Source organism: Molossus molossus, unplaced genomic scaffold, assembly GCF_014108415.1.
Source record: "Molossus molossus isolate mMolMol1 unplaced genomic scaffold, mMolMol1.p scaffold_m16_p_1, whole genome shotgun sequence".
Taxonomy (NCBI): domain Eukaryota; kingdom Metazoa; phylum Chordata; class Mammalia; order Chiroptera; family Molossidae; genus Molossus; species Molossus molossus.
The window spans coordinates 179,308,390-179,378,701 of record NW_023425344.1 but is presented as its reverse complement, the minus strand read 5'-3'; the positions used below and the strand labels follow the sequence as shown (position 1 = coordinate 179,378,701).

General features: G+C 46.4%; 2 protein-coding genes and 1 pseudogene across 2 annotated transcripts; 1 reads left to right on the top strand and 2 right to left on the bottom strand.

The window, feature by feature from the left end:
* Nucleotides 1-28,924: 28,924 nt before the first annotated feature.
* On the bottom strand, nucleotides 28,925-43,034 carry KNSTRN (kinetochore localized astrin (SPAG5) binding protein). Its single transcript, XM_036247783.1, has 9 exons — nucleotides 42,712-43,034; nucleotides 42,436-42,530; nucleotides 35,778-35,907; nucleotides 34,978-35,025; nucleotides 34,039-34,144; nucleotides 33,725-33,818; nucleotides 32,434-32,489; nucleotides 30,609-30,683; nucleotides 28,925-29,594 (listed from the first exon to the last, which is right to left on the bottom strand). Exons 1-9 carry the CDS (start codon nucleotides 43,032-43,034, stop codon nucleotides 29,463-29,465), a joined length of 1,059 nt encoding a protein of 352 aa, XP_036103676.1. The 3' UTR covers nucleotides 28,925-29,462.
* LOC118632041 lies at nucleotides 31,171-31,595 on the top strand (annotated as a pseudogene).
* A 9,665-nt stretch (nucleotides 43,035-52,699) lies between the features above and the next one.
* On the bottom strand, nucleotides 52,700-66,169 carry DISP2 (dispatched RND transporter family member 2). The gene is made up of 8 exons (XM_036243342.1): nucleotides 66,057-66,169; nucleotides 59,604-59,933; nucleotides 59,293-59,322; nucleotides 59,022-59,145; nucleotides 58,624-58,739; nucleotides 58,303-58,427; nucleotides 57,838-57,935; nucleotides 52,700-56,241 (listed from the first exon to the last, which is right to left on the bottom strand). Exons 1-8 carry the CDS (start codon nucleotides 66,167-66,169, stop codon nucleotides 52,981-52,983), a joined length of 4,197 nt encoding a protein of 1,398 aa, XP_036099235.1. The 3' UTR covers nucleotides 52,700-52,980.
* Nucleotides 66,170-70,312: the final 4,143 nt, after the last annotated feature.

Genomic DNA, 70,312 nt, shown 5'->3' with positions numbered 1-70,312 from the left:
TAAAAAATATAGAAATAGCCCTGGCTGGTTTTGCTCAGTGGTTAGAGCATCAGTCTGCAGTCCAGAGAGACCTGGGTTCAGTTCCTGCTAAGGGCGCATACCTTGGTTGCAGTTTGTCCCTGGCTGGGGTTGTGTGGGTGGCAACCAGTTGATGTCTCTCACATCGATGTTTCTCTCTCTTCTTCCTTCTCTCCCTCCGGCTCTATCTGAAAAAAAAAAAAAAAAAAAAAGTCCTCGGGTGAGGATAAAAAAAAACAGAAATATGCCCGGCTGGTGTGGCTCAGTGGTTGAGCATTGATCCATGCACCAAAAGGTCGCTGGTTCAATTCCCAGTCAGGGCACATGCCCAGGATGTGGTCCAAATGCCCAGTGGGGGCTATGCTGGAGGTGGCCAATTGGTGTCTTCATCAATGTTTCTCTCTCTCTCTCCTTTCCTCTCTAAAAATCAATAAAGGAAAAAAAAAATTTTTTTTAACACAGAAACCTAAGGATTGATTAGATTATGGAAATTGGAATATTTAAACAGGCTTTATGTTTAAAAAGTTATGCCAACTTAATTTTTTATATGTTTTTACTGATTTGAGAGAGGGAGAGGGAGAGGGAGAGAGAGAGGGAGAGAGAGAAACATGGATGAGACAGAAACATCAACATCCACCAGCTGCCTCCTGCACTCCCTCTACTGGGGATTGATCCCCTGACCGGGAATCGAATTGGCAACTTCCTAGTGCATAGGTCAGTGCTCAACCACTGAGCCACTTCGGCTGGGCAAGTTATGCCAACTTACACTGATTGCCTCTCTTTTACCTGATTGTGTAGTGGAAATAGATATTGTGTCTCATTGAGGAACTGAGAACTAAAGGTGTGGGAGTTCAGAACAAGTCACTCCAAGATGTGCTTTTGGGTAAGGGGATGTGGTATGGGGATTGTTTTAACCTAAAGGTAGGACAAACTTCCATTTACTAAGCATCTGCTCTTCTTACCATCCTGCAATAACGCTTTGAAGCCTTCAAGGCACTGTATCTCCCCTAGCTCAGCATGTCTTATATACCCGTTGCCTTTCTACCTCTGAACCTCTCTGCACGTGGGGTCTCACTCTCTCATGTATGTGGGGCTCCCATACAGATGTATGTATTAAATTTGGTTATTTTTCTCTTGCTAATCTGTCTCAAGCCTATTTGATTATTATTAGAACAGCCAAAAGAAACTTGAGGGTAGAGGCAAGATTTTTCCTCACCACAAAGGTCAGATCTTTCTTTTGGCTATCAGTGGAAAAGACTTAAAAAGTAATCACCTTTGCCCTGGCCTGTTTTGCTCAGTGGTTAGAGCGTCAGCCCATAGACCAGAGTCACAGATTCAATTCTGGTCAAGGGCATGTATCTCGGTTGCAGTTTGGTCTCTCAGGCTGTGGTCAGGGTCATGTGGGAGGCAATCAATCGATGTGCCTGTCTCACATCAATGTTTCTCTCTCTCTCTCTCCCTCCCTCCCTCCCTCCCTCCCTCTCTCTCCCTCTCTCCCTCCTTCCCTTTCTCCCCCTCTATCTGAAGATAAATGGAAAAATATCCTCAAGTGAGGATTTAAAAAAAAAGTAATGCCTGGCTGGTGTGGCTCAGGGGTTAAGCATCGACCCATGCACCAAGAGGTCACCAGTTTGATTCCTGGTCAGGGCACATGCCCAGGTTGTGGGCCAAATCCCCAGTGGGGGGCATGCAGGAGGCAGCCAATCGATGTTCTCTCTCATCGATGTTTCTCTCTCCCTGTCCCTTCCTCTTTCTCTCTAAAATCAATAATGAAGGGGGGGGGGGAGGTAGTAACTGTAAGGTTCCTCACTGAGGAAGAAAGAGAAATGGAGCCGCAAAAGCGGGCAAGAAAGTTTTATTGGAGCACGCCCGGGTGAGGTTCGCTGGTCCTGGGGTTCAGGCCAGGAAAGTTTAATAGGGGAGGTTGAGGAATGAAGAGAGGAAGTACTTGATTGGTCAAGGGGTAAGGTGGGGTGATTCTGCATAACAAAGAGGAGAGGTATTTGATTGGAGGTTTCGATTTCTCCTCAGGCCATCTCTTTCCTCGAAGTCATGTGACTCCTCTGAGCCCACCCACCTTACATTCCGACCTTTTGTGTTAGATATGGGCGCTGGTTTCTGTCTGGCTGCTTCCTGCTGGGTAGGGGCATGGGGAGGGAAGGTTGGTGGTCAGTGGCTCAGAAGGGAGTCGCATGTAGGGGTGAAGCAGCATCTGGTTGACAACTACTCAAGAGACCTCACAGATGCAGCTTTGTAAAAACCTGAGGAATAAAGGAACAAACATCAGTAATAGGCATATAATGAAGAGAGGGCCTAGGATGGGTGCAATCCATGTAAATGCTGGTGATTGCCACCATCCTGAGAAAGGGTTGTTCATTGTCTGCTTCCTGTGGAGCTCGTCTTGCAGGCAATTCAGGACGTTGATATTTTCTTCTACTAGACCAGTCTCATTGGTATAGTAGCAGCATTATTCTTGGAGGAAGAGACAGGTCCCTCCCTCCCTTGTCCGCTGTTAGTAGGTCTAGTGCCCGTCGATTTTGAGTGTAGCCTGAGCAAGAGAGGTGATCTGGTGCTGGAGAGAGGCTAGGGATGTTGCTGAAGCCTCTACAGCTATGTGGAGTTTTTCTTCCAGCTGGAAAGCAGTTGTTATGCTGTGTCCTATTGCGCCACTTCCCATACCTGCGGCAGCGAGGGAGGAGGCTAACGAGAGCCCCACCAGGACCGGAAGAAAGACTGCTCTTTTCTCCCGGCGGGCTGGTTGGGACAGCAAGGAAAGGAATTCCGCTTGGCCATACATCATAGGTTGGGGTACTAGGGTAACCAGTAAGCAGGGAAAAGGGGATGAGGTGTTTGTTTATAGATTTAGTTAGGGTTTCATTGCACCAAAAGAATCCTCCGGGTGGTGCATTAAGTAAGGCAGTGACCACGATAGTGGAGTTGCAAGGGAGACGAGATGAGGAGGTAGAAGAGCCTCTGTAACAGATAGAGAAGTTTTGGGTGAGGAATTCCCAGAATAGGGGTACCTCTGTTTGTGGAGGAAAAGGTGGGCTGGGCGGAGTCAAGTCGTAGAAGCCCTGGATTAGGGAAACTACTGTGAGGGGTGAACGGCCAAAAAAAGCACACATGAAGCAGTCAGTAACATTACCCAGTCCGGAGTGATTCATGATTTCTGCCCCTTGACGTATCAGGGCCAGCCAGGAGAGTGGGTCTTTTCAGGGTTGCAGGTGACTGTCCAGGGCAGCCTCATTATGTAGGATGGTATTGGACATTTGTCTCAGTTGTTCTGTGGGTTCTGGGATGATGCGGGTATAGGTCTGAAAGATTTTTAAGGTACCTGAGAGGTAGCTGTCGGCGTGCCATTTGTAGACTTTTCCTTCTACACCGTTTACCTATTTCTCATCCCAGGGGTCTTTAATGATGAGTTTAAACTTGGAGGGCCCGAAGTAGCTTATGGCACAGGACCAGTAGGGGCAGCCTCCAAACGTCTGGGGCCACCGGCGGCAGTGATCCCAGGTCTGTTCTTGAAGGAAACAAACAGCGGAGCTAGCGGAATTAGGTGCGCTTTTCATTTTTGACATCTGGGCTGTGATGGTAACCGCTGCCTGGCAGCTGTGGTTAGGAAGTGGGTGTGGGTTGTGTCACCTTCAGTCCAGCTTTCTTGTACATAGAAATGCCCGCCATAGGCCTGGATCTGGTTAGTCTTACTGGGAATTCCCGGAATAAGGATCAGGAGAAGGAGGAGGGGCTAAGGGAGCAGGGCTCCCGGTAATCTGGAGGTGGGTGGGGCCCAAGGGTTTGAATTGCCAGCGGTCTTGGGCCAGGGCCAGTTTGAGTCAGGAAACATGGTACCAGGGCATCTGTCCCAGGAGTTCGGCCACCGTTGGGGTGGTTAATATTACTGTAGGGGTCCCGTCTATCAAGGTTGCGAGGAGCCGGGCTGGAGTTCTCGTAGGAGTAGGAGGACGCAGTCTCCTGGCTGAAGGAGAGTCATGAGCTGGGCGCCGTGGGGGCCCCCTATAGGCGGGAGGGTCCAATCTGCATTTTCCCTCAAGAGGTGGCAGAGCAGCAATAGGAAAGGGAGGTATGTGGCTAGAGGTGGGGAGTTTATGGGGAAATTGTGGTTAATTAGAAACGGTCTCCCATAAAGCAGTTCAAAGGGGCTGAGCCCTGTAGGGCCCCACAGAGTAGCTCTAGTCCTGGTGAGAGCGAGAGGGAGAAGGACCAGCCAGGAGAGTTTGGCCTCAATAGAAAGTTTGGTCAGGTGGTTTTTTTAGGATACCATGGGCCCTTTCGACTACCAGATGATTGGGGATGACATGGTATGTGGAGTTTCCAGGTGATGTTAAGGGAGTTCGCTACCTGCTGAACCACTTGAGCAGTAAAGGCAGGACTGTTGTCTGATTGAATGGTCGTAGGTAGTCCAAAATGTGGGATGATCTGGTCAATGAGGATAGAGGTGACGGTGTCCGCTGTTTCCTGGGCGGTGGGAAAGGCCTTGATCCATCCTGAAAAGGTATCAACAAAGGTAAAGAGGTAGCGGAGTTTTTTGTAGGGAGGCATATGGGTGAAATCAATTTGCCAGTTTTGGGCTGACTGATGTCCTCTCATTTAGTGGGTTGGGAATTGGGGGTGTAGACCCCCTTGAGGAGAGGTCTTTGAACAGATAGCGCTGGCCACGTGTACTTTTTCAATAGCTTGCTGGAGGCCTGGGAGGAAAAAGAATGGCTGCAGGGGGGAGTGCGGAGGGGGGAGTCAGTGGGGGGAAAGGAGAAACATCTGAAACAAACAAACAAACAAACAAACATAAATAAATAAATAAATAAATAAATAAAATAAGACAGAGGAAAAAAAAGAGTGGCTGCAGAAACCGGTACAGGGTTTTAGGCCCTATACGTGGGGAGCGGTGGAGGTCAGAGAGGAGGGCCGCAGCCTGCTCCTCCGGCAGGGCAATTTTGTCTTCGAGGAATATCCATCCCTGGTCAGTTCTTCTCCTTCCTTTTTGTAGAAGAGTCTCCTCTTCCTGGGAAGTATAAGAGGACTTAATGGGAGTGGAGAGAAACATGGTGGGTATAGAGGTGTCAGAGGTGAGACCCCGAGCTATTGTGTCTGCACAAGCATTCCCTAGAGAAACAGGATCCCGGGAGGCTTGATGTCCTTTGCAATGTACTACTGTTACCTCCGCAGGTAGCAGGAGGGCCTCAAGGAGCTTGGAGATGAGGGTAGCATTGATAATGGGGGAGCCCTTGGTAGTGAGGAATCCCCGTTCCCTCCAGAGTGCAGAGTAGCTATGGGTGATGAGAACGGCACATTTAGAGTCAGTGTAGATGGTTACCCATTTCCCCCAGGCTAGAATGAGTGCCCGGATAAGAGCTTTGAGTTCAGCTTTTTGGGATGTGGTACCATCTGGAAGGCGTTGGGCCTCTAGGGTAGAGGAGTCAGTGACTACTATGTAGGCTGCCTGCCACAACCCATCGGGTCCCAATGCTGAACTCCCATCTACAAAAAGGACAAGGTCTGGGTTTTCAAAAGGTGAGTCAGACAGACCGTCCTGGGGTCTGCTGAGAGAGTCTATCAGTTCTGGACAGGAATGGGTAGGTTACGGTAGCGTGGCCGGAGTCAGAAGTGAGGTGGCTGAGTTGAGTTGGGGGGAAGGTAAGAGAGTGATGGAAGGATTTTCTATGAAGAGGTGGAATTCCTGTATTCGGGAAGGACCTGAGAGGGAGAGAGACTTTCGGTGAGAGGAGATCATTGAGCCTACGTGGGGAGAAACGGATATAGGCTGGCACAGAGTCAGCATGGTTGCTACCTTTGTAAGCTCAACTGCAGCGCCCAGCCCCTGAAGGCAGGGTTGCCATCCCCGGACAGTGGTATCCAACTGTTTGGAAAGGTGCCACCAGGTGGTGGGTGAGCCCTATTGGTTGAGTTAAGACCCCTATTGCATTTCCTTGTTTTTCATCTGTAAAAAGGTGAAAGGGGCGACTGGGGTCAGGCAGAGCGAGAGCAGGAGAAGAGATTAAGGTGTCTCGGAGGGTGGTGAAAGCCCTTTTTGTGGTATTGGGTGAAGTGAGGGGTCCTGTCGGGGTCTCCTTGGCTGCCATGTAGAGGGGCTTGGCTAGGGAGGCAAAATTAGGTATCCAGTGTCTGAAAAAGCCAATCAGGCCAAGGAAGGATAAGATCCTGGGTCCGGTCTGTGGTAAGACTCCTTGTGGTAGGGGTTAGAGAAACTTCTAAGTAGGTGACAGTCTTGGTATGAAGCTGGGCCTTAGTAGAGGAGATTCGGTGTGCCCTGAAGCCCAGGAAGCTTAGAAGAGTGGCGGTATGTCGTCCTGAGGTGGAAAGAAGGGGCTGCGGAGGAGGAAGTCATCGACACACTGGAGGAGAGTACTGGGCTCAAGCGAACAGGAGCGAGGTCCCGCGCCAGGGCCTGCCCAAATAGGTGTGGGCTGTCGCGAAATCCCTGTGGTAGGACAGTCCAGGGGAGCTGCTGGGCTATGTTTGTGTCTGGGTCCGTCCAGGTAAAGGCAAATAAAAAGTAGGAATCGGGGTGGACAGGGACAGTAAAAAAGGCATCTTTGAGGTCTAGGACGGTAAAGTGAGTTGTATCTGGTGGGATGCATGAAAATAGGGTGTAAGGGTTAGGGACTACTGGATGGAGGGGAACACCAGCCTCGTTTATTAAACATAGGTCCTGGACGAGGCGATAAGCCCCTGAGGGTTTTCGAACAGGACGGATTGGGGTGTTGCAAGGAAAGTCGGTGACTTAGAAGGAAAGACCCTAACTTAGAAGGCAGGTTATTATAGGCTTGAGGCCTTGACAGGTACTGAGAGTCGGATATGAATGGGAGTATGGTGTGTGGCTATTGTTGGAGTAGAGGTGTCCTAGACCTGAAGGTCAATAATATCTGGGCAAATGGGTGGGGTGTGAGTGAGAGAGAGGTCAGTGGTGGTGGAAGAGTCTTCGGCAAGAGGGGTAAGAGGACATGAGAGGAGGCCGACCGGTGAGATGTCAGTTGGATGGTAGCTCCAAGGCTGTAGAGTATGTCTTGACCCAAAAGAGGTATGGGGCATGACTAGAAAGGAATGTGAGGATGGGTAGCCTTCCAGAATGCATGAGAGAGGCTGAGTTTGAGGGGGAAAGGAGAGTTTTCCATCAATTCCTATAACTGAGACCTGAGAAGGAACTAGAGGCCCGGAGTAAGATGGCAGAACAGAGAAGGTAGCCCCCATGTCCACTAAGAATGAGATGGACTTACCCACTACCTGTAGCGTTACCCTGGGCTCAGTGAGGGTGATGGAGTCCTTGAGTCCGGGCCACGTCAGATGTCCATGAGGCCGAGGAGTTCAAGTGATGGGCCCGCTTGGCCGGCTTGTCCCCCACGTGGAGGCGCTGAGGATGAGCCCGTCGCCCGGAAGGGGCAATCGCTACACCAGTGACCAGGTTGTTTGCACCCTGGGCACAGTTTTTCAGGTGGCCGTGGGCGTGGGCACTGATGAGCCCAGTGGCCTTCGTTGCCACATTTGAAACAGGCCTTTGGCGACCCAGTGACCTTATGTTCCTTAGGTCGGGTGTCCCCGTATCCTGCCTGTGCTGTGCTGCCGGCCTCCAGGGCTGCTACCGGGTTTGGAGGTTTACCTTCTGCTGCATTTGGGCCTGACATGTGGCCTCAGCCTTGTCTTCCCGGACATTAAAGACTTTAAATGCCATGTTTATCAGGTCTTAGATAGGGGTCTGAGGGCCCTCCTCTGCCCTTTTTAGTTTCTTTCTAATATCTGGAGCTGACTGGGAAATAAAGATGTGTAGCTAGGACTGTAGCCCCTGCCTCTGAGGTAGGGTCTAGTCAGGTGTGAAGAATCATAGCATTGGTCAGACGATTCAGAAAAAGTGCCGGATTTTCATCAGGTCCTTGAGTGATCTCCTTTAGTCTGTCATAATTAACTACTTTTTGGGCTGTGTTCTGCATGCCTGTTAAGAGGCATTGAACCATCTGATCTCATCTACGTCTACTGTCCTGTCCTGCTTGGTAAGTCCAATTGGGTTCTGCCTTGGGGACTGCCAGAGTCCCAAAGGGCATTTGGTTGTCTGTGAGGTGTACCTGGTCGGCCTAGGCCCGTGCTGCCATCCGGATACGGTCGCGTTCATCGGGGGTGAGAGTAGAAGACATAATAACATAGAGATCATGCCAGGTGAGGTTATAAGCTTGAGTGAGGTATCTGAATTCTTTGGCAAAGGCGGCAGGGTTAGTCGAGTAAGAACCTAAGCGTTTTTCAATGGCAGATATGTCAGAAAGAAAGAAAGAAACATGGACCCAAACTATCCCTTTTGTTCCCCGCCACTTCACGGAGAGGGCAGAGAAGGTTGACTTCTTCCTGTGAGGAATGATGTGATCGGGTGTGGGCGCTAACAGGGGAGGGGAGAGCAGCGTCAGAGGCTGGAGGCAAATAGGGGCTGGGAGAAGACGAACCTGGGTATAGCAGAGGAGAATTGGGAGAGGGATCAGACCGGATTGGGGGCGGAGAAAGTTCTTCTGGGGGGTCAGCAAACGAGGAAAGGTCAGGAGCGGAGGGGTTGGAGGGGTGTCCTTGGTTAGGAGGAACTGAGCCGTGGAGCAGGAGGGGACGGGAGCGCAAGTACCAAAAGGCCTGAATGTAAGGGATTTCCAACCATTTCCCATTTCTTTGGCCAAAGTTTTGTAAGTTGGTGAGTATGTTAAAATCGAAAGTCCCGCCCTGGCCTGTTTGGCTCAGCGGTTAGAGCGTCGGCCTGCGGTCCAGAGAGACCCGGGTTCAGTTCCCGCTAAGGGCATGTACTTCGGTTGCAGTTTGTCCCCGGCCCTGGTTGGTCGTGCGGGTGGCAGCCACTCGATGTGTCCCTTTCACGTCGATGTTTCTCTCTCTCTCTCTTCCTCTCTCTCCCTCCCACTCTATCTGTACAAAAAAAAAAATGGAAAAATGTCCTCGGGTGAGGATAAAAAAACAAAAAAAATCGAAAGTCCCCTCAGAAGGCCATCCATAGATTGTCTAGTGGACATTGTGTCCAGGCTACAGTGGAGAAGAAGGTAAGGTTCTTCTTTAGAGAGGGATTTATTTTTGAGAGATTTAGTATGAGACACTCTAGAGGTATCTCTGAGTCCAGTTAAGATTCCTGATTGCCTATGGTCAGCCTCTGTTCCGGAGGGATCAGAGATGAGAATTGGCGTTCCGCAACTCAATCTCTGGTCACCAGACAGATGGATAGAGTGGGGAGCATCTGGGACATCTCCACAGAGCCCCACACACCCCGAACGGATAAGATGTCTCTGATGCGGCGGTGATTACCGACAGGGAGCCCCGGAGACAGAAAGAACTGAGGGGAGGCCAAGGGCAAGAGGGATTGACCACACTGTACGCCGAACAGGGTCGGAGGTCTTCCTCAGGAGAGAGGGAGAGGAGCAGCCCAGGAGGGCTCAAGCTCCTCTTGGTTCCGGCACCAAATGTAAGGTTTCTCGTCCAGGAAGAAAGAGAAACGGAGCCACAAAAGCGGGCAAGAAAGTTGTATTGGAGCTCTCCCAGGCGAGGTTCGCTGGTCCAGGGGTTTGGGCCAGGGAAGTCGCGCTGCTACATCCACTCAGGGAAGTTTTATAGGGGAGGTTGAGGAATGAAGAGGGGAGATACTTGGTGGTCAAGGGGTGAGGTGGGGTGATTCTGCATAATGAAGAGGGGAGGTATTTGATTGGTGCTTTCAATTTCTCCTTGGGCCAGCTCTTTCCCCCAAGTCATGTGACTCCTGGGAGCCCACCAACCTTACAATAACCTTTGCACCCTCTTGTGTCCATGGAATTGTTTAATATCACTAGAAATACTTACTGTTTATCCCAGCTGAAACCTGACAAGATACTTGAAAGGATTTAATAACTTTCTGACCAGAAATTTGGCCAAATTGGAAACTAATGTCAGAGCCTGGCAAGAAATAAGCTGCCACCCGATTCTTCAGGTATTGTCTCCAAAGACCAATGAAAGCCCACCAGTTCCTTTTACCTCGCCAAAACTGCCCTATTCATCACAAAAGGATTATAAATATTGGCTTTATAAAACCAAAGTCTTTCTGGGAGGAGCTTGCATTTCTTTCCCAGTATCTTTACTGGGCTCCTCCAGGAACTCTGATCTGGATCATTTTTTAAAATGTAAATTTCAGGAAGTTAATTCTTAAAAACAAACAAACAAAACAGCCATTTGAACAGATCAATTTAAATTCTTTTCTAAATTAGTGAGTTTTGCATTATGGTGTAAAGGACAAACTCATGCTATGTGAACATACAGTAAAATTTTTCCCATTAGGCAGACCTTACCCCCTGGACTTTAAGAGAATAGCAAGAACTAGCTGCTAGAGTTAATAGATAACCACTGCATTGTATAGATAACCCTTGCTTTGTATACACCGAAACTGCTTGCTCCCTCTGGCATAACAGCTAACCTCAAATATCTGCTTCTATACGTGCTTGCTAGCAAACCCTTAGCCCAAATTCCTTAACCAAAGCTAAGACAACTATATAGCAACCCTCCCCCTGAGCTCAAGGCTGCTCTCTCCTCTGTGTAGGATGGGACAGTCGCCGCGCGGCTAATAAAGCTCTCTTATTTTGAACCCAGTTTGGAGTCTGAGTTTCGTCTTGTCTCGTTGGTCTACAACAATGGTGCCTCTCTTATGCCGACAAGATCTCTGTATGTGTCTGTATGTTCATGTGTGTTGTGTGGTATTTTCTACCTCAGAATGATATTGTTAATTTTTTTAAAGTGCTTTTAAATTGGCTTAAACAAACAGTCAGTTGTATGAGAAATCTCAAAATTATAATTGAAACAAACCCAAATGCTTTTCAGAATCATTTGATCTGGGAAAATATTTTATATTGAAGCGGGTTTGATTTTGGTTTAGATAAATAGGCATATCTTTAGAATCATCAGCATTAAATATTACTTTTATTCTACCTGGGTTTATTAATTAAATGAGTACATGTTATCTCAGTTGCAAAATTTGTCAGTGAGAAAACTTGGTAAAATAAAAATTTCCAAAGTAATCTATCTTAATTGTTAGGAGCAATAAAATAAATGTAAATGGATAAAAAGTTTCTTTTAGGTTAACTCTTTGGTAGGTTAAAAATACTTTTGGTAACCTGAAATGTTAAAGTTTTCTAGCTATATTAAATGATAAATATTAATTGAATGTTGAGAGCATTTCCAAATAAGATAAAATAATAAATTATTAATTACTGGGCCTTTGTTCAGCAACCTCGGTACTTGAGTTCTGGCTAGAAAAGAATTCAGAGCCGAGACTTAAACTACAAGAGAACATTTATTTAGCAAATCACAGAGGTGGAAGAAATGAATGGTAGTGTTACTGGAAAGGGGACCTGGCCCTTGGCCCCTTGGGAGATCTGCCTAGGGCCAGCTGATAGTGTGGGTTCTTGACTTAGGGCAGAAAAAATTTCACAAGTCCAGGTGACTATGAGGGAACATTTATTTAAGCTGGGGACAAGAAACAAGTAAAATAAGAAAGGGCTAGCATAGAAGAAGCAACTGAAGAGCCTAGGCTCTCTGGAAAGTCAGAGAAAAGGGGTCTTTCAGAAGAGGTTCAGGTAATAGATTAGTCTGGGAAGAGCTGCTTCTGCCCATTGCTCCCCTGGTTGCAAGTCTTGTGGGGTCCTTTAGAGTTTAGGAGATGCTTAGGAGATGCATGCCTGTGGGGGAAGAAGAGAGGGAAGAAGCAGGGAAAGGGAATGGCGAGGGCTGCTCCCCAGAGAGAGTGCTGGGTCCTTTGTCTTGAGGTTTTTATCTCTTTCTCACAGGTAGGAATCTTAGGGGAGGTCTCAAGGGTGGGTTTCAGCAGAATATTAGTTAGTTTTGTAGTTGTGTTCCTCCAGGCTTGTGGTCTCCACTGATTGGTCAGTGTCAGGGCAGGGTTTATCACTGGAGGTGATCCTGGTGTTACCTACCTGGTTTTGCTGTTTTTCTGGGTCTGGAGCTGCAATGCAACTGAGGCCTAGATGTTATCTCTGGGGAGGTGACCTTCTGTATTTGCTGTAAATGGCTCTGCCTGTTTGTTCAGCTGTCTGTCTCAGGTCCCCTATTCCACTTGTCCTGGCTTGCTGGCCTGCCTCAGTAGGAGACATGATCTCAGGTAACAAGTTTCAGAGTCAAAGTAAGGGCCCTTGGAGCTTGGGAGTGAGGAAGGTAATGGTAACTAGCTTGGTGGGGAAGGGGAGGGAGACTTTGCTGGGTTCTCCAGTTTTAAGGGTGGAGATTTTAGGGGTGGTTCTAGGGGACGATCTCAATAAAATATTCAGCAGCTTTCCAGTTGTGTCCTTTCAGGGTGAGGGTCTCTACTGATTGATCAGTCAGCACCAGGGCAGGGTCATTATTCAATGCAGCTGGTCCTGAAGTTAGCCGTAGTGTAGTGTCCCTTGCCTGGTTTTGCTGCTTTTCTGGGGTTGGAGCTGAAATATGACTGAGATATTATCTCTGGGAAGGAAAAGTCAGTTATATGAAATGGTTGAGGGTGGGAGTCCAAACCACATGACCAACAATATGCTAAGGGGATGAAAGGTCACCCTGGGGGCAAGGTTCTGCCCTACAATTAATTGTGCATTGCTTGGGACCCAGGGCTTTCTGCCCTGATGGCCTTCTGTTCCTGGCCCATCGTCCTTGCTCTGCTAATATCTGTCTAACTGCCTACCACAGAACTAAAAATAATTGTGTCTATTAGTAAATACGTCTTGTGCAACATTAAAATAACTTTTATGGTGCCATGAGAAAATACGTATTTCTAGAAAAGATAAAATGTGTTCATAAATATATCAATCTAAAAAATGTTGGTGTATGCCTGACCGATGTGGCTCAGTGGTTGAACGTCGACCTATGCACCAAGAGGTCCCTGGTTCGATTCCTAGTCAGGTCACATGGCCAGATTGTGGGCCAAATCCCCAGTGGGGAGCATGTAGGAGGCAGCCAATCGATGTTCTCTCTCATCGATTTTTCTCTCTTTCCTTCTCACTCCCTCTTTCTCTAAAATCAATAAAGAAAAAAAAGCCCTGGCCGGTTTGGCTCAGCAGTTAGAACGTTAGCCTGCGGTTGGGAGAGACCCAGGTTCGGTTCCCGCTAAAAGCATGTACCTCGGTTGCAGTTTGTCCCCGGCCCTAGGTGGGTTGTGTGGGTGGCAACCACTCGATGTGTCCCTTTCACATCGATGTTTCTCTCTCTCTCCCTCCCACTCTATCTGAACAAAAAATGGAAAAATGTCCTCGAGTGAGGATAAAAAAATAAAGGAAAAAAAATAAAGAAAAAAAATTTTTTAATAAAAAATGTTGGTGTAACAGTTAAAAATTGCTTACTTTTTAGTTTTCACTAGCAATTAAGATTCTAAAGGTTAAAAATTCTAATATATGTAATTAAAGCTCCAGAAATGAATGGTAATAGGAAAACAACTGTGTATACAAAAAAAAAATAGGATATGGTTTGACTTAACAAAAGGTTTGATATGGAGATTTGTTTTTGTTAAGGGAAGTGATTTTGTACTGATTATTTCTGAATGAATAAGAGAACAAGAGTGTGTACTAAAAGCAACACAAAAAGTTGTAGAAAGTTTATGAAAAATAAATCTTTAGAAAGGAAATCTCATGTGAAGTCAAGCCGAATAAGATTGAAATAAATTGGACTTCCGGTCAAGATGGCGGATCAGTAAACGCAGTATCGCGTCCTCCCACAACCACATAAAAATTACAACTAAACTACAGAACAACCATCATTCAGAACCACCTGAAATTGAGATGAATGGAAGTCCTACAACTATGAAATTATAGAAGAAGCCACATTGAGATTGGTAGGAGGGGTGGATGTGTGGGCAGGCTGGTCCCACACACACGTGTGGTGGATAAAATTCAGGAGGACACCTCGGCTGGGAAGGTCCTCCCTGAGGACTGAGGGGTCCCTGTCCCACACCAGGCACCCCGCTCAGGGTTCCAGTGCCAGGAAGAGAAGTCCCCTCATTTCTGGCTATAAAAACCAGCAAGAACTGAGGCTGAGGGAGGCTGCGGCTGCTGGAGCCCCAGGCAGCTCCTTTTTTTGAGAGAGAGGAAAGTAGAGGGAGAGAGCGAGATAGAAACATCAGTGAGAGAGAACATCGATTGGCTGCCTTCTGCATGCCTCGCACTGGGGATTTGGCCCACAAACTGGGCATGTGTCCTGACTGGAAATCAAACTGGCGACCTCTTGGTGCATGGGTCGATGCTCAACCACTGAGCCACACCAGCCAGGCACCCTTCCTCTCTCTCTAAATCTCTCTCGATAATGAAAAATAAAATAAAGCTTCTGTACAGCAAAAGAAACAAGCATCATAATGGAAAGGGAACCAACTATATGGGAGAGCATAATTGCCAATGGTACATCAGATAAGGGGTTAATTTCCAAAATACATAGAGTACTCATACAATTCAACAAAAGGAAGACAAAGAAATTGATTAAAAATGAGGAGAAGACCTAAATAGACACCTCTCCAAACAGGACATACAAATGCCAAGAGACATATAAAGAAATGCTCAACGTCACTAATCATCAGAGAGATGCAAATTAAAACGACTATGAGGTATCACCTTACACCTATCAGAATGGCCGCCATCAACAAATCATCAAACAACAAGTGTTGGCAAGGGTGTTGAGAAAAGGGGACTCTAGTACACTGCTGGTGGGAATGCAGACTGGTGCAGCCACTATGGAAAACAATATGGTGTTACCTCAAAAAATTAAAAATTGAACTGCCATTTGACCCAGTGATCTCACTTCTAGGAATATACCCTAAGAAGCCTGAAACACCAATCAGAAAGAACATATGTACCCCCATGTTCATAGCAGCACTATTTACAATAGCTCAGATCTGGAAACAGCCCAAGTGCCCATCAGTAGACGAGTGGATAAAAAAGTTGTGGTACATATACACAATGGAGTACTATGCAGCTGTAAGAAAGAAAAATCTCTTATCCTTTGAGATGACATGGAGGGAGGACCTGGAGAGTATTACGCTAAGTGAAATTAGCCAATCAGAGAAAGACAAATACCACATGATCTTATTTATTTGTGGAATATAATGAACAAAATAAGCTGATGAACAAAATAGACCCAGAGACATAGAAAGGAATAAGGTTCAGAATGACAAACCTCAGAGGAGGGTGGTGGTGAGGGGGGAGAAATGAGATAAACCAAATAACTTATATGCATATATGTGTAACCAATGGACATAGACAACAATGCTGGGGTGGGGGGGGACAGGACTGAGAGAAAGGTGTCTAGGGGGGAAAAAGGAGAAGCATCTGTAACAAAAATAAATTAATAAAAATTGCAAAAAATAAAAAATAAAATGTCCATACTGCTCAAAGCAATCTATACATGCAATGCAATCCCTGTCAAAATACCAGAGGCATTTTTCACAGAACTAGAACAAATAATCCTAAAATTTATATGGATCCACAAAAGACCAAGAATAGCCACAGGAAATTTGAGAAATAAGGACAGAGTTGAAGATATTAAGATACCTTATATAAAACTACTACAAGGTTATAGTAACCAAAACCTTTTTCTGCATGGTACTGGCATAAAAAGAGACACAGAGATCAATGGAACAAATAGAGAGCCCAGAAATAAAGCCACACTTATATGGTCAATTAATATGTGATACAGGAGGCAGGAACACACAATGAGGTAATGACAGTTTATTCAATAAATGATGTTGGGAAAATTGAACAGATAGATGCAAAAAATAAAACTAGGCCTCCTTCTTATACTATATACAAGAATAAACTTGAAACGGATTAAAGACTTAAATATAAGACTCAAAACCATGAAACTCCTAGAAGAAAACATAGGCAATAAACTCTCTGACATTTCTCTTAATATTTTATTTGCCCTGGCCGGTTTTGCTCAGTGGTTAGAGCGTCGGCCCACGGACCGAAGAGTCCTGGATTCGGTTCCCACTAAGGGCATGTACCTTGGTTGCAGTTTGTCCCCGGCCCCGGTTGGGGTTGTGTGGCTGGCAACTACTCGATGTGTCTCTCACGTTTATTTTTCTCTCTCTCTCTTCCTCCCTCTCTCCCTCCTGCTGTGTCTGAATATAAATGCAAAAATATCCTCAGGTGAGGATAAAAAAAAGAAATAATATTTTGTTTGATATATCTCCTTAGGCAAGGGAAACAAAAGAAAAAATAAACAAATGGGACTATATCAAACTCAAAAGTTTTTGCACAGCAAAGGAAACCATCAACAAAATGAAAAGATAACCTACAAAATTGAAGAAGATATTAGCCAATGATACATCAGATAAGGGATTAATATCTAAAATTTATTAATAACTCATACCACTTATCCCCCCCTAAAACAAATGATCCAGTTGGAAAATAGGCGGAAAACCTGAATAGAAACTAGACACTTTTGCAAAGAGGACATACAAATAGCCAATAGACATAAGAAAGGATGCTCAATATCACTAATCATCAGAGAAATGCAAATTAAAACCACAATGAGATACCACCTCACACCTGCCAGAATGGCTATCTTTAATAAATTAAGAAATAGCAAGTCAGGATGTGGAGAAAAGGAAACCCTTGTGCACTGTTGGGAATTTAGATGGGTGTTGCCACTATGGAAAACAGTATAGAAAATGAAATTAAAAATAGAACTACTGCCTTGGCTGGTTTGGCTCAGCAGTTAGAGTGTTGGCCTGTGGACCAAAGAGTCCTGGTTTTGATTCTGGCCAAGGGCATGACTTCAGTTGTGGTTCATCCCCGGCCCCAGTTGGGGTCATGTGGGTAGTATCCAATTAATGTGTCTCTCTCACATTGATGTTTCTGTCTCTCTCTCTCCCCCTCCCACTCTGTCTGAAGACAAATGTAAAAATATCCTCAGGTGAGGATAAAAAAAAAAAAAGAACTACTTTAATGCATAGCAATTCCAATTCCAAGTATGTATATATGAAGAAATACAAAACACTAATTCATAAAGATATATGCACCCCTATGTTCATTACAGGATTATTTACAATAACCAAGATATAGAAGCAACCCAAGTGCTCATCAATAGACGAGTGGATAAAAAAGCAGTGGTACATATACTCAATGGCATATTACTCAATCATAAAAAAGAATGAGATCTTAACATTTGCAACAATATGGATGGACCTAGAGGGTATTATGCTAAGTGAAATAAATCAGAGAAACACAAATACCACATGATTTCATTTATATGTGGAACCTAAAGAACAAAATAAATGAACAAACAAAACAGAAACAGATTCACAGATGAAGAGAACATTTTGATGGCTGCCTGAGGGGAGGGGAGTTACGGGACTGGGTGAAAAAGGTGAAGGGGTTAAGACTGACATATTGTTTGTTTAAGAATAGTCAAGGGATATAAAGTGCAGCACAGGAAATACAGTCAATAATACTGTAATAACTATGGTGCCAGGTGGGTACTAAAATGATCAGGGAAGCACTTCATAAATTATATTGTGTCTAACCACAATACTGAACACCTAAAACTAATGTAAAATAATGTTGACCGTCTACTGTAATTGAAAAATAAAATAAAGAAAAAAATAACATTGAGTCTTCTTTATGTTGTATTTGTATTTGCGTATATTGTAAGTGTTCTAGAAATTATGTGAAATTTCTGGAATGTCATGACAAGGCACACACTGCAAGGACTGAAACTGAGTATCAGATTGTGGCACATGAATGAAGTCCATTCTGTTTTCCCAAAAATGATCCCTTATTGTCAGACTTTGCCATTCTTTCTTGCAACACGGCAACAGTCTGCTCCTGAATCAGAGAAATTAAGGTGGGTAAGAAATGGCTGTAAATTGAGTGAATAGTTGGAGCTATGTCAAACCCAAGATAACTGCTTAGTTATTCCTGGGTTCCTGTTATTTTTTCTGTTTTTACATTCTTTCATCCATGATAGTACATTTAAGTGGGACTTCATTCAACTGCCACTTAGTTTGGGTTATCCATATGCTCTTGTTGTGTATGTTTTCTGGATGAGTTGGAGCTTTCCCCTGCCATAAGGCTGATGCCTGCACAGTGGCAAAGAAACTGTTAGAAAATGTGTTTCCCACTTGGGGTATACCCTCCATAATCTCTAATGATGGAGGCACCCACATGAACAAATCATGTGAGCCTTGATGGACAACCTTGCAAACCTCTTGGAATGATCACTGATCCTACCACCCTCAATTATCAGGCAAGGTCAAGAGAACTCCAGAGAAAACTGGATTCAAGCAGAACACGTTTAATTACACAGGACTGAATGAACTGATGAGAAGGGTTACAATTTTATGACTTTTTATTTGACATATTGCTGATTTTTAAAATCTTTTATTTTCCAAAAATTAGAATTTTTTTTTTCTTAAGCTAACTATGACTATTTGGGAAATTATACATTTGTAAGTAGAACTGACCATTTTTCTTTTCTTTACCTAATCCCTCCAGAATTTGGCAATTTTTTTTTTTTTTTTTTGCATAAGTTCAATCAGAATCTGTTCTCTTTATAACAGGACACAATTGGAAATTGATTTTATTACTAAGGCTTTGACTGGAATGTAATGTTTGACAAAGACATGCATAGACTCAGATGTGACCAGAAAGCTTTAAGGAATTAAGATAGACTTTGGAAGCCAATAAAAGCCCCTGGGGAAAAGAGCTTGGCATCTTGATTACATGGTTCACAGCAGTTTTTCCAGGTGAGGAACAAAGATTGCTTCCTGGGTAGATGCAAAGAACTAACATCAGGATACACTGGGGACCTTAAGAAGAGAAGAATTAACCCCAAATCTGTAGGTATTGATGGCAACTATATGGTTTGGCCTCTTATCCTTGAGGGGCTTTTTATTTTTAAAATGTTTTCATTGATTTTTTTTTTTTAGAGAGAGAAACATCAATACGAGAGAGAAACATTGATCGGCTGCCTCTTACACGCCCCCGACTGGGGATAGCGCCTGAAATCCAGGGAATGTGCCCTGACCTGGAATTGAACCAGGACCTCTCAGTCAATGTGGGATGATGCTCAATCCACTGAGCCACACCAGCCAGGCCTTGGGGGGCTTTTTAAAATTCAACCTGAAGATTCCTTATGAAATAGTCCAGCAAAGCAAATTACTATTCTTGCTGGACTTATACAAATAATCAGGCCAATTTTATTGAAACTAGACTTATTTTACAAATAAATTTCTTAATTTGACTATCTTGGTAAAAATGAGGGTGATTTTAGAGAGAAAAATTGTTTCAGTAGAACTATAATATGCCTTTCTGAATATTAGATTCTAACGCTGTTCATTATTTTTTGAGTTTTATTGTTTTCTTCATATAAACTGGACTATAAATTTTCCTAGTTTTCATAAATATTTGGCAACCCTTTGAACTAACATGTTCATTTTCCCATCATTTGACTCTGAATCACTGAAAACTAAAACTGCCTTTCTCCAAAGCCATGCAAGCTAAAGTTGGACAACTTGATGTAAACTTTAGAAAAATCGTAACAGCTCTTCTGTGGACGATCTTTGTGCCTATTTCAGAAAGATCGCTGGACACATTCAAGCAGACCGGGAGAATCTGACTGTCTTCCTTCACTCCATAGGAAGATGATTTCAAGACAGACATCTAGAACTCTTAACTGCCTGACTTCAGAACTCAGAAACCAAGATTATAGTAATCTCTAATCATTAATCTTTGTTTTGCTTTTGTTTTCAGAGAGCTGTCACATATTAAATATCTGATTGCTTGCACCACAGGCTTAAATTTGGGAGCCCTCCAGCATCATTTAAATGAGACTTTAATTGAACTGAGCTTTTCTCAAGACTGAGACTCATTTAGTGATAGAATAGTTTATCAGCACAGCTTCTGGAATGTGAAACCTCCAGGAAAGTTTCAGAGGAGGGAACTGTGGGGGTTCAGAGCTAGTCACCCCAAGATGTCCTTTTGTGGTATGTGGATTGTTTTGAACTAAAGGCAATTTTAGTTTCAGGCTCAAGAGAATCCTCTGCCTGTCTCTTAAACTACCTAGAAGAACTGACTTAGGGGCCTTGCCCATAATAAGAGAATATCTGTGATAATCTTTTTGATCCCCCTATGTGGCACAGCATAGTTTTATCATCCTGCAATGGCTCTTTGAAGCCCCCAAGGTGCATTGCCGTATCCTTAGCTGAGAGAGTCTACATACTTCAATCCCCCTTTCTATCTCTGAACCTCTTGTGCATGTGGGGTCTCTGTATGTATTAAATTTGGTTATTTTCGCCCTGGCCGGTTTGGCTCAGCGGTTAGAGCGTCGGCCCATGGTCCAGAGAGACCCGGGTTTGGTTTCCACTAAGGGCACGTACCTCGGTTGCAGTTTGTCCCCGGCCCCAGTTGGGGTTGTGCAGGAGGCAGCCACTCGATGTGTCCCTTTCACGTCGATGTTTCTCTCTCCCTCTCTTCCTCTCTCTCCCTCCCACTCCATCTGAACAAAAATGGAAAAATGTCCTCGGGTGAGGATAAAAAAAATTTTTTTGGTTATTTTCTCTTGCTAATCTGTCTCATGTCTATTTGATTATTAGACCAGCCAGAAGAACCTTGAGAGTAGAGCAAAATGTGTTCCACTCTGGCACAGCCAAGAGCCTGAGCTTCAAGGAAGTAGTTAATAGTGTCCCTGGTGGTTTAAAGGTCAAAATGAAAAAGAATTTACCCACAGGCAAATCATTGGTGACTTTAGTGAAGATTGTTTTTGTAGAGTAATGAGACAAAGTCAGATTGTGCATAGGTGAAAGAAAAAATCCCAATAGAAATTAGAAAACATTTTAAACACAGTGGCAAGTAAGGAAAGTATGACATAGCCAAACTTGTGGGATGCAGTTATCTGGCCTTTAGAGAAAAATTTATAGTTGTGAATGCAAATACTGTGTTAACGAACAAAATTCAATAGAGTAAATTTGAAGATCTAATTGGCTTTATTAAGTGATTCATAAATTGGGCAGCATCTGATCTAGCAACTAGAAGGGAGCTCTAATGAGTTGAACAAAATGAAATGTTTTTATAGGAACAAAGTGGGTGAGACTAAGAAGTTATAGGAGTGGATTATTTTGACAAATACAGCCTCCTTCAGGGGAAGGCAAGGGATCTTATTAGGTAGATTACTCCAGTGCTGACCAGGAAATTCCAAACTAATTGGTTTAAAATTCCACTCCCAGCTCTGGCCGGTTTGGCTTAGCACTTAGAGTGTCGGCCCTCAGACCGAAGGGTCTCAGATTCAATTCTTGGTCAGAGGCATGTGCCTGGGTTGTGGGTTCAATCCTCAACCCCAGTTGGGGTCATGCAGGGAGCAACCAACCATTATATCTCTCTTACATCGATGTTTCTCCCTGTCCTTTCCCTCCCTCACTTCCACTCTATCTGGAAATCAATGGAAGGGTATCCTCGGGTGAGGATTAACAACAACAACAAAAATTTTATTCCTGAGAGAGTCTGAAACTGCAATTAGGTTAGTTATTAAGTTTTGGTTTAGTGACTTAGCTTAGCAAAAGTGACTCCATTGTGACCTGTTGTTTCTTTTTTGACAATCGGAAAAGAGAGAACTTCAAGTTATCTACTCTTCTAGTTTAAGAAAATAGAAAAAGAACACTAAATTACAACAAATATAAATAGAAATGAATAATAAAAATAGAAATTATGACATAGAGAGCAGATGTACAACAAAGAAAAGCAATATAAAATTGAAACACTAACAAGACTGATCAAGAGAAATTGCAAATGACTAATATCAAGAATGAAAAAGAGGAGAGCCTTCAAATCCTATTGATATGAAAAAGAGAGGCTATTTTGAGCAATTCATGCCAACACATTTGACAATGACAAAATGGACAAATCCATTAATATGAAGTTCAAGAAAATACCATCGATGGTGATTTTCTGTCAAACTAATGCTCTTCTCTGGAGTTGGCGGCAGCCGTGAAAACTGCACCAGAATTTTACTGGCAGTTGGACCTGGGTTCAGCAGTCTTGGTACTTGCGTTCTGGTTAGGAAAGAATTCAGAGCCAAGACTCGAACTATAAAAGAAAGTTTATTCAGAAAGTCACAGAGGCAGAAGTGAGCTGTAGAAGCCCTGGCCGGTTTGCTCAGTGGTTAGAGCGACAGTCCGTGGACCAAAGAGTCGCGGATTGGATTCTGGTCAAGGGCATGTACCTCAGTTAATATTCAGTCCTTGGCCCTGGTTGGGGTTGTGCGGGAGGCAATTAATTAATGTGTCTCTCTCACATCGATGTTTCTTTCTCTCTCTCTCTCCCCCCCTCCAATTCATCTGAAGATAAATGGAAAAGTATCCTTGGGTAAAGATTAAAAAAAAAAAAAAATTGAAATGAGCTGTAGAAGAAATGGGCTCAGAAAACAAGTTACAGAGGCAAAAGAAGGTCTCTTGGAGCTTAGGAGAAAGAGAAAGGTAAAGGTAACTCACGAAGGGTGGAGGGAAGAGGGGGACAATAGGCATGGGGTATGCTCTGGAGAGGGAGTTGCTGGGTCCTCCTGTCGTAAGGGCTCTTAAGGGTGGAGATTTTAGGGAAAGTCCCAGGGGAGGATCTCAACAGAATATTTATCAGCTTTCCAGGTTTGTCCTTTCAGAGGGGCAGGGGGCGGGAATCTCCACTGATTGATAGGTACCAGGGCAGGGGGTCATTAGTCAGTGTGTACTGGCCTGCTCCTATCACCTTGTCCTGATTAAATAAACAAAAGGCCAACTATGAAGCTTTCAGAGGCAAACTGAGGAAGTACCAGCTGGCCTGGTAGTCCTCTAAATGAATTTGTCCTCTAAGCGAATTTGTTAGTTTTTAAAACTTAGAAAATAAAATGAATAGCAGGATAGATATGTGCTGACCCAGTTCACCCAGTTCCCTTTCACCTCCACTCCCTCCCACCTCCGTTCCCACCCGCTGTCGCTAACTGCCTGCGCTTCTGTACTTGCTTGCTCTTCCCCAAGGCCAACAAGAAATGCCAGCTGCAGAAGTTTGTAACAAACCCCCTATAAAATAAAAAATCAGCTGAAAGTCGGGGCTGATTTCCGAGAACTGGGGATCTTTGTTCTCTATTTGGCTTTAATTTGGCTCTGGCGGTCTCTCGGTTCTCTCGCGCCACAACAAATGCAGCTGGTCCTGAGGTTTTGCTGCTTTTCTGGGCCTGGAGGTGAAACACAGCTGAGGCCGAGGTGTATTTGAGGCAAGTCAGAACCTTCGTTTTGGGGGCTTAATGCTTAAAGGCTATTCATGGGCCCCCTTGTTCGTTCCCCCTCTAAGGGGGTCTAACCTACACAACTAGCAACATGCCAATGAGGAAAGGTCAGGGGAGGGTCTAAACCCCATGACCAATGATATGAAAGATCAGGGGTCTAAACTGAATGACCAGTGACATGGTAGGGGAAGAATGGTTACCCTGGGGGTGAGGTCCTTGTTTTCCCAGTTTTGCCTGTTGCTAGGCACGTGGGCTTTCCACCCTGGCGACCTTCCATTCCCGGCCCATCGGCCCATCGGCCCATCGTCCTTGCTCCGCTCGTGTCTGCCTAACTGCCTACCACAGAGGGAGGCAGTAATTTATTAACCTGTATACTTAAGGTCAGTAACTTTGGTAAGCCTCAATACATTTTATTAAAAATGGTAGTAAAGAATACATAACATTTGCCCTTTTAACTATAATTAAGTGACATTAAGCACATTCACAGCACTTGCGGCCATCTTCACTATCCATTTCCAGAACTTTTCCTCTTGTCAAACAGAAACTGTGCATGTTAAACTTCCTGTTCCCTCCTCCACTCAGCCCCTGGTAACCTCTGTTCGACTTTCTGTCTCTATTAATTTGCCTACTCCAGGTACCTCACATAATCAGGTGGAAGGGAAAGGGCAGTGGACGAAAACACCTCTTGACCGTGACTAGAAGATAGAAAGTAGCTGGAGGGGATGAGAATGGTGCCTTTTTTTCAAGATGGTTGTGTGTGGGCCAAAGAGTAAAAGTTGGGAGATCCCAGTGACAGGGAAGTTGAATCTCTGAGGTTTGCAAAGTCATAGTAAAATTAGGGCATTAAAGAGACAGAGACAGAAGAGAGCAAGAGACAGAAGAGAGCAAGAGACAGTGCCAGCTTGGTAGTAGAAGTTAAAGGCAAGATTATGAAGGGAATCATTTACCAAGATAGAAATTGAATTTTCATACTAATCACCATCAGGATTTGAGTACCTTTGCTCGGTGCTGGACACAATTCTCTCTTACAGCAACCCAGATATTATTTCTATTTTACTGCTAAGAAATCAGACTGAGAGAAGTAATTTGCCAAAGACTAGTTTTCAGTGGTGAGAAATAGAGTGAGGAAATAAAATGGAGTCACTATAGTCAAGCTGCTAAATTACTGAAATCAAGCAGGCTGAGGTAGGAGGAAACGGTTCTATTCTTGTTTTAACTAGCCTGGGAACTTACTTATGAATTTTCCAGTCCTCCATCAAACATCCAGATAACTATCTGATTACTTCTTGAAAGAATAAGAAAAGAATGTTCATACCCAGCCGGAGTGGTTCAGTTAGTTCAGCGTTGTCTCGTGCACCAAATGGTTGCCGGTTCAATTCCGGTCAGGGCACATACCTGGGTTTTGGGTTCAATCCCCATTCTAGGTTTGTAGGCTTGCAATGATGTTCCTCTCCCTCTGTCTTCCTCTCTCTAAGCATGTCCTTGAGTGAGGGTTTTAAAAAATGATAATAAAAAAATAAATTTTGAAAAAGAATGTTGATGTATCCAGACGACCTGACATGCATTATCCAGACCTCAGGTCATTTAGATGATTACCATCATGGACCAATCCAGAGGCTAAGAATGCAGAACTCATATTTTTCAAGAATGTACTTTTTACTATGAGAACCCTTAGCTTTTCTTTCTTTTTCAGAACACTCTGGGTATTGCCTAGTTGTTTCTGGTTTGCAAACCCTAAGACCCTTGAATAAATCTCTATCATTTATTTCTAGCAAAGCCTCCAGACTCTTCTTGAGTTCGATGGGCAGTGTGTAGGCTGGGATTCCAGTCTAGATTTGTCTGGCTGGGAATGGACTGCAAGCTGAAGTTTTAACATCCTAACTGTATAACTAATTCTCATTTTGTCACCCTTGCTCAAAACAAGGGTATGTATGTATGTAGAGTCCTTCTATGTATGTAGAGTCCTTCTCCCAACACCCCATGCCATCGATTAATTCCTGTAGTTTTCTTGTGTTTCAAATCTTTCTTTACACCTTTGCTGTCATGGCCCTAACATATTTGATTCCTACGTTGTCCTGATGTCCTTGACTCTATTCTCTTAATCCTCTTAAAAGTTCAGAAATAGCCCTGGCTGGTTTGGCTCAGTGGTTGGAGCGTTGGCCTGCTGTCCAGAGAGACCCGGGTTCGGTTCCTGCTAAGGGCACGTACCTCGGTTGCAGTTTGTCCCCGGCCCTGGTTGGGTCCTGCGGGTGGCAGCCACTTGATGTGTCCCTTTCATGTCGATGTTTCTCTCTCTCTCTCTCTCTTCCTCTCTCTCCCTCCCGCTCTGTCTGAACAAAAAATGGAAAAATGTCCTCAGGTGAGGATAAAAAAAAAAGTTCAGAAATAGCCAAAGTAAAACCAATGAATCACCAAAATAATAATTAGTAAAAGTTTATTGTGCAAACCAGGAGCACGCAATCCAAAACATGGAGGCTCAGGGGTAGATTGTTATAAAGCAGCTTGTATAGTAAGAAAATGTTACCAAACCAATCAAGGGTCTGCCTGCCCTATGTGCAGCAAAGCCCACACTGAACACTGAGGTTTGCTATGGAGAAATTAAAGCTGTTTCTTTTGCAGGAAGTCAGGCAAGGAGAACAGGAACCGAACTCCCAGTGGCTTTTAATCAAGGGTTTTTAAAGGCAAAGATTGAGGGTTAGGGGTTAGGGAGAACAGGCTGGTATGAGGAAGCACTGGCGGTATAGGTGTTGGAGAGATTTGGAACTTGGCCACTTATGGTAAAATATGGTAAGGGGCTCCGGCACTGATCTTCCTGCACAACAGACCCTTTGCTTTTGAAAGGATTTTGGTATTCAGATTCTGGTCATGTCCCAGTTCTTTGGTTCTGTGTGTAGCTGGAGGTCAAAGTTCTCTCCCTCTGCACATGCTTTGGCTTCATGACGTGCGGGTTTTGGTCTGTTGACTCTGAAAGGCAACTCAGTAACTTGACAGAAACAGGATAGGACCATTTTGAGCTGGTTCTGAAGTGACAAACACAGTGACTGTTTATTCTTCATGGCAATTAGTTAAATTTTTCAGTGGTTACTTTGTCAACCTTGCAAAAGGAGTCAAGTTTTTGCTTATGATTTCCTGAAATAAAAGCAAGAAATGAACCAGGGCAAGTTAATGTTGCAAAATAAGCTAAATTAAGCTTTGTTTGTATGACTAAACTGGTTTTGTCTACTTGGAATTGTCAAAGCTGGTCTCCATTTTTTTTTTTTTTTTAAAACCACTGCCATCCATTTTTAACACCAATGTCAGATTCATTTTTCTAAAACATTCATTATAGTGAATGTCTGCTCAAAATGTTTCAGTGATTCCTTATTGCCTAGATTTGTGGTTCCCAGATTGTGAGCTAAGGCGCCCTTGGGAAGCAAAATCACAGGGATGCCAGGAGATATTTTAAACTTTGGGTGGGGCCCTGGACGGTTTGGTTCAGCAGTTAGAGCGTCGGCCTGTGGACCTGAGGGACCTGGGTTCGGTTCCCGCTAAGGGCACATGCCTTGGTTGCAGTTTGTCTCTGGCCTCGGTTGGAGTTGTGTGGGTGGCAGCCAGTTGATGTGTCTCTCTCACATCAATGTTTCTCTCTCTCCTCCCTCTCTATCTGAAGATCAATGCAAAAATGTCCTCGGGTGAGGATTAAAAAATAAACAAACTTTGGGTGGGGGGATCAGTGATACTTGACATGTTAGACATCTGAATGGTCAGTTTCAACATTAGATCATGTTACATTCCTTTCCCGTGTCAAATGGAATGAAGGCAGTAGTGTCCAATTTGATACAAGGTGTGAAAAATTAAGCAGTGCCCAACATCCCATTAGTAAATAATTGTAGTTTCTGAGCAATGAAATGATAAAAACCCGCACTTCTTACGGCATTCAAGGTTCTTTGAAACTTCTGGTAACACCACGTGTCTTCCACCTATTATACAGGCTCAGGTTTTTCTCGTATCACATTTGGCACATTACAAGTGTTCAATTAAGTGTCAGACATAATCCCTTCTCATGTCAAACCTTCTGACAAGCCCAGTGTTCTTACTCAGTTCCCCAAGACTTATCTGGATGTTGCGCCCCCCCCCCCCTTTTTCCTCCAATTTTTCATGATTTTCTCCCTGGAGTTTCCAATGATCCCTTCCTTGGGTTTGATTTAATTTGCCAGAGCAGCTCAAAGACTCAGCAAAACATTTTACTTACTAGATCACTGGTTTATCATATAAAAGGATGTAACTCAGGAACAGCTAGATGGAAGAGATGTGTGGGGTCAAGGACATGCCCTCTGGGCACACCACTCTCCCCAAAACTCCACGTGTTCACCAACCTGGAAGGTCTTCAACTTTCTAGCAAGCCTCTCCAAATGTTACTTTTCCTTCAGTTCGCAGCCTACCTCCTCCAAAAGCCTAACCCAGTTACTACTATAGAACACAGCTGCACTGCACAGCCAGTGTTAGTTTATGTATGAATCTGTTCAGGCTCCAGATCAGATCAAACACCCAGAACACTACCACATGTACAAAAGGCATGTGGAGCAGAACAGGTGAGCGGGGATAAAAGTCAAGAGTGCAAAAGTGCTGGCTGGTGGTGCAAAGCAGAGCCACGAAGTGAAAGCCCTTGGTGAGACCAGGCCATGAGAGTGGGGTCTCTCTCCTGGGGAGATGAGTAACAATAGATACTGACATCATTACATTCCCAGCAGTTAACAAGGGAGGCAGGACAAGGAGGTGAGGATCCCACAACAGTTTCCCACCCTCTCCTTCCAAGAAAGAAGTAAAACTTTTTTTGGCCTGAAATAGCAAATACAAATTTGATTGTTTATAGTAAACAATCTTTTGAACTATAAGTATCCTGAAAATGGGTAGAAGAAAAGGTTCAACCCTTCCACTGGTGAGAATTACTTAACTGAGTTTTCCCCTGGAAATATTTGGGACATAACCAATTGCATGAATGTTTGTGTATGAAGACAAAGAATTTTGACCCTGTTAAGTTAGGGTGGGGGCATTACTTAGCTTGATTGGGTGGCTCTGGGCAGCCTTAGTAATGCCGAATGGGGACTGGGTCTGGTGAAAAAATTAGGAGGTGCAGAAAAAAAAGGGAGATGACCAAAGACCACCTAGTTTGACTAAGTAATGAAATATGGCTGTGCCTTTGGTAAACCAGGGTGGGGCCACGGACTTCAGTTGATTAAGGACCATGAAGCCAGGTCCAGCATTGGCTGTGCAAAGCAAACAGCAGGTACACAACCATGCTTAGGAATACAGGGAGACACGGGCAGCCAATGACACAAAACTGGTGGATGGAGTCTGGCACCCACCGCTACGCACAGGGAGATGCCTTCAGAAGACATAATAATGTTCTGGAAGACTGGGCGGGGTAGGCATGGAGCATTTAATGAGTGGAAGAAAAATATTCTGGGTTAAACTGGAGTTGTGAACTTGTTACCTACATTAGTTCAACAGTAGTTAGTGAACATATTTAGGTTAGGAGGCTATTTTCAATTCTCAATGTTGCAATCCGAAAAGTTACAGAAATATTTATTTTAAAATTCGCACTTTATATATATACATATACAAAAAACACAGGAGTGATTTGGATTAAAAGCTCCAAGGTGTATTGTTTCAGGTAGGTGTTACTGCTATCTATTCCTCCACCCCATTTATTAAGCCATTTCAAGTACCTTGAAGTTAAAACATTTACAGTGAGGTATAGAGTCCGACCAGGATGGGACACAATGTGTTCCAAATTCAAAGGCGGCTGCGTAGCTCCTCAGATGTTTCCTGTGGAGCACCTGTGCCTCACTGTACAACTGAGGGTTTCTTCCCGCACATCTGAATGTGGCCTTTTGGATCCTCTGACTGTGGCTGGTTTAGTCTCCAGGTTCTAACAGTATGTTGCTTTGTTGCCTAGAAGTTGATCCAGCTTCCAGGCCCCACTCCTGTAGACCTCAGTTATGTACATGTGAGGTTCGAGAGCTGACTAATCTGAAGGTTGGGAAATCTTGTTTAAAGGAGGAACTGCCATTTCAGCATAAACTGTCCTTAATCCTACTGTAGAAACTGTTTTAATTCTGGGGATGATCATGGCCAAGCAGCAGATGTCGTTAGTGGCTTCTTCTGAGAGTTAATTCCCGAGAGAGAGCCATCTGGCCACTTGCTTTTTATCACATTTCTAATAGTTGTTCCATTTCCTCAAGGGCTGTTGTAAAATCATTTACTTGGCTGTTACATAAAGTCTGCTGTTCTAGGAAGCGGGCCCTCTCTTCTTCTTTCATCTTCAACTTTACTTTTAAGGCCTGCTTGGAAAGATATTCAAAAAGAAAAAAAACAAACACAAAACTTTGAAACGTTATGCTTCTATTCCATCGAGGAAAACCACAGAAATACTGACATTAGATTTGTCTGTGCTGGTTTTAGAAACTGTCCCTTCTTATTCTAGACTCCACTATCTAAACTGGAGCAATGAAATCCTCTTCGATTCAGTGTCATGTACCATAACTCTGAAGCAGTCATGACCCTAGAAGCTGGGTTTCCTTGAGATATCAAGTTTGCACAGCATGGATTTTACACAGGTTTCATCTCTCAAATCTGAGCAACCTGGCATGTTGCACATTGTCTCATGCCCTGCAGATGTGAACAATTCTAGGAATCTTTAGGACAGAAAAGAAAGTTAAAAAAAATATTGAAATTGCCCTGGCTGGTTTGGCTTAGCGGTTAGAGCGCTGGCCTGTGGTCTGGAGAGACCTGGGTTCGGTTTCCGCCAAGGGCATGTGCCTCGGTTGCAGTTTGTCCCCGGCCCTGGTTGGTTGTGCAGGTGGCAGCCACTCGATGTGTCCCTTTCGCATCGATGTTTGTCTCACTCTCTCTCTCTTCCTCTTTCTCCCTTCTACTCTATCTGAATAAAAAATGGAAAAGTGTCCTCGGGTGAGGATAAAGAAAAAAAATATTGAAATCAAAGGAAATCTTAGAATTTAATAAACAGCTTATTAAACATAAAGAAATTGTCTGGCCGGTGTGGCTCAGTGGTTGAGCATCGACCCATGTACCAAGAGGCTGCCGGTTCGATTCTCGGTCAGGGCAAATGCCCAGGTTGTGGGCCCAATCCCCAGTGGGGGACATGCAGGAGGCGACCAATCGATGTTCTCTCTCATCGATGTTTCAGTCTCTCTCCTTCTCACTTCTCCTCTCTCTCACATCAATAAAGGGAAAAAAATTAAAAATAAAATAGATAAATAAGAAAGAGCCCTCCACAGATCCACCTATTGTGGAAGGAAATGGTACTGTGCTTCAGGGTGACGTCTGTCTCTCACCTGTAACTCCTCCATCTGCTTTTTGGCTGTTTCATTAAAAAGCTTCAGTTCATCTTGCAAAGTTTCTAACAGCAACTAAGAGAAAGTACAATGTAGTAACAAATCTTTAGTTTCTGTGAAGAAAATGTACACATATCCACAATCTCTCTGTGTGAAAGGAGAGTTGAACTAGATGATTCCTAACATCAGTCAGTCACTTACTGAGTTCTCTGCTGGGCACACGGGAGGAACTCAGTCCCCAGGAGGGACGAGAGATTCCCCACTTGCATGAGCTCTGCTACACAAGCAATATGAACAAACGTAGCCACTGAAGGGGTGACTAATAACCTTGGAGAGCTGAGGATGGTTTCCATATCTAGTGTTCTTGGACTCTAAGATGACAACTGATCTTGGGGAAGAGATCATAGAAGCTCAAAAGACTTTACTCCCAAACAATTACCTTCCTACTTCAGGGAAGGAACCAAAGAGAAGCCAAATTTAATTCAGGCTGAACCTTTGCATTATATAATTCTCAGCAAAGGAATAAGGCAAGGTGGCCATCGTAGAAGTGCCAGAGGTCAAAATGAAGTTCAATCCCTTTGTAACTTCTGACAGGAGCAAGAACTGTAAAAGGCATTTCAATGCACCTTCCCACATTCGCAGGAAGATTACATCTTCTCCTCTTTCCAAAGTACAACGTTTGGTTCATGCCCTTCCGAAAGGATGATGAAGTTCAGGTTGTTCAAGGACATGACAAAGGGCAGCAAATTGGCAAAGTAGTCCAGGTTTACAGGAAGAAATATGTCATCTACAGTGACCGAGTGCAGCAGGAGAAAGCTAATGGTACAAATGTCCATGTGGGCATTCACCCCAGCAAGGTGGTTATCACTAGACTAAAGCTGGACAAAGACCACAAAAAAATCCTTGAACATAAAGCCAAATCTTGCCAAGTAGGAAAGGAAAAGGGCAAATACAAGAAAAGAAACAATTGAGATGATGCAGGAGTAAAGTATTCTTATATACAACTTTCATTAAAACTTAAAATGAAGCCCTGGCTGGTTTGGCTCAGCGGTTAGAGCTTTGTTCTGCGGTCCAGAGAGACCCGGGTTCGGTTCCTGCTAAGGGCACGTACCTCGGTTGCAGTTTGTCCCCAGCCCTGGTTGGTCATGCGGGTGGCAACCACTCAATGTGTCCCTTTCATGTCAATGTTTCTCTCTCTCTCTTCCTCTCTCTCCCTCCCGCTCTATCTGAACAAAAAATGGAAAAATGGCCCTGGCCAGTTTGGCTCAGCGGTTGGAGCGTCGGCCTGCGGTCCGGAGAGACCCGGGTTCGGTTCCCGCTAAGGGCACGTACTTCGGTTGCAGTTTGTCCCCGGCCCTGGTTGGTCGTGCGGGTGGCAGCCACTCGATGTGTCCCTTCACGTCGATGTTTCTCTCTCTCTCTCCCTTCCTCTCTCTCCCTCCCACTCTATTAAAAAAAAAGGAAAAATGTCCTCGGGTGAGGATTAAAAAAAAAAAACAAAACTTAAAATGAAGAAAAAAAGGGATAAGGAGAGAAATCTGGTATAGTGTAGAATGGAGAAACCAGAAAGCTCTCCATAGAGGTCTATCCTATTACGTGTTTTAAAGTAGTACATTTTCAACTCAGATTCACTCATATTGTAAGCACAAAGTCCACCTGCCAAGTAAAACATGCTATTTGGAGCACACATCCACCACCCTCTTCTTCCACTAGGCTGGATAACCAAAGGCTGCTCCTTGGGGTTTACTGGGCACAGGGCAGAGATCCTCCTCCAGCTGCAGAGCCCCAGTCGCTAGGCCCCGCCCACTCACACCCAGGCCCTCACCAGAGAGTCCACGTGATCCTCGCTGGGTTCTTGCTGTGATGCCAGGATTTCGCTGTCTGGACGTAATGGAGACAACAAAGTTAGCCGTGCTTAGGGCACTGTGCCTTAAACAAACAAACCCCTCTAGAACAAGCACAAGTTTTCATCCAGGACACTTCTCTAGGCGGCTGCTCCCTGACTCCCTGAGTTTTCACCTTGTCAGCGTCGCCCACATCTACCTCAAGGCATATTTTACCTCTTTCCTTTCTATGATTGGATGTGGCCAAAAATTCATTCTGCTTTTTCCTCAGAAAATTTGTCCAAACGCAATGTATAGGTTGGATTTTTTGTTTACAAAACAAAATTACTTAAAAAAAAGTTTTTCAGGCCTTAAATATTATTTAAAGCTTTTCAGGCCTTAAATATTACTATTTTTGGTAAAAGTAGTGCATACACATAATAAATTAAAGTGACACAAATATGTATATGGTGACTATAGAGAAGATGACCTAAATCGCACAGTAACCAGAAGCAATCAGTCAGCATTCCTAACACAAAGAAGCCTGGGGCCCTTCCCTGGGCATCATCAGGCTCCTCAGTTCCATCTGAGGCCCCTTCCAGTCTTTGGGCAAGTCCTTCGTGTGCCCTCCTCTCTGCTCCAGACTGTTCTCACAAGACAGGGTCAGAATAGGAATCACATTTTAATCACTGTGATTCTGCTGACTAGCCAGATACCTGAAACAGTATCATTTCGCACGCAGCTGGTGTGGCTCAGTGGACTGAAAGCTGTCCCATGGACTGAGAGTCCCGGTTTGATTCCCAGTCAGGGCACAGGCTGGGGTTGCGGGCTTGATCCCCAGTAGGGGGCGTGCGGGAGGCAGTTGATGGATGTTTCTCTCTCTCTCCCCCTTCCTCTCTCTTTAATAAAAACCAATAAAAAACATATTGAAAAAAAAATTTAAGTCCTTAAGTCCTTAAGTCATTTCTTTCTGTTTCCACCTGGTAAAGTTAACTCTGTGCTATCTCTCTTGAAAGAAATACAATATTTCTGGTCTAATTTTCAAGGCCATACCTTTGGGCACCAAATGAACAAAGTGTTCAGATAAGAAAGCAATAATCCTCTCTCCACAACCATCTGAAATTCTCTCGGTCAGGCACAGTCAACATCACCAAAGAACAAAGAGGAGCTCCAAACCCCGGCACTGCCAAGCCAGCTGCTGCCATGCTGGACTCTTAACACACAGTCCAGAACCACCCCAGGAGGGGGCATGTGCACCAAGTCCTTTGAAGGTTGTCGTGTGCTGTTTCTTACCTGGGATGAGGCCCTTGCTCTCCAAAATCGCCAGACTGTTGTTCTGAAACTTCTGCAGCAGCTCCACCTTTTGGGTCAGGTCCTTCAGTTTTCCCTATTGGGGTTCCATACAAACAGATCAGGCCTGTCCCACTCCTCGGGGGTGGTCTTTACTGTCCTTGCTCTTGGACAGCCACAGTGCAAGCCTGCCATCTTAACTTTCTGCCCTCAGCTCCTGGGCTTTACAAGCTTGCTCCCTCCCAAGGGGCTGTCCCTCGGGATCCCACATGCATCACCCAGTGCAGCCGACAGCTGAGGTCTGGTGGGTCTCCTACCTGAGTTTCAGTCAACTTCTGGTGCAACTGCTTGTTGACAGCCTCTAAGAGCTGGTTCTTATCTTTGAGCTCTTCCTCTGATTTCTGCTTACTCAGTGGTCTGTTGCTGTAATGATAGTTGTACTTAAATGAAGTGGTAGAGGGTTAAGAGTATGGACTATGTAGTCTCACCAACAGGGGTTCGAATCCTGACTTTATTACATAGTGGTATATGAGTTCAGTGAGTTGCATAACCTCTCTGAGGTTCTGTGTCCCCATTTCTAGAATTAGGATAATACCTACATCTTATAATATCGTTATTGTGAAGGATAAGAGAGAGAATACGTGTACCATTCTTAGCAAGCTACTGACACATAGTAAACATTTAATAAATAAGAGCCATTATCACCATAAATATTAGTAAACATTCTTTTCAAATTTCTCAGAACTTTATTTTATTTTCAGAACTTTTAAGACATGCCCAGATTTGGAATTAGAACGTACTTCTACAGACTGTTCAGCTTATATTATTTCTGTCCTCAGTACTGCAAAATGTTCAACCTAGCCTCAAAGACAGAAAGATAGATTGTTCTCCTGGATTTCGCCTTCACCTGCACCACCAGAAATACCATCTCAAAATCGCTAACTACATGCAGCACCTCCTATCATGAAGTCTTCACACTCCTGTTGATAGGGCATAGCTGGGTTTGATTTCTGATCAGCTGTGGTCCTGGCATGGAGCACAAAAAGCTCTTGACTGGCACTCAAGGTGACAGCTTCACGGATCTTACCCTGATAGTGTTTTTCAAATCTGGCTGTGCCTCACCCCTGAAAATTCTGTTCCGGTTTCTAGGGTGACACCCAGGCTGTGACACATTAAATAAGTCCCAAAAAGTCCTGTACAACCAGGACTGAGATCCACTAAAATGGTGCCCAAACTTCATTTACCCTGATGCTCACCTCTTTTTAATGTTCTTCTTGATGGCAGTATCTGCAGCTTTCATCTGCCTAGAGAAGCAGAGACAAAAAATTCAGGACGTTAACTTGACTTATTGTGAACATTTTACACTATATACACACATATCAAATCATGTTGTACACTTAAAACTATAATATAGTCAATAATACACTAATTAGAAACAACAAAGGAATCAGAGAACTGTAATATGCTGTTATGTGTTGTGAACAAAGCAGAACAAAGACGCTGGTTTTCTAAAGAACAAACCAGAAATTTTATACAATGCGATAGCACAAGATTGAGAAGCTCTGAGGGCCCATGCACTTTGTTTCAGCCCAGATTATTGAAAAAGGCTCATTAATAGAGAATGAACTCCCTCTTGCTCAAAATGGAGTGGCTCTGTCCACCTCACTTAGCTGGGGACTGAGCACTGGATGCAGGGACACGCATGCACACTGGGGTGGACTGTGCTCAGAACAGGAACGTAGACTAACAACTAGCCTCCACCCACCATGACTACCATTTAGGGCTGGTATATGACCACTGTAATGCCATCTGTACACTCAGAGCAGGGGTGAGAAAGGAAAAAACACCTCTTTTCATAACCCATGCTGTGCCTCTTCAGAACTGATTAACATAGGGAGTCCTGACAAACAGCTCAGCCATGCTGCCCTGCTCTGGGCCACTGACTCCAGGCCAATTGTTCAGGTGCCTTGTGCTCTCAAAAACCCTATTTTCTCATTCTTGGTACAGAGCAATTTCTAGCAAGAGGTTCTAACTGGTTATCAATGATCTGACCCACCCGTTCTCTCTTCTCGGTTTGATGATTTTCATATCATTTTCTGAAACTCCTGAATGAAGCATTCTGGAAACATCAACTTCTTTAGACTTTACAGGTAATAAGCTCTTAGAATTGGCTCGAGTTTGTGTGTCTGCAAAGAAAAACAGGAGGGTGAAACCTCAAGCATCGTGACCCAGCAGCTGCAACTCTATAACAAACAGAGCTCCATTCCCAGTCAGAAACCTGTATTTCATTCTGGCCTATCTCAATATGTGAAGAATAATTCAGAAGAATAAGGATTCTAGACTAATTGGAGATAGAAACCAAAATTCTTTAAATGTGACAGTGCAGTATGTTTAAGGGTAGCCAAAAGCTTGATGACATATCAAACGGAATGGCCAGAGGGTATAAAATGGAGCTAAATGAGAGGCAGTGTGGCTGGCAGTCAGCAGAGCAAAACACAGTCGACTCCTTCAGCGAACACAAGGGATCGAACCATCTTGTTAAGCTCCTAGGCACTCTGCACGCTTTCCCAAGGCTGCACTCAAGCTGTTCGAGTTTCTCTTTAACTGTCGCTTTAGTTGTTTTGACCAGACTATGTCCCTAACTACTCTAAAATGTGTCCTTGTGTCCCAGTGCTTAGGGGAGTACTGGCACACAGAGGTTCAATACCTGCTTGTTGAATAAACGGCACACTTTCCAGTTTCATAGATTGTTTCACAGACCATCTCTAAATAATTTCTAGTCATCTTTCCCTCTTCCGTGCCTTTACCTTTACCACCAGCCCTTTTAATTTGTTTATCCTTAAGTTCAGAGTGTCCCTATTTGGCATTCTGTTCTGATCCTCTTGCTAGGCTATTGCCAGATAACCAGAGAAATGGCCCTGTCATGACACTCTTCTTCCCCAGAGGAGAGTATTTTCCCCCGACCCTTGTGCTACCCTCCACCACACACTGACATCCTACCATTTACATCCATACCAAATCCAAGTAGTACCTTGTTCTAGAGTTAAGCACACTCCCTCCCCCCCAACACCCACATCCACCCACACATATACGCTTTTCTCTTTTACACTAACTTTTACTTTTTCATTGTAAAATGGCTCCTTTAAAGCTTAACCTTAACAAAGAGCCAGAACAATAAAATCAAGTTGAAGAAGTGAAGTACAAAGCACTGGATGACAGGGATTAGGAAATTTTGTACTTGTTTTTTTTGAACAAGATTTTATTTTTATGACTCTAACTGCACAACAGTTTGGAATAAATATGATTTCTCAGGTTAACAAATTATTTCATTTACAGATATATCCACCGGGCTCTTACACCTTATTTTCCATATGCTTACCCAACAAAACAAAAATTAAAAGGGTTCTTTCTGAGGTCTCTATCTGAAGTAAAAAGCAACCTTGGGGGAATGTATTTACCTTCTCCTCTCTCAAATGTTTATAAGTTATACACAATAACAAATCTACCCCATATAAAAAGTGTTAGTAGTAAACCGAACAAAATTAACACTCCTCGTTGACTGTAATTAGTTTCAATAATCCATATTTGCTAGAACCTAAGGATTTCATTGTAGGAAAAATTTACAGGATTTCACAAAGACTTTCTTCTTAAAATGAGAGCTACTAGGAGGGAAATTGGATGGCTGGTATTCAAGGAAGGGAAGAGGATTTGTTTTTCACTGCATATCATTTCCTAGCTTTAGATTTTTTTTTCTTTTTATCCTCACCCGAGGACATTTTTGCATTTATCTTCAGATAGAGTGGCAGGGGAGAGGGGGGAAGACAGAGAGAGAAACATCAATGTCAGACAGACACACAGACTGGTTGCCACCCACACGAACCCAACTGGGGCCGGGGACAAACTGCAACTGAGGTACATGCCCTTAGTGGGAACCAAACCCGGGCTTCTCCGGTCCATGGGCTGATACTCTAACCACTGAGCCAAACGGGCCAGGGCTAGTTTTTTTGTTTTTATTAACGTGTATCTGTTACCCAGTCAAAAAACTAAAACTTGGTGTTAAAGTAACTCCAAGATTTCCCAGGTGGCTGGGAAACCTTAAAGTATAGCAGTGACGACATGGAGAGCGGCAGAGCCATGTGATCACAAACTTGCCTCCCTCATCTCAAAAGAGCCAGAAAGAGGCACTGAAGGTGCCTCCAGAAACAGCAGGGCCAATGACCATTAGCAAAAGGAGGCAGTGCACAACACCAGCATTCTACCACCCACCACATTCCCCCACCAGAGTGGTAGTGCCCTGTAACAGAGGCCACCCAGTCAAGAGGAGACAACCAACCATCCCAGTGGATACGTGACATTTTCCTTAACTGAAATGACATCGCTCCACCCTGATCCCAGAGGTGCAAATAGCACAGGTAAGAGAAAACAAAAACTTACACCATGATACCATCAAAATAAAGTACCCTACCTATCAAACTGCTAAATTATTGAGAGCAAAATAGTACCTAAACAAGAAAAGAGTTCACTACCTCAAATGTACAGGCAGAGAAACAATTTATTAAATATCATGAACAACACCAAGATAACATGGGAGCACAGAAAGAAAATGAAAAGTCTCCAGAAACCAAAGTCAAAATCATGGAAGACTGTGACTTAAATAACAGTTCGAGACACAAGAGAACTCAGAAAGGCAATACAATGAGTTCAATAAAAACATTAAATGAACAAAAGGGGTACTTTACCAAAAAGAGTTAAGCTATAAAAAAGAACCAAACAAATTCTGGAGCTGAAGAAATCAATAAATGAGATGAGTGCACTAGAGAGTATTAGAAATAGAGCAGACACTACGAAAGAGAGAATTAGCAAGCTCAAGATAGAAACCTAGAAATGACCCAGGAGGAAGAACACAGGGCAGGGGAGGGCAGGGGAGAGGAGTAGATTTTTAAATTGAGAATGAAAAAGTAAAACTGTCACTATTTGCAGATGACATGACTCTATATATAGAAAACTCTAAAGATGCCACTAAAAATCTACTAGAAACAATACAGTAAAATCACAGGATACAAAATCAATATATAAAAATCTGTTGCAGTCCTATATACTAACAACAAAATATCAGAAAGAGAAATGAAGAAAATCCCATTTATAATCACAACAAGAATAAAATTAACAAAGGAGGTGAAGGTACAGACACTGAAAACTGTGACACTGTTGAAAGAAATTGAAGAAGACAAAGAAATGGAAAGATATTCCATATTCATGGATTGGAAAAATTAACATTGTTAAAATGGCCATATTACCTAAACCAATATACAGATTTAATGAAACCCCTATAAAAATCCCAATGGCCTTTTTTTTTTTTTTACAGAAATAGAACACAAAAATCCTCAAATTTGTATGGAATCACAAAAGATCCTGAATAGTCAAAGCAATCCTGAGAAAAAAGGACAAAGCTGGAGGTATCATTTCCTGACTTCAAACTACACTAAACTATAATAATTGAAACAACATGGTATTGGCAGAAAAACAGACACACAGACCAATGGAACAGAACTGAGAGCCCAGAGATAAACACACATATATGGACAATTTTCAACAAAAGAGCCAAAGACATACAATGGAGAAAGAAAAGTCTCTTCAATAAATGATGATGGGAAAACTGGAAAGCCACATGCAAAAGAATGAAACTAGACAGCTGTCTGATACCATACACACACATAAAAAAACATAAAAATGTAGCTAAAGACTTGAATATAAGACCGGAAACAGTAAAATACATAGAAAGAAACATAGGCACTAAACTTACGAATCTTGGTCTCAGGTGGGTTTTTGTGAATTTGACCCCAAAAGGAAGGGAAGTAAAAGCAAAAATAAATAAATGGGACTATATCAAACTAAAAAGCTTCTGCATTGTAAAAGAAACCATCAACAAAACAAAAAGGCAACCAAAAGAACAGGAGAAGATATTTGCAAACTATACCTCTGATAAGGGGTGAATATCTGAAATATGTAAAGAACTCATACAACTCAAAAGAGAGAGAACTCATGAACACAGACAACAAACAGTGTGTTGACTGTGTGTGGGGGGTGGGGTGGGAGGAAGGTTTGGCGGGAGGGAAGGTGGAAGAAAGCATAGAGGGGATAAATGGTGATGAAAAAAATAAGTTAAAAAAAAAAAAGAACTCATACAACTCAACAAAATAATCCTATTAAATGGACAGAAGACCTGAATAAACAATTTTATAAGCAAGTCACGAATGACCAACAGAAATATGAAACATCACTAGTTATAAGGGAAACGTAAATCAAAACTACAATGAGATACTACCTCACACCTGTTAGAATGGCTATAATCAATAAGATAAGAAATAACAAGTATTGGAGAGGATGTGGAGAAAAGGGAACCCTCGTATACTGCTGATGGGAATGTAAATTGGTGTAGCTACTATGACAAACAGTATGGAGGCTCCTCAAAAAATTAATAGAGCTGCCCTGGCCAATTTGGCTCAGCGGTTAGAGCGTTGGCCCACGGACCAGAGTCCCAGGTTCAGTTCCTGCTAGGGGCATGTACCTCGGTTGCGGTTTGTCCCCAGCCCTGAATGGGATCATGTGGGTGGCAACCAATAGAGGTTTCTCTCTCTCCCTCCCCCTTTCCCTCCCGCTCTGTCTGAAGATAAATGCAAAAATATCCTTGGGGGAGGATTAAAAAAAAAAATTAATAGAGCTGCCATACGAGCCAGCAATCCCTATCTACCTTAAAAATTTGAAAACACTTACTTGTAAAGACATATGTACCACTGTAGCACTATTCACAACAGTCAAGACATGGAAACAACCTACATGTCCTTTGACTAATGACTGGAAAAACAAGATGTGGTACATATATAGAATGGAATACTATTCAGCCATTAAAAACACGAACTATTGTCATTTGTGATGATATGGATAAATCTTGAAAATATTATGCTAATGAATAAGTCAAATGGAAACAGGCAACCATTTGACTTATTCATTAACCACAAGTTGTTTCACTTGGACGTGGGATATAAAACAAAAGCAACAAACATACAAAAAACACAAAACAAAAAAAATCCAAAAACAAAAACTCACTGATACAGACAACAGAATGGTGGTTACCAGAGTGGAAGAGGTAACAACAAAAGGAGGCTAGAGCTATGACTGAGTAGCTCAGTTGGTTAGAGCTACATCCTGATACACCAGGGTTGTAGGTTTGATCTCTGGTCAGGGCACATACAAGAATCAACCAATGAATGCATAAATAAGTGGAACAACAAACTGATGTCTCACTCCCCTTGGCCCCCTTCCTCCCTCTCTCTAAAAAAAATATATATATATTAAAAAAAAGAGTCTAGACTTTGGGTGCTGAGTACACAATAAAGTATACAAATGCTATATTATAAAGTTGTACAACTGAAATTTATATAACGTTATTAACCAATGTCACCCCATATTATGAAATGTAATAAAAACAAAAAACCTGAAACTTAAAAAAAACTAACCCATGCCCCAAACCAAAACAAAAAAACCTGGAAGACGGCCTAAAAATGTTAAATTATTGAGGCTACATATGATCAGAAAGCTGGGACAGAAATAGAAAGCAAAGAGAGGAAAACTTTCAACTTGGCTGGAGAGAGCCAGTCACTCCCCACTCAGAGAGGCACTGCACTCTAAGGGGAAGTTGTGTAAACAGAAGTGGCTCTGGTTCCCCTTGACACTCCTAGGTCCTGCTAATGCCAGGATTACCAGTCAGGTGTTCTGAGGCAACATAAGACAAACAGGACAACCCTTTAAGCCTTCAGAGAAAAGCCTATTTACTTCACAGATCAATTCTGCCACTGCTTGTCAACCAGCTGCAGGGAGTCACTGGGAAGGGATCCTCAACAGCTGCTTCAAAATCTCCCACAACAGGTTCTTTTTTTTATCTCTTTTTAATCCAGGATTAATTTAATTTTAAAACAAACAGAAGCTACTGATTCACTCTTCTCAACGTCACTGGAGAGTCTACCTGTCCCAGGAAAGGTTCTGATGTTTGAAGCTTATTCTGTGCTACAGTCTCTAGATTAGGCAGCTGGACACCGCAGACCCTGGGCAATGACTTTCAACCACAAGCCAAGTAACATAAAGCAAGATGGCAAAGCAACTGACACAATTTATGTCTCCTCCCAAGTTTCTCGAATGCTTTAGCTAGGCCCAACTCCTCTCTCTCACTTCACTCAACAAATTCTTATTGAGAATGTACTATATGAGAGACACTGTGCAGATACAAATGTGAACCAGGCATGGTGGGGAACCCTAGTCCTTCCCTCTAAGTATCTTGCTTCTCAAATGACTCTCCTCTGTTCTCTGACAACAAACCCTGTCCCTCCAGATAGCTTAAGTCTGGAAATAAAACCGGTAATTGTTTACCAAGGGATTCCTAGCTCAATGGGAATAATACTGTAGGACAATTAGCAGCTTAAATCTAATTGATAATGCAGCACGGTTAGGTTTGGGGAAGCAGGGGGGTCTAAAACCCTACCGCACGGCCCTCTTAACCCTAACTCCCATCTTAAACCTAGGCAGGCCGGTTCTAGGGGAGTTAGCAGGTTGTCAGCGTCGATGGAATGCTCCCCACCCCCACCCCACCCCGACTAGGCTCCCTACTCGGGCCAAGGATGACCCTCCGTACTCCCCTGGGGGGCGGTGTGGACACCCACCTGCGGACGGGCAGCTGCTCAACACCGAGGAGGGTTGCAGTGCGTACATTGTCTTAACCACGCCAGTCATCGCAACGAGGTGGCAAGGCTGGGCCCTGGAAGGTGGAAGGTGAATGTTACCCCGTGGTGGGCCAGGGAGCCTCCGAGCAGAATGGCCCAGGGAGAGCGCGACCCAGTCTGCCCCGGCTCCCGGGAGGAGTAAGGAGAAACCCGTCCATTCCCAGCCCAACCCGCCCGTTCCCATCAGCCCAACCCCCTGCTCCAGCAGAGCCGAACCCAGATGCCTGGAGCTCCTGCCCGCAATCCTCGTCTCTCGGATTCAAACGGCGTTCCGCGGCAACTGCCGCACAGCCAGCCGGGTCTGCCGCTTGGGTTTCAAATGGAAACTTCCGGTGGCTGGGTGGGAGGGGCTGAGGTGCGCCCGTAGGCGGCCATGTTGTACGGCAGACGCCGCCCTGGGCGACGCCGGCGGGGGATGCCATGCTGTACGGACGGTGCGAGCCGAGGCTTGAGCCGGGTGTTGGAGCTTCCGCGTCTGGGCGGGGGAGGGCGTGGTGCACTTTGCGGACCTGAATGGAGCTATGAGCTACTGGCGTCATGTTCCAGTTTGGGAGGCAAACGCAGTCAAGTTTAGAGTCCGTGTCACAATCCTTTTCTTTGTTCGGTCGTGATTGTCAGGGATATTGCATGATGCCTGAGTGCCAGGCGCAAAGGGTATTTCAACGGGCTTAAAACTACACGTTACAGGGTGAGGAGTGGCCGATGAGGTTTGAAGAGGGCCTGTGAGCTGAACTATCTGAGGCACCTACCCGCAATTCTAACTTTATCATTTCCCTCAACAAATACTGGGCACCTGCTATGTGCCAGGCCACTATTCTAAGTGGTCTGGTGGGGAGCGGGGTGTCAGCAAATATTAAGACCTTGGTTCTGAGCTCCTGGAATTTACAATTTAGTGAACAAATAATCATGCCCCAGCTGCAGCAGAGGAGAAGAAAGACGAGAAGGAGGAGTTCGAGGAGTCGGATGACGACATGGGATTTGGCTTGTTTGATTAGAGTCTCATTGCCTACAAATAAAACCCTTTTTACATAAAAAAAAAAAAAGAAGAACTTGTCAATTATATCTCAATTAAGCTGGACAAATGTCAAATATATATTTACCAACTGTAGTAAAAATATGAAGGAAAGTACAATGTTCTGTGAAGAGAAAAGCCAGGAAATCAAGTTTAGATTAGGGAGTCAGGGACATCATCCCAGTGATGTAAGGACTAGTGGGAGTTAATCACGTAAACAATGAGGGAGGGGCAGATATGCAAAATCCTGAGACAGCAATGGGCTTTTCTCCTAGACAGGACTGGAAGATTCTAGGAGAGTGGTACAGATAAGGCCAGAAGAATGGCAGCCTTTGTAGGCCAAAGGTAAAGAAATTTGATTTTATCTTAAGAGTAATAGGAAGTCGCCCTGGCCAGTTTGGCTCAGCAGTTAGAGCATCGGCCTGCAGTCCTGAGAGACCCAGGTTTGGTTCCTGCTAAGGGAGCATACCTCGGTTGCAGTTTGTCCCTGGCTCTAGTTGGTCGTGCGGGTGGATGTGTCCCTTTCATCTCAATGTTTCTCTCTCTCTGTTCCTCTCTCTCCCTCCCACTCTATCTGAACAAAAAATGGAAAAATGTCCTCGGGTGAGGATAAAAAATAATAATAATAATTTTTTAAAAAGAATAATAGGAAGTCATTGAAGTATTAGAGCAGGAAAGTATCCTTCAAGTTACATATATTATTTTTTTAACACAAGTTTGTTTGTTTATTTCCCCAATTTTTTTTCCTTTAATGATTTGAACGGAGAGGGAGAGAGAGACAGAAACATCAATGAGAGAGAACATTGATTGGCCACCTCCTGCATGCCCCACACTGGGGATTTGGCCCACAACCTGGGCATGTGCCCTGACCAAGGAATGAAACCAGTGACCTCTTAGTGCATGGGTTAATGCTCAACCACCGAGCTACACCGGTCGGGCTTCAAGTTATATTTTTAAAAGCCCATTCTGGCCCGGCCAGTGTTACTCAGTGGATTGAGCATCTGTCCCATGGACTGACAAGTCCCAGTTCGATTCCTGGTCAGGGCACGTGCCCGGGTTTCAGGCTTGATCCCCAGTAAGGGGTGTGCAGGAGGCAGCCAATCAATGTTTCTCTCTCATATCGATGTTTCGATCCCTTTCTCCCTTCCCCTCTTTATATATATTTATACACACACACACACACATTTATATATAAAATAAAAGCTCATTCGAGCTACCCAGAGAATGGATTGAAGGGGACAAGAGTGGAACTAGGAAGACAATTGGGAGGTACTGTAATCATTCCAAGTAAGAAAAGATGATGGCTTGGCCATGATGCTGGTGGAATTCATGGAAATGGAGAGAGAATCAGATACATTTAAGACAACTTTTGGAGATCAAATATCAGAACTCATAGCTAGATTGGAAGTGGAGCAGGGAGTGGGGGATAAGGTGGAAGGAAATTTTAAGGATAACTCCCTGATTTGAATAATGATGTGGATAGAGTCACTATTTTGTGTTGGGGGGAGTTGGAGCATTTAGGTTTGTTGTTTGTTTGTTTAATGCATTTTTGTTGATTTGAGAGAGAGAGGGAGAGGGAGAGAGAGAAACATTGATTGCCTGCCTCCTGCATGCCACCTACTAGGGATTGAGCCTAAAACCCTGGGCATGTGCCCTGATGGGAAATCGAACTTAGTGCATGGGACAGTGCTCAACCAACTGAGCCACACCAGCCAGGGTGAGCATTTAGTTTTGAACATGGTAAACTTGAAATGCCTCTGAGACATTCAAGTGTTTAAACGGTCAAGTAGGCAGTTGGGAATATAGGCTTTGAGCCCAGAGGAGAGTCTAGGTTGGTGATGCACTTTTGGGAGTTATGGGTATATGGATGCATTTAAATACATGATACTGGATGAGATCAGCAAGGGAAGAAGTGTGTAGAGAGCCTTATGGCCAAGGACAGGGACAGCAGCGTTTAGAAGTTGTAATAAGAAGGTGTCAGCCAAGAAACATGATAAAGAGGTGCCAGAGAGGTGAAAAGAAAATAAACAAACAAAAAAGGTGGTATCCTAGAAGCTAAGAAGGAAGAAGTGGTAAACTGCTGAAGGACGGAGTGGTAAACTATTGAAAATAACTGAAAGGGCCCTGGCTGGTGTGGCTCAGTTGGTTGGGCCTTATCCTGTGCACCAAAGGGTTGCTGGTTCGATTCCCAGTCAAGGCGCATGCCCAGGTTATGGGCTTTATCCCCAGTAGGGGGAATGCAGGAGGCAGCAGATCAATGTTTCACTCTCACATAGATGTTTCTCCCTTCCTCTCTCTCTAAGAATCAATAATATCAATATTCTCACCCAAGGACTTTTTGCATTCATCTTCAGATAGAGCTAGAGGGAGAGAGGGAGGAAGAGAGAGAAAGAGAAACATCAATGTGAGAGAGACACATCGACTGGCTGCCACCCACACAACCCTAACTGGAGCCAGGGACAAACTGCAACTAAGGTATGTGCACTTAGCGGGAACTGAACCCTGGTCTCTCTGAACTACGGGCCGGCGCTCTAACCACCCTGAGCAACCGGCCAGGGCAATAAAAATATTTTCGAAAAACTGAAAAGGTAATTGAGATGAGAAATAAAAAGGACTCATTTAATTTAGCAACAAAGAAGTCATTGGTGAGTATAGAAAGAGTAATTCTGGTGGGGAGGTTTGAATGGAATCATGTTGGAGCAGGTTGAAGAGTACATGAGAGAGGAGGAAGCAGAGATGGCAGGTATGGACTTAGAGAGTTTGTGAATGGAAGAGCAGTTGAGCAGTAACTGGAGGTGGGTTAAGGGGTGCAGCTTGAAGGTGCAGGTATTAGTTGATACATGTGCTGATGGGGATGAGCCAGCTGAGAGGAAGAAAAGGGTGCTTCAGAGGGGAGAGGGGATGATCAAAGGAGCAAAGTCATAGAGAGGGAGGGAGGGAAGGTGGGATCTAAAGCAGCATCTTAAAATTCTTTTGTTCATAACCTGGCTGATGTGGCTAAGTGGTTGAGCATTGATCCATGAACCAGGAGGTTGCCAGTTCGATTCCCAGTCAGGGCACATGCCCAGTCCCCGGTGGGGGGCATGCAGGAGGCGGCCAGTAGATGTTCTCGCTCATCGATGTTTCTCTCTCTCTCTCAAATCAATTCAAACATTTAAAAAAAATTCTTTTGTTCATATAACCCCACAAAATAAAACAAAAAACAATGTACCCTCTCACTCATTTTTAGTTGATGCCTAAATGTTTTCATAATTTTAAATATTTGTAAAGGACATATTCTTCCTACCTATTATATATTGCACATGATATTTATTTATTTATTTATTTACTTACTTATTTATTTATTGGTACATGCCACTAGTGGGAACCGAACCCAGGACTCTCTGGTCTGCAGGCCGACGCTCCAACCATTGAGCCAAGTTGGCCAGGGCTGCACATGATCTTTATTCATTTCTAAAATTCTTTTTTCTTTTGGTATTTCATTTTGATTAATTTCTATTGCCATGTCTTCAAGTTCATTAATCTTTTTCTGCAGTGTCTAAACTGTTTTTAATTCCATCCAGTGATTTTTCATCTCAGGCATTTTAGTTTCATCTCTACGAGTTCAATTTGCATATTTTTAAAATACCTTCCAAGTTTCTACTTAGCTATGGAGTACAATTACAATAACTGTTTTAATGTCCTCATATAAGGATCAGTTCTGGGTTGGTATCCATTGATTTTCCTCCTCACTATGGGTCATAACTTTCTGCTTCTTTGCATAACTGGTAATTTTTATTAGACCCCAGACATTGTGAATTTTATGTTTTGGGGTGCTGGTTATTTTTGTATTCCTGTAAATATTCTGAAGGTTTGTTCTGGGATGCAGTTACATCACTTAGAAACAGTTTTATCCATTCAGGTCTTGCTTTTAAAATTTGTTAGGTGGGAACAATCAGTATTTAAACTAGGGTTCATGAGTCCCCACTGCCAAGCTGCTGAGCCAAGAATATTTTTTTTTTCTTTGTAAATCCTCACCCAAGGATATTTTTTCCCATTGATTTTTAGAGAGATATTTTTCCCACTGATTTTTAGAGGGGTCAGGGATCGAACCTGCAACCCAGGTACATGCTCTTAACTGGAAATCAAACCCATGACCCTTTGGTCCATGGGCTAATGCTCTAACCACTAAGAAAACTGGCCAGGGTGAGCCAAGAATCTTTTGAAAACCCTAATCAATGCTCCATAAATAATGAGGTTTTCCAGTCGGGCTAATGGGAATAGGCAATGTTCTACCCCTGTGTGGCTACTATTCCTTCCTATCATTTTGGATGGTTTTTTCCTTGGTTTCAAGTAGCTTCCTCACATTTATATGGCGAGCAGTGCTCTGCGGAATACTCAAGGGGGCCCTTTGCAGATCTCCAGAATTCTCTCTCCTTGCACCTTTCTCCTACCCAGTATTCTGTCCTGAGCACACTCTAGCTACCTTGGTTGCCCCAAACCCTGAGCTATCTCCTCAGCTCAGGAAGTCGGCATGGCCTTTCTGGGTCTCCCTTCCTGGAATATATCCTGTAAACTCTCCATGTCATGAAAACTGTTGTTTCATATGTATTTTTTCTGTTTGGTTGTTGTTTCAGGAAGGAGAGTAAATCTGGTCCCTGCTACTCTATCTTGGCTAGAAGGGGAAGTTGTATATGTTCTTTAAATATATTTTTGTTCAAACCATGAAGCTTCAGATTTAAATGATTCCATTTTTGGAAAATGTCCACCCTATATCCCATTTGCAAAGCCAATCCTCTGTGTCAAACCCATCAGCCAAATCAGATTGACTTTCTATTAGAAAAAGCCTGATTTTAAATTAGTTTATTTAAAATTTTGTTGTTCAATTCAAATAATTCAAACTAAATGGAGAAGGCACAGAACTGAGCTACAGGGTTGCCTCCTTTGAAACTTCTCACAGCAGCTTTCTAGGCTTTGCTCTCGTAAGGACTTCCTCAAACAGAATATTCTCAAGTAGTCCTTTTGCTTTTTATATTGCAGAGCAAGTTGCCAGAGTAGGATTCAAAATGAAGGAGGGGGTCAACTGGGAAAGTGGAGATAAAGAACCGACTGACCTATCAGGCTCCTTCGTAGGCTGATCAGTATAAAAAGAGGAAACATACCAAGGAGGAAGCTCTGGAAATTGATTCCCTTAAAACTGTCTGTGTCCACCTACCTTTTAGAAAGTTTTCATGCCCCTGTGGGAATGCAAGCCCTAGTTTGAAGGCCTCTGGTGCAGTGTGTGAAGGCATTGCTGGAACCATTGCTACTTCCTTTGTTGTAATAGAAGGGATGGGGACAGAAGCAGGCAGGAGCAGGGGTAGGTAAGTTGGGGACTTGGTGCCTTAAAGGTGAATCAATTTCTAGTTTTCTTTATGAAGAATGACTTGTTTAATGACAGTGGGGTTGTGAAAGGTAGAGATGGGCATAGATATTTGAGGAAGGCAGAGCAAGTATGAAATGGTCATTACAAAGATGGGAAACTAGCTAGGCAGGGCTGAGGGTCCAGTTGAAGTTGGTGGTCATGAATTCAGATCTACATCAATCTGCCCAGCTGTGTGATTTCTGTAGCAATACTAAAGCTCTTGTTCAGTGTTTGTGAACTGGTGAAATGCTGATCTTTCCCCTATATTGAGGGTTACCATGAATAATCACACAGAGACCTGGTAATAACTGTAAGTTTATAAAGGTCCTCCCAGAGCTCTTTAGTACAGGGCTTTGGACCGCCAGCCATTTACATAGCACATAATGGCTTTCTTTTGTTTCCCATCTTCCTGGTGAATTGAGTTACAATTTTTTCTTAAGCATGAACACCTCCAGACCTTGAGTTACAGTCATAAGGGTAAGGGTAGAAAAGGTGAGGGATGTCTGTTTTTCCTCTCTCCAAGCTCATGGGATCTCGACGCGCGGCATGGGTGCCAGAGAGCTTGTCACTGCCCATGTGTGTTATCAAAGGCTGAGATAAGGCTACCGTGGAAGAAAAGATCAGAAACTCTCCAGACAACGGATGAAGGTTGTAAATCAATGTAGTCTCTTTCCTGAGACCCCTCACCTGCCTCCCTGTCCTGTTGTGCATTGGGAGAAGAATTAAATGAGTTGGAGGGGGCTAAGGAAGTTTGGCTTATAAATCTCTTGTGAGACATCTCTTTCAGAATCAGGCTCAAGTTGGGATACTGACTAAATATTCATGGTACAGGATATGCCATGTGCCAGTAAAATCCAAGATTCTGCCAGTCACATCAATCTTTGTCTACTGACATCATCAAAGCGCCACAGCCATGGAAGGATAGGCTTTCCCATGACAATAAACTACACTGTTACATTTTAAAAACACAGTACATGTACTCAAGTGTGAGTTCAAGGATCTGCGGCATAATTAGGGGAAATACTCTTTAAGTTCCAAGTAAGTGTTAACGTAGTTCTATTTTAAAGTGTTTCGTGTTAAGAAACCATTTCTTGAATTCTCCAGAGCAAATGTGAATGCTTTGACTGGTTTTCCCCTGCCTCATGGCAGGCTTCTAAGCCTCTCTTCCCATGTGTCCAGGGCCATCCACTGCTGTAACTACCCATATCAATAATAAAGTGAACAGATCTGCCAAAGTCAAAGGAAATTGAAAATGCTTTAAATTCTGCTTTCCAGAATTGGGGCTAGAGAGGTGGGCTGGATTACTCTCTGAAGCGGGTGCCCGCTGTTGGTCCGGGCCATTCTTGTTGCAAGGTGAAGTTTTTGATTGCCACTCGGTTCTTCTAGTCCTTTGGGCCTGGAGGCATGAAGAACAAATCCAGCTGGTACTTCAGCAGCTCTGGCTCATCTGCCTTCCTATAGAGTTGTGTGGCCATGGCCTCCAAGAATGAGACCCAGAAATCCCTGACAGGGTCCCCAGCTGTGCCCAAACTCCCAGTGACCCCGTCCCATGCTCTTAACATTTCAGTGGTTCTGTTCAGACAGTTTTTGAAGCTCCAGTCCCAGACACCAATGTTTTCCTCTGTAAGACACCAAGAAGGGTGTGGAGAGGCAGGTTCTTTTGGTCTGGGTCCCTGCTACCCTCCCACAACATGGGGCAAGAGAGCCTCAGTGAGTTGCTGAGAAGCAACTAAGATGCTAGACTCTCTTTTGAGTCAAGGCTAGACTTCTGCTCACGCTCAGGAGGAAGGGCTCACCTGTCCTCTCTCTAGAGGGCTGATTGTCTCAGGTGAGACCAGGGCTCTCTCAGCTTGGCTGTGTGATAACAAAGGACAGTCCATGGTACAGAGAGGTCAGGACCCCGAAGAGCAGCCCTAGGCTGGAGAGGCTGAATTCTACTTGGACATGGAGAGAGGTCCAAGCAGATCCCCAGGACGACAGGTCCAAGTTACGTCCTAGTCACTGCCTTCTCTTCCTATTGTGGGGAGTCAAATGGGTTTAATTTACTTATCTTACAAAGTGTTCTGTCATTCCTGCCCACAGTGTTCTGCGTCTTCAACTCCCATGTCTCATTTGGGTTTCTGTCCCACTTTTCATAAGTTACTAGGGGTGGGAGGTGAGTCTCAACAATATAGGAAAAAAACAAAACATTCCTTGATTTGCCCCAGGCTCTGCCAGACTGTGTGTTCCTAGAAAGCTCCCTTCCCCTTTGTGGTCCTCAGCTGTAAAATGGCCTGAATCAGGGGTTCTCACACCACATTCTATGGAGCCTTCAGGAGCTTGAGGGTTCTCCAGAGTGCTCCGAGAGGCACAGTAGAAAGGGAGGCTGAGCTGGCTCTGTACTCCCCCTCCCAGCACCCACCAGAGTAGCTGCTGTTTATCTGTTTTATATTCTGTGTTTCCAAACAACAATTCTTTGAAGAAAGGCTACCGAGGCTACAAAGTTTGAAAACTGCTGGAATGGATGATCATTAAAGTTCCTTCCAGTCCGAGCTACTTAGGAGTCTGAAGTTCCTCTTCAAGAAGCCTTCCCCGTTCCCAGTCCCGGGCACTTGAGCTCCAGCAATACTGATGCCTGCAAGGACGTGTAAACTGTTTCCCCAGTTAGAGTAAGCTCCTTGAGGGAAGATGTGGATTTTCCTTTCACACCTCTGCCCCTTGTAGTACCATATACAGAGTAGGTATTCAGCACACTTGCTGATGCTCTGAGTGTCATAGGCTCTTACATGGGATAAAATCTTCCAGAGAGACTCACTGCTTTGGGGAGGAGGAATAAGCCTTTGGTCTGCTGATGGTCACCAGAGACACCTGTCCTTAGGAAGCCGGGGGCCCTACTTGGGGAACAGCTTCAGACACACACAGTCCCCAAAAGGGCAGCCCTGAGTTCTTGCCTCAGTTGAACACTGCTCCACCTCTACTTCCCTCAGTGTCTCTCCTGGCAGGGGCGCTCCATATACTGTGGCCATGGAAGAGGCATGGCCCCAACTCTGAGCCTGGGACTCAGATTAGCCAGGATACCCCATGGCCAGTAGGCATCTCAGCTGGATTTGGAGCAATGCGCGGAGATGATGGGGAGGAACTCCAGGCTTGCTCAAAGTATATCTCTCTCTGGAGATGGAGCCCTGGGGGGGCGAGAGGGGGGGGCTTATTCAGAGACGTCTGAGAATGTAGGTCACAGAAGGGTGCTAGAGGTAAAAGATCAGGACAGCCACACACCAATGTCCTTGGAACAGGTGGCCAGGAGGAGAGTGGGAGCTGTAGCAGTAGAGTGAGTAAGGAAACCCGCCCTGCCATTTATTAGCTACGTGACTTTTAACCTCACTTTCAAAGTCTTTACCTATAAAATTGGGGGCAAAAGAACCTGGCCAACTGCAGGCTACTGCATAGTGAAGTGGGATTCCAAAGAGACGATGGGTATGGTGATGTTCTGTAAACTAAACGGAGCAGGGATGGAAAGGATTCTGATTATTAACAGGAGAGCCCACTCTTCCCTGCCAGAGAAGCTTCCTACAGAGGACCAGCCTGCAATACAATAGGGATGCTCCGAGGCTAACCAGTCCTCCTGCTCCTGCCGTCTCAGCCCGGCCTTGATGAATTTCTGGTCAGACTGGGAGGGCAGGGCAGTTCAGGACAGAGTCCCCAGACCGATTCTGGCAGAGAAGCCCCCAAAAGAGAAGGAAGTGTCCTGATAAAGAGCCCCTGAAAGGTATGAGGCCCAGGAGGTTGCTGAGGTTCCCCAGGACTCTTGTTCTGTGAGATACCCCAGGGTGGGTCTGGTTGGCACTGTGGGGGCACAGGAGCCCTCAGCAGGTCACAAAGAGAGCTTGGCATTTCCCTCCAAAGACTCTCCCCACTGAATCCTCCAGATGTTGGCTGTAAGCAGCAGCCCGAACCAAGGCGGGACTATCTGGCAGGGTTTACAATCCACAGGTGAAGGGTGAGATCTCTCCATGCCAACTTAGGAAACACCATCAGGCTCCAGCCTGATGCTGCCCCTGCCCTGGCATCCCTGACAGGCTCTGCACCCTGGTCTAGCTTCCCTGGGTCTCTCTCAACTACTGTATCCTGAAGTGTGGGTGCTGGGCCTGCGCAGCCAAACATCTGGCAGATCTGGTTGGCTGTTGGGCAGTACCACAGGGCTGCCATCCCCTGGTCCCCCACGGCCCTTCCAGGATGAGCTGCTCTGGTGGGAGGCAGGCAGTGATGGATCATACACAGTCTCCTTCAGCGCCAGCCATAGGGTGTCCCGCTTCCCATTCAGCTGGCCTCGCTGAGATACTGACTGCTCAGTTTCATCCTGGTCCTCTGGGGTGGCACCCATGGAATCTGGCACCCGGGCACTGGGCTCAGAGGTGCTTAGGCAGGTCTCGTCGGAGACGCTGAGCCCCTCCAGGGTGCTGGCTGAAGAGCAGAGGCAGTCAGGTGGTTCTGCAGCCTTGGCCTTGGGGGTGTGGGCTGGGGCTTCTGGTGAGGCCTGCAAGGGCTCAGCCTTCTGCCCTTGGGAGTCCTGCCTGGCCTGGGTTTTGGGGCTGTGGCCAGCCTGCTTATAAGGGGAAGAGGTCTGCAGGGCTGGGCACTGGCTGAAGACTGCCTGGTGGTCCAGGAACAGCTCCCTTGGGGAGGTAGGGGCTGGTGGGGGCCGGGAGCAGCAGGGGCCATCATGAAGCTGTATATCCTCAGAGAGCACTGAGGGCCGGTGAGACAGTTTACTGGTGGCTGTGCTGGTGTCAAAGCTGGGGCTCCGGCGCCGTGACAGGGGCTGTAGCTCATACTGCTCTGAGCAGGATCCGTGACGCCCTCCTACTGACCCTGGTCGTGGGCGGCCTGCCTTCACCCCTCCTGGCTCCCCAGTTCCAGCATCCCATGGCAGGTGGGCACAGGGCCAGAGGATCTGCCCACAGTTCTTCTCTGGACCAAAAAAACAGCAGAGAGATTGGAAGAAGAAGCTGGCAAAGCCACAGCTGACGCACTTGACCATCATGAGGACAATGCCTAGCTTGCGATAGAGCAGCACTGTGGCAGGCAGCATGAGCACACCAGCTGCAAACAGGGCTGCGGCCCCCACGGCCGTGGCGCAACTGGTCTGGCGCAGGGAGAAGGCCACGCGGCTCAGGCGGTCCGGGTGTGGGCAAAGGTGATAGGAGATGCAGTAGTTGACAGTGAAGTCTACCGAGAGGCCCACAGAGGCTGAGAGAAAGAGTACCTCGGCAGTGTTGAGCTGCCACTCGAGTAGAACCAGGAGCCCCACGGTGAGCAGTACTGTACCTGCTACAGCTGCCACGGAGAACAGGCTGAGTGGAACATTCCAGGTGCCCAGCAGCAGTGTGGCAAAGGCCAGAGCCAGAGCCAGGCCCAGCACCACAGCAGGCTCGGTGCTCAGGCTGTGCTGCAGACTGTATAGCTCCAGACGGCTGGTGAACCAACCCTGGCGCAGGCCCGGAGGTGCCCTGCCCAGCTCTGCGGACAGCCAGTGGCTGACCTCGGTGTAGAAATGGTGGGCCTGGCTGTAGTCTGGACTATACTGGAAGTTGGTCTGGAACTGCAGGACCAGAGCAATTAGGCTGCCCTGGGTATTGAAGCGGGGCCCCAGGTCACCGGTGCTATCTGGGCCTTGCTCCAGAGCCATCATCTTGAGGCAGTGCAGGAAAAGCTGGGGTGCCCAGGGGAATCCTGAGTGGCCACAGCAGAGGCCAGGCCCCAGGCGGCCACAGCTGGGGCTCTCCATCCAGTGCTGCAGGGCCTCCACGAAGCACAGTGTGGGCCAGCCCTCTGGCTGGGCACCAAAAAAACTCTGATTCCGAGCTCTGTGGCAGAGTGCCAGCAACCAGCGCTGGGCCTCGGGGCTGCTGGTGGAGAAGGCAGGGTCACTTACCAGTGAGCTGTTGCTGCGAGGGTCCACGGGGTCCCCAGTGTCTACAGGTAAGATGCCCCACACCAAACTCACGGGCATGTGGCCACCCTCGCCTTCAGGCAGCCGCTCGAACTGGAACTGCTGGCGGTACTCCGCATCGAAGCGCTCGAAAGGGTGGCTGGGCCGGAAGACCTGGCCGCGGGGCGGCAGCAGGGTGGGCAGCCGCAGGCGGGGGCTGACGCCGGCGATGTAGGCGCCCCCTGCCGCCAGCGCTGTGAACCAGCAGATCCAAATGTAGCGGAACTTGATGACGCCGCAGGGCAGGAGGCGCTGGAAGAGCAGGCGCGAGGTGCCGCCCGCGGCCCTCCGTAGGCCGCGGAGCCGCCGGTGCAGCGCCAACGCCAGCCGCCGGGGCGCGCTGCTGGCCCACGGACCCCGCGCCCGGGCTGCACAGCTGCTCGCCAGATAGCGCTCGTGGAGCACGGCCGAGGAGGGCAGCCAGGCCAGCGTGAGCGCCAGGTGCGCCAGCACGGCCGTGCCCATGTAGAGGGCGAAGCAGCGCACGGCCGGCAGGCGGCTCAGGTAGCTGGCGTAGAAGGCCGCGCTGGTGGTGAGGCCGGAGACCAGCAGCAGATAGCCGAAGTGGTGCATGGTGCGGCCCACTCGCTGCGCCAGCCCCCCAGAGGGAAGCTGGCTCTTGCTGAGGCGCCAGAGGTCGAAGAAGATGAGGGTGTGGTTGGTGCAGACGCTGCTGAGCAGGACAAGGGCCGCCAGATTGACGAAGGGGAAGTAGGCCATGCGGAAGGCCACTCGGTAAAGAAAGAAGGCCACCAGCAGAGAGCCTAGAACTCCTAGCAGCACCATGAGTGTGAGGAAGAAGGAGCGCAGGTAGAGGGCGATGCTGAGGAAGATGGCAGCCAGGGCCAGCAAGGGGTACACCGTATCCTGGGCCAGGTAGTTCCTCAGCAGCTCCTCCTTGAGGCCCAGATCCATGCCGGTGATGGACGTGTAATTGTCAGAGAGCCTCCAGGGAGTGGCCAGGCGGTCCAGGTAGATGTCCATCATGGAGGCACCCTTTGGGGTGGGCAGGAAGAGCAGGCTGTACTTCAGGGAGGGCACCTGGTAGTCAGCAGTCTGGGGACTCAGAAAATCCCTGTCCAGCAGAAAATGCAGAAGTTGGTAGACAGCACTGCTCTGGGAGCACTTGGTGGGAACCTGGGCACAGCGTGGGGGCTTGTCTTGCCCAGGTCCCAGACAAGAGGGCACCAGGGCACCGCGGTGGTAATAGAGGGCACAGGTCCGAAGCAGGGCCAGTGTGCGGGCTGCATCTGCTTGCGTAGTGTCCAGGCAGGAGGAGCGGTTGGAGAGCACGGCCACATAGTTGCCCAGGGACCAGCTGGGGCAGCACTCGTTGGCTGCTCTACGCTGGCACAGAGCCCCAAATTGGGTATGGGAACGAATCTGTGGGGCACAGACAGCAGGAAAGAGCTCAAGAGCAGTGCAGGGGCCCAGGTGTCCCCAGCCCTGCCCGAGGCCCTCTCACTTCCTTTCAGGCTGCAGGGCAGAGGCAGAGATATATCCTGACAGCCCAGCAGAACTGGCTTGTCTCAGAGCTGCCTTTGGCTCCTGGCCAAGGTGTCAGCAGTTACTTCATCAAAGAGGAGCCTCAGAGATGCTGCTGAAACCCCAGCCTGAGAGGTCCTGCCCCAAGGGCCCCTGCAGGTCATGCACCCCAACTCTACACTGCCTGAGCCAGGAGTAAGAGTGGAAGTGGCAGTCACAGATGGAACGGGGCCAAAGGTCCAGGGAACTGGAACTGGAAGCGAACGATGAGAAAAGCAGAGGCCAAAACATTCCAGGATCAGGGTCACTGCCAAACCCTAGCCCCTTCCCCCCTCTGTCTACTAGTCTGCTTAAATCCTCTTAGGCACAGGTCTGTTTCTTTTTCAGACCTCATGTCTCCTTTTCTCTTCCACTTGCTGTTGACCTCACAACAACTGGTATAGTTACAGAGAGCACCTGTCTGGGAACCAGAGGTACTCTGTTCTGCCACCAACTGAATGCATGGCCTTGGATCTGAGATCATGGTAACAATAGTAACATTTATTGAGAGATTACTATTGCCAGGCATTATGCTATAGTTTTCCAAATTCTATCTTACTTGTCACAACATTCCTTTTTTTTAATTAAAAACTTTTTTTCTCTTTATTGATTTTTAGAAAGCAAGGAAGGGAGAGGGAGAGCAGGATAGAAATATCGATGAGAGAGAACATCAATTGGCTGCCTCCTGCATGCCCCCCACTGGGGATCTGGCCCACAATCTGGGCGTGTGTCCTGGCCGGGAATTGAACCGGCGACCTCTTGGTGCATGGGTCGATGCTCAACCACCGAGCCACACCGGCCGGACTGTCACAACTTTCTTATCCCCACTTTATATGTACAAAGACTGAGGCACTGAAAGGTTAAGAAACATGCCTGAAGTCGCACAGCTTGAGGGAGGGCACCTGGTAGTTAGTTCTCTGAATTCAGCTAGGGAATATTAGAGCTGGTCTTGAAATCAGGCATCTGACTCCAGAGCACATGTTCTTAACCAGTGTCTTTTGGTACTTTGGATACACTTGTGTGAAGTGAGCTGCTTGGGCTACTTTGTGGTGTTCACACTGTTTTTAGCAGCAAACCTTTCTGCAGATGTTATGGTGTGTGGTTGTCTAGTTAGCATGATTGCATTGGTGCTGCTTGGATTGATGGGGCCTGGGGGTCTTGGGCCGAGGCCTCCTTATCAGTTCTTGAGGCTCCTTTTCAAGACCTTTAGGAAATTCCCAGGTTCTGCACGGTCTGTCTTCCAACACTTGTGTTTTGGCTCTTCAGAAAACAGCTGACTTCTTTCCCCACCCCAACCTAGACCCTCTCAGCAGCATTGGAATGATTTTCTAAGCAGGGAATGCTCTTTTCAGTCCACCGAGGCAGTCCTGGCTCAGAAGTGTTCCTTTGAGATCAGGTTCTTGGTGTCCTGGTTCCCTCCCCACCCAGCCCCTGGTATTTCCCCAGTGAACTCACCTGGTCCTGTTCCATGCGACACATGGAATGGATGGCGTGTATGTTCCACAGGCTGCCCGCGGAGGTGGACATGAACACCAGCTGTGCATAGCTCTTCTCTGCAACACACCCCCCAGAGCTCAGCCCTTTGGCCCCAGGTCCTGGGCCCACCAAAGGAAAGATTCTTACCCAAGGCCATACGAGGTTCAGATTCTCAGGATGCTGAAACCTGTCCCTGGTTGCTCCATTATACACCTGCATTCCAGCTCCTGTGCCCCACCCACACCCAGCTTGACCCTACCTGGCTGGAGCACCTGAGACCTGCCTCATCTTCCCAGATGTAATCCAACTTCCTTGGCTTGAATGTGGCCAGTTGGCCTCCTTCCCTTTCTGTCTGTCCAGATTTGTTCTTCTGGGCCTTTCTGTTGTAGTACGTGAGGGTGGGGACCACCATTAAAGCCAGGACATGGCCAAGCTGAAGCTTACCAGGGGGGCCACAGAAGAAGTTTTCTTGCCCTCTGTCCACCAGGGGCTCCACCATCCTCCGGGGCCGGACCATGCCCTCCTGGTCACTCCAGGGTGCAGGGCTCAGAGTGGTGTGGGGATTTGAGCTGAGGTATAGAGAAAATGAATATCAGGAACTATCAAGGGCTGGGGTTCCCAGAGGAGGCCAGACACTACTCTCTAGAGGTCTCCAGCAAGCCCCTCTGACCTGCCTTTGGAGAGGTCACCTGGTGGCCTCTCCCTAGAGACCTCATTTTTTTCTCCCATTCCCCCCAAATGTATGGAAAGATGGGAACCCATTACCTGTTCAGCTCAAGGTCTGGAGAAAGGGAGAGCTGCTTCTGGGAGCCCGTGAGGGTCTGCAGTGCTCTCCAGACCACTAGCTTGCGTCCAATGTCTGTGTCCCGAGGCTCAAAGCCCTGCGGGAAGGAGGAACGAGAAGATCAGCCAAGCAGGAGGAGGGGTTTTTTATCTGGTCCTTCTCCGCTCTGCCCCTTTGGGTCCCTGGAGCAGCGAAGGCCAGCCTGCCTGCCTGGATTGTTGAATGGGAGCATCACCTCTATACCATCTTCCCAACTCTCTCTGTAGGCTAAGAGCCCACCACTGCTACCCCACCCCCAGCTGGGACACTCCCACTTGTTGCCCAGACTTAGAAGAGGTGGCCAGGCCTGGGACCCCCCTCCCTCCCCTTGGCCCCTCACCAGCAAGGGCTTGGAGATGTCAGGCAGGTGGCCCCCCAAGAGTCCAGCCAGGGTGCAGAGGAGGATGACAGCTAGACACAGCAGCAGCACTGCCACTGGCCACTCAGCAATCAGCTGGGAATAGCTGGAAAAGAGGAAGAGAGCCCACATGAATTGGTGTTGGGTGTGGTAGCGGGGGCTGGGTGAGCTTAGGAGCCACCACGAAGGGGTGGTGGAGCTGTATGAGGTACAGCCTGGTCATCCTAGGGGTCAAGAGAAGGCCTAGGCCTACCTCTTTGGCATCCGGAAGGCCTGCTCCTGCCTGTGGAATAGAAGAAAAGACACTTGCTTGCCAGAGTCCTCATAAGGTGGGGGGAGGGGAGGTTGGGAGATAGAGGAAGATGGTATCAACCCTTTTAGGCTTTCCCACACCACAGCTACCACCCTTACTTTCTCCCCTGTCCAGGCTGCCGCCTTCATCAGCAGCAGGGGACATCCCGGGCTGCTGTATTGATGGAGTCTAGAACCCAGGGGGTTGGCCCTACTTTTTATCCCCACCCTACCTTGCAGTGGCAACTAGCAAGCTGCTGGACCCCTCCTTACCTGACGCTGATCACATGGTGCTGCACTGATGGCGGCTTCCAGGCCCCACCATGCTGTGAGGGGGCTGGGGAGGGGCTGAGGCTGGAGCCATGGGAGCACAGAGCTGCCCGGTCCCCGAGCCCTGGCAAGGAACTTCCCCCCCGGCATTCCTTCGGTGCCCGGGCATAAGTGAAGTGGGCAGGGGCCAAGGGGCTGGATGGGCCCACAGGCTGGAGGGTAGAAGTTGCTGGTGGAGGTCCCGAAGAACTAGAAGGGTCCTCAAGGGGACAGCTGTGGAGGGAGCAGCTTCTTTCTGGGCTTGCCTCAGGGGCCACGGCCTTGCTCTGGGACCTGGGGAGAGAAGAGGCAGGGAAGACTGGGTGAGGCTCACTGGTGAGATTTTTCTGTTACTAGTCCTAGAGGAGAGGCAAGGAGGGTGCATCTACATCTCAGCCTGCCTCTTGGGGGTCCATTGTCTTATTCACTCATCTGTCCATGCACTCAAAAAACAAAAACAAAACCACATTACTGTTAGCCTGCTACATGCCAGACACTGTGCTAGGCAACGAATGTGCTTTTACATGTATGATCTAATTTACTCCTTTCAAAAACCTATAGGGGAAGTACTTTCCTTGTTTATAGATTTGAAAACTGAGGGTCAGTAAGATGTGAAGAGCTGGGCCTCGAACCCAGTTCTGACTTGCAGCCCTGTGTTCTTTCCGCTACAGTCACTGGTTCATTCTCTTGTTAGATATTTATTGAGCACCTGCTGCATGCTTGTCCCCACAGATAATTGCTCCTCTCCCAGATAATTACATAGCTCACACTCTCTCTTTATTCCATTCTCAGTTCAACTATTATTTTCTTAGAGAAGCCTTCCATGACTACCCTTTCTAAATAATCACCCACCGGTTCTCCATCTCCCTACCTGCTTTATATTTTTTTAGAGCATTTGTCACAACTGGACAGTATATTATATAGTTGTCGTGTTTATTCCTGTCTCTCATATTGAATGTGAGCTCTGGAAGAGCAGGGGCCTGGTACGTTTGTTCATCTCTATCCTCAGCGCCTTGAACAGTGCCTTGGACACAGAAGGTGCCTAGGGAATGTTTATTGAATGAATACCGAGTGCCAGACAGGCTGCCAGTCGTGGTGCTAGGATAATGAAGGCCTCGTCCTTGTCCTCTAGGCACTCATAGTAGGTGGGAGATGTGCATAGTCTAACATGTTGAATTCTGTGAGAGAAGAAGTCACAGAGGGCTTATGGGGCCCAGAGGAGGGCCAACCTTCACAGGCCTGGGGATAGTTAGAGAAAGTTGGCAGAGGCAGCTGCTGCCTTTCCACCAACCTTGGGACATAGGACTGAAGGTTTGCTTTGCAAGGGTGTGCACCGTTGGGGGATGGAGTGGGGACCCCCAAAGAATTTGCCAGGGTGGGGTCAGAAATAGATTCCTCCTCCAAAATTACTAGTGAGGGCAACACTCTTGGGTAGGGACTCAGCCCCACTCCTTGGGTGTGGGGATAGATGGAGTCTCACCCCAGTGACAGGGTTACCAGACCTAGGACACAAGAAGATGGCCACAGAACAGAGTGCAGGGTTCCCCAGGGATTCTGGGCCGGGAAGCCTTGGAAGAGTCCTGTCTCTTTCCCGCCATCTCCCTGGATCACGTGGCCTGTCAGAGGTTATATACCTTCCACAGGACAGCCAGGTGTATGCTAACCAACCTTGGTTTCCAGTCCTGCCTGCTGCACTGCTGAAGGGGCTATGGACCCAAGTTCTGATGCAAGTGGACACTGCCCACAGAAGCCAGGTTCTGCCCAGAGACCAAGTAGAGGAACTGTAAAGAACAGGCAAGCTCATCTTCTTCCTCCCAGAAGGCTGGCTGGCTGGCATAGCAGCAGTCTGAGGAGAATGACCCCCATGCTGAGAATGAAATGGGGGAGCAGTGGAGGTGTACTCCTGGCTCCATCCATCCTTTAACTCTGGGACCTTGGGAAATACACACAATTCTTGGAGCATTGGCATCATGTCTGTTGCTTGAGGGTATAATGATAAGGACCCCTCCCGTGTTTGGTATTAACTGATACAATGTATGTGAGGTGCCTGGCATGGAGCCTGGCATGGGAAAGACACATTTACTTTCCTGCCCCTTCTCACACTCAGTGCTGCAGGGAGCATGTAGTATAAGAAGTATATTTATATTTACAATTTGACCTCTCTAGGCATCTCAGATAATATATCTTTTAAAAAAAAATTTTTTTTTATCCTCACCTGAGGACATTTTTTGCATTTATCTTTAGATAGAGCAAGAGGAAGAGAGGGAGGCAGAGAGAGAGAGAGAAACATTGATGTAAGAGAGACACATCGACTGGTTGCCACCCACACGACCCCAACTGGGGCCAGGGACAAACTGCAACCAAGGTACGTGCCCTTAGCAGGAACCAAACCTGGGACTCTAGTCCGCGGGCCAATTCTTTAACCACTGAGCCAAACTGGCCAGGGCTCAGATAATATATCTTTATTGAAGGCCCTGGCTGGGCAGCTCAGTTGGTTAGAGTATTGTCCCAATATGCCAAAGTTAAGGGTTCGATCCCTGTCAGGGCACATATAAGAAGTAACCAATGAATGCATAAGTAAGTGGAGCATCAAATCAGTGTCTATCTGTCTGTCTGTCTCTCTTTTTCCCTCTCTCTCTCTAAAATGAACTATATATATATGAACTTCTCATGCCTTGAGAATCTCACTACATATATAATTATAAACATTTTTCTTTATTATTATTATTATTATTATTTTTATCCTCACCCGAGGATATTTTTTCCATTTTTTGTTCAGATAGAGTGGGAGGGAAAGTGAGGGAGAGAGAGAGAGAGAAACATCAATGTGAAAGGGACACATCGAGTGGCTGCCACCCACACGACCCAGCCAGGGCCAGGGACAAACTGCAACCAAGGTATGTGCCCTTAGCGAGAACTGAACCTGGGTCTCTCTGGACCATAGGCCGACACTCCAACCGCTGAGCCAAACCGGCCAGGGGCTCTTTTATTATTTTTATATTTTATTTTATTTTATTTTTTTATCCTCACCCAATGACACTTTTTGCATTTATCTTCAGATAGAGCGAGAGGGAGAGAGGGAGGAAGAGAGAGAGAAACATCAATGTGAGAGAGACACATCAACTGGCTGCTACCCACATGACCCCAACTGGGGCCGGGGACAAACTGCAACCAAGGTACATGCCCTTAGCGGGAACCGAACCCTGGTCTCTCTGGACCGTGGGCCGACACTCTAACCACTGAGCAAAACCAGCCAGGGCAATATTTTCCTTTTTTAAAAAATACTTTCCTTTTTGTTATCTAAAACTTGCATCAGAATTTGATCTCATGATTTAAATCACTGATACTTATTAGTTTTTGTTTTATTTTTTTACTAACAACGTTTAGAAAAATAGGAATTTGACCAATGTTGTTCTAAAGCAAGACCTCAGATGATCCCATAAAGTTAACAACATAGCTACCCATGTCTTAGCTGTTAAAAGACCTTATGGGCCCATCTCCATGGGCCAAAAGGAAGCTGGATAAATGGCCTGGGTTTATATATATAAATGTGGGCATCTACCTCTTTAAGGTTTTTATTCTGCAGGTATTTTTTGAGTACCTAACATATGCTGAGCATTGTGCTTGGCTTGGATTGGATCCTGAAGGCATGAAGATGACCTGTTAGTCTTGGTTTCCCTTTTAGAGCAAGGCCTGCCTTCCGGAGGTCAGGAGGGTGGGGCAACCAGGGTGCCTATTTCAACTTCCCATGGCCTAAAAGCACTCACTGAGCACTGGACTTGTGCTAGCAGCCAGGCTCCCACTTGGAGTGTCAGTTTCTTTTCATTAAGGGAAGCCAGCACTTGAGGGGGTGCCAGAGGAAAACATGAGCACTCTCCTTTAACCAGTCTACCAAACCTCATAAGCCCAACTCCTTCCTTCAGTGGCTTCTTTTCAAGTGCGATTCCAGCCTCTACCATTGATTTGCTTCTACTGGGGTCTTCCTGGTGCCAACCCCTTTCTTTTAACCCCTTATTTCCCCCTCCAGGGACCTAGGATCTGCTATTCCCAAATCTCACCCTTTTTTATTGTGTCCATCATGGTCAGTATGGTAGAGTTTTTTTTGTTGTTTTTTTTTTAATTGATTTTTTTAGAGAGAGAAGGGAGAGAGAGAGAGAGAGAACATTGATATGAGAGTAAAACATCAAACATCAACTGATTGGCTGCCTCTTGCGTGCCCCCTACTGGGGATCAAGCTGGCAACCCAGGCATATGCCCTGAATGGAAATTGAATTGGCAACATTTCAGTGCACAGGAGGATGCCCAACCAACTAAGCCATACCGGCCAGGGAAATATGGTAGAATGTGAAACCTCCACATTCTGACTGCTGTAGAACTGGGCCTTTGTCTCAACTCTTTCAAGGAGAACAGCCAAACTCTTCACAATAAAAGGTTTCTCCTGCCAGCCCCTGCTGCCCTCTGTTCTCAGGAGACCTAGTACTAATATGACTTAAGTACTCCAGGCCATGCTTCCCCAGGGGGCTTTCAATCTCACCCTCTCAGTTCCATGGCTCTGACTGGGATAAGCTACTTCCTGGGCTGCCTGCCTGGGCTCGCTGGCTTGTAAGCCAAGTGACTGAGGCAGGCAGGCCGGAGGATGGAAAGTAGTGACACAGGCCTCCTTAAGAAGCCAAAGTCACAGCAGCCAGGGCCTAGCTGACAGGGCTCCAGACACAGAGCCCCCATTTGGGAGTTTCATAAAGGGCAATGCACATGTGCATTAACCTTGCTTCCAAACCCACAGACACATAGCCATATGGATGCCTATGTGATCCTGCAGAGTGGCCAGGATAGATGGAACAGAAGTTCACACCACTTGGAAAATAAAAAGGTAATTTTTAAAAATACAAAGAATAAACTATTTCATATTGCTCTGTAGTTGATGCGTTAGTAAAGGACTGTGTGTGTGTGCACACGTGCACGCAAGTACACACCATCATATTCACTGTGTATCTATCCCCAGAGTTCTACTTAGTTCAATAGGAGTATATTTGTGTTTCTTGAATTGAACTGAGTCCCTTTGCCTGATTAGTATCCAGGGTCTCTGGGGAAGTGCAGAGAGGGGCCAGAGGTCCCACGGAGTTGTTGGAGGAGAACAAGTGGTTCCTGTGCCCAAAAATGACCTTCATGTGCAGGGGAAGTGAGCAGACCAGATAGCGTGATCCTTGGCAAAATATACAAGGCACCAAATGACTCTCCAGCTCCTTCTAAAGAGTGTCCTGGCCCCAGCCCCATGCTCTGCCCTGCCACTGTCCCTGCCCTGTCCACCCCTGACTCTTTGGTCAGGTCATGGTCTCAGGTAGACCCTGGTCCAGGGAACACATCTTCCTGTGTCCCACCCCTTTGAAGAAATCTCTGTGCCTTTCAGACGGAGAGGTGGCTAAATCTCTCCAGGCTGATGTGTTACCAATAGAGGGAAGAAAATATCTGTCTTCATTTGTTGAGCCTCCTCTTGTTCTGAGGTACAGAATGTACATTTTAACTGAAGCACTCTGGAGACCATGTGTCCACCTCTGCTTTGTGCCTCCAAAGAATGCCTCTTATTTCAGTGCAGGCAGGATGGAAAGGCAGTGTCCTGTCAGAGGAGGGATTCTGGAGGCAGCAGATCAATTAGGGCAAGAAATTGCACCATATTGCTACCTGGCTGGACTGTTTCCTTTCATATATGGTGGAGGAAGAGAGATGAGAAGCATCAAGGTCTGGACCCTCAGCTGGACGGTGTTCCCCTGGTCCCACCAGCCTGGGACTCCTTCAGGGATGATTCTGACCAGTGGCCTGAGCCTCTAAGCCTGTCCACCTTAGTCCCTCCAGTGAGTGCCGGTAGCTGCCACATGTGAAGACTCTGGCCCACACGTGCGCAGCTGGCCATGCAGGGTAGAGTGGAGACTGACGGTAATGGACAAAGACAGTCCCTCGTGTGGCCGCTGAGTGTCTGCCCTCCCCAGGACACACACCTTGGTGAGACTTCCATCTATGACACACGCACACCTTCCAGCACACTGACATGCTGGAACCCGACTGAGGTCCGCCGCAGGCTTGGGGCTTACTGAGAAGATGTGGGGGCAGGGCCTGGAGGGAGGGGCTAGGAAGGCCTAAGGGAGGAACTCCGGGCCTAAGAGGAAAGGTAGGAAGAGTGGGTGGGGCAGGTACCGAGGCTTTGAGGGCAATGGGGGCTGACAGTAGGGGGTATCAAGAAGAGAGAAAATTGACTAGGCAGAATGAGGGCGTGGCCAGGGGGACTGGAGCTTGGAGGCCTGGGAAGGGGCTCTAAGAGGGGCTAGAGAATGAATGGGGACATGTATGGCGGCTACTGGGAATATCTGGGGCGGAGATGCTGGGAAGGTCTATGAGTTGGGTCTGTGGAGTGGTATGCCCTACCTGTCCGGGGAGCTGCCATCTGCGGCCAAAGGATCCCCCTCGTGCCGCTGATCCCCTTCTGGACCCGGGCGGGGAGCCGGACTGCTACCGGTGCTGCTGCTACCTCGGTCCATGCCCGTGGGCGGCGCCGCTGTCCGAGCGCTGGTGCTGAAGCTGTCGAGGGGCGGGCTCCTACGCATGCGTAGATCACTGGGCAGGGCCGACCAAGAGCCCAGCCAATGGGCGCGGCACCGGGGGGCGGGGACAGAGGCTGCCCGCGGCGCCGCTGCCCAGAGCCGGAGGCGCTCTGTCTTTTAAGACCGGGGGCTGTTGGCGTGGGCGGCTCTAACCAGGCCAAGTCTAAGAGCCGCTGTTAGGAGTCCGGCTCTCTGACTGTAGTCTGCACATTGGCCTTTCCTGAGAGACATCGATCTTCAGGAAGCGCGACCCAAGCACAATATAGAAAGCCTCACAACTTGAAATGCAGACTTTTCCACTCGGAAAGAAGGAGCAGCTCCACGCCTGCACTTCATGGCACAGGACACTGAAGAGTCGAGAGGTCGGGTGACTAGTCCCACATTTCTTTCGGCTCCGCTCCGTTCAGCGACCCCCTTTCCTCCCCAGTGGGGCTAGGCGCCTGCTCAAGTTGCGTCTTCCTTTACGTTCATCTGGACCTGGCCCTGAGTCTGCGCCCGTCAGGCCCATCAGACGCGGAGCCCCAATTCTGTTATTCCAGTGTGGAGTATAGGCAGCGTGCAAGGGGTGTGGATACACTCAGAGAATCCCTGGTTCCTTTTCTTATAATCATCCACTTCATCCAGTACCCACTCACTCCAGGGCACTTGCTGCCTTCCCAGCCAGCAAGACAGGCCTGGCTAGAGGGCTGTAGTAACACTAGAATAGATAGGGGCAGTGTAAAAAGTCTGGGAGCTGGAGGGTGGAGAGAGTCCCAGATGTAGAATTTGCAAGAAGTAGAATTCACAGCAAGCAGTCTGGATGTGTGTGCAGGAAGGTGCCTTGGCTGAAGAATGGGGCTGGGGAGACAGAATGTAGAAGCATTTGGACTATAGATATTCCTAAACTGTGCAAATCCCGTTCTGTGCAGGGCATTGGTCAGCAGGAGATGGGGGTGGGGAAATCTAGATGTGTAGAAGTTGTGGGCCTGCTCTGAGTACCTTAGTTTGGTTGGAGAGATAAAAGGCTAGCCCATAAATTGGTGCTGACTGGGTAGGATGTGGTCAGGCCCATGTGATAGTTAATATAAGCTGTAGAGAAGGAGGCAGTGTGCAGAAATAGGACCTCTCTTTTCCCAATGGATTTTAGGGAAGGCTTCATGTTGATGGTGGAGCTTCAGGTGTCTTGGAAGCAAGGAATTACTGACTTGGGGGTAGGACAGGGTGGTGGTGGTCATGGTGAGAAACTATGCAAAGTTAAGGAGGCTGGAAAGTTCAGTGTATGTTTAGGGACTGGTGAGAAATACATCTGGATAGTAGGGATCCATTAAAGGCTTGTGATCTATAAAGTGAGGCATGCAAGATGGAACTCTAGAAGATTCGCCAGGTCTGGGTGTATATGATGGGGTAGAGGTGATGAGGCCACAATTTGGGTTGTTTGATGGAAGGAAGCAGAAGTGAACAGGGAAAAAGAGGTGGCCTTATACAACCATATGCTATGGAAACCAGTGAGCCAAGCTTTTGAGAATGCCTGGCTTGGTATCCCATTCCCACAACTAGAGAACTCAGAGACCACTGGGCCCCCTGAGTGACAGGTTGGATGTGAAGGAAGACAGGCTCTTTTAAAGAGTAAAACATGGCATCCAGGCCAGTGTGGCTCAGTTGGTTGGAGCGACATCCTGTGGACTGAAGGGTCATGGGTTTGATCCCCAGTCAGGGCATGTATGGGAAGCAACTTATAGATGTTTCTCTCTCTCTCTCTCTCTCTCTCTCTCTCTCTCTCTCTCTCCCTCTCTCTCTCTCTCTCTCCCCTAAAAAAAAAAAAAAGGCCTTTAGGAGGCTCTTTATTAGGAAGAAAAGATTGGTTCAGGCTCCATGTCAGATCAGCAGGGCAACCCACACAGGCTCCCTATTCTTATGTCTCGTTTCTTCTGTTTTCTCAGTGATGTGGACCAGGGGGTGGCCCACAGGGCCCTGGGGGTGGCTCCCCTCTGGGGCATTGCCCAAGGCTAGGGTTATGGCCATGCCTATGACCATAGCAGTGATCCTGTGGAAAGCCAAATGAACAATGTTAAAATCAGAGATGAGTGCCAATTTCACCCCAAATCAACTCCCTCCCTTCTCCCTTCTCCCTATACCCTACTGTAGAGGACTCAAGATTCCTGGGCACTAGCAGGGGATCATGGTGGAGGGTTGGGAGGCAGGGACAGCAGTGACAGTTCCTAGCTCTGGGCCTTTTGCTTTGATGAAGCCAGAGCACTGAGCAGACAAAACGGGAGGAAGCTAGATTCATTAGTCTCCATTCCTTGAGCTGAAATATGACTCCTACTCCCTGGACCTCAGTTTATTTTATCTGTAATGAAGAAGCAGAATCATCTCAATCTCATCTTCCTTCCATTACCCAGGAACCCTTGTAGAGTGACTAGAGGTTTTGCCATGTTAGGTACTGCAAGCTGACTGTACTTAGAAGTGAAGGTAGCTGGGGAGGCTACAGAGGAGCTCACTGTGGGCCAGAGGCAAGGAGAAGACAGGAGGCAGGGTCAGGGGATTTGCTGGAGTAGAGGAGAAGGAGGAGGAGGAACGTAGCTGGAAGGTGGGAGGAAACCAAAGATAGGAGGTGGCAAGTCAAGGGTGTGCATATTCACTATGTAGGTAGTGGATGCATGTGTGTAGGTACAAGGTTGTGTATTAATTTACATACAAATAGCCATGTCTGTGTACATGTACATGGGTGGGTGCAAATACATGCCTGTTGTGTACACAGATACAGGTATATGGTTATATGTGCATGGTAGTATATACAGGACAATGGGAGTGTGTGAGAACCCCTGCCTGTCCCTGAATAGGTGCCAGACTCAAGAAACCAGAAAGAATAGAAAGTAAAATCAAGGCTTTCCTGCCCGAGCCAGAAGAGGCCTGGAAAGAGGGTAGTTTAATTTTTTGTCTTGGCTAGAATCACTCCTGAGGCCTCAAGGTCAGAGGAGTTTCTCTGCCTCTTGCCACATGCCCAGGGAAGAGGAGAGAGATACCACTTTGCCTGGGATCCTGAGGAAGTAGGAGTAGGGCTGTGCCCCTACTCTAGGAGTGAGATAACTTCCCAGTCTACTTCTGCCCCCTAGAGCCTGGTAAAGACTTGGGGAGTGGAGGTAGTCATGGGGTGGTGGCGGAGGGTGGGGAGAGGCAGGCTCTAGGACTAGGGACTTTCCTGTGACCACGTTAGAGCAGCCCTGACTCAGTGATGCCTGGCAATGACCCTTTCTTACCCTGCCTGCATTTCCTTCTATGACTCTTTTTATGGTGGGACCCGTTCCAGGCCTAGGAGCTGGGTCTGCTGGTGGTAGCCAATGAAGCGCCAGGGGGCAGGAAAGAGAGCTGGCAGCCTCTCTTCTCTGGCCCAGGCAGGTCATCGGGGCCCTGTAGAACGGGGTTTGGGAGCCGGCCAGCTGTAGGGGTAGCCAGGAAGGCAGGGAAGCATGAACAGGCGGGGAAGCAGCAGGAGAGAGGATGTGCTGCTGGTGCAGGGAGGAGATATGAGGAAAGGAGAGAGACAGATGGGAAAACAGGAGAGCAGCTGAAGAGAAGGCTGCAGCCAGCAGGGGGTGGATGAGTCTGTGGGGCTGATGGCTGAGCCTGCTCCCTGCTCTTCATTTGGGAAGGATAGGGAGGCTGCTAGAGGTCTGGAGGACATGGCAATGGGGAGGAAAAAGGGAAGACAAGTGTGAAACTTTCCTAACGTCTGACCTGTGGGAGAGAAAGGGGGAAAAAGCAGCAGCTTTGGTCATTTGGTTCTGCAGTGAGAAGTCTGTCCTCTCCCTGGTACTGATTTTGTGCCCACCCCCCACCTCCAACAAGGCTCCTCAGACTTGGTCACTTGCCTGACCATTATTCCTTCCTTCATTCACTCAACAACAGATATATGTATATTGAAAGTCAGTGCAAAGTTCACCTATGCATTCCCGTTTGCTCAAGAGCTGGCTGAGTCCTCTTGGGTGGAGTGGGCCAGTTAGGAAGTGTGGGTTCTTGACCCCACCCTGTCAGCTCTCTGCCCTCCAAACCTCAGAGAAACTCCATGACACTAAGGGAGGCACTCTGCTGTGACAAACC

Excerpts from the sequence above, each read along its gene's own strand:
- KNSTRN (XM_036247783.1), bottom strand. The coding sequence starts at position 43,034 with ATGACGCCAGTAGCTCATAGCTCCATTCAGGTCCGCAAAGTGCACCAC. Across the intron at positions 42,531-42,711 it reads CAGGAGCTCCAGGCATCTGG|GGCCCAGCCTTGCCACCTCG; the intron begins GTTCGGCTCTGC and ends TCCACCTTCCAG. Across the intron at positions 35,908-42,435 it reads GAGCAGCTGCCCGTCCGCAG|ACACACAAACTCGAGCCAAT; the intron begins GTGGGTGTCCAC and ends TTTTCTTTGCAG.
- DISP2 (XM_036243342.1), bottom strand. The coding sequence starts at position 66,169 with ATGGACCGAGGTAGCAGCAGCACCGGTAGCAGTCCGGCTCCCCGCCCG. Across the intron at positions 59,934-66,056 it reads GATGGCAGCTCCCCGGACAG|GTCCCAGAGCAAGGCCGTGG; the intron begins GTAGGGCATACC and ends TTCTCTCCCCAG. Across the intron at positions 56,242-57,837 it reads GTCGCATGGAACAGGACCAG|ATTCGTTCCCATACCCAATT; the intron begins GTGAGTTCACTG and ends TGTGCCCCACAG.